Below are 71,743 nucleotides of genomic sequence, written 5' to 3'. Positions count from 1 at the left end.
CTAGCAGCTAATGAATCCTTAATGTAGTTCTCCATGCATTCACGTTCAGGTTTGGGTAAACTATGCAGGTGTCTAGAGGGTATGGGAGCGCCCAGAGCAGATCTATCGCACAGTCATACAGTCTATGTGAAGGAAGAGATCCAGATCCAGACCCAGATCATGACATACAGGAGGAACAGATATAAGGTCAGGTGAGTCTGGAGAGAGTGAAGGGGGTGTGAAGTGGAGAGGTGGATTCTAAACAAAACTGGTCGCAACGATTCATGTGTCCTTTGCTGAACCTCAGGGTAATGGTAGGTGTAGTGAGTTTATTTTATTATTTTACTTTAGCTCTCAGAGGAGGTGGACGCACTTTTCTCCTCTCCCTTATCTTTCCTGCTAGTTCTTATGTCCTTGTCTAGTCTCGTGTCTTTTTTGTATTACTTTCCCTGGAACACTCTCTCACAGTCTGTGTCTAAAACCTAAAAGAGAATTATGGATTTGATCAACTGGTCTCTGAATGCTATTGACACCCTTTAACGAGAAGTCTGGGCTCGGGAGAACCCGAGTGCCCTGGAGGGACTTTCCCTGCTGGATACACGATGGACGGGTGGCAGAGGATCGTGTGCCTGGCGGGACTGTCGATCGAGGACGCTGAAGGTATCTACCTATTCGGAACCATGATAACAGGGTTCTTGCTGATCGGAGCTGGCTTGGCCCTGGCTTATCGGATAATTAAGAGAGCGGAACCGGCTGTTCAAACCCCCACAAGGCTGCCCGCTGGGATTGGAACGACAGGTGCGACTTCTCAGAAAGGGCTCACTGAAGGCAGCATGGTTAAGAGCTTGGAGGCGCTTACGACTGCAGTGAATGCTCAGAATAACACCTTTGAGCGTATGTATGTTGGATTACATCAGGAAAGAATCAACTCAGAACAACATCTCTGGGTGGAGCTGGATTACACCTCGGATCAGTTGGCTGCGGTCGTGAGGTCTCAGAATCTGCTATGTGAGCAAAAAAGAGTGACAAGACCACAGAATCGACGGCTAATAACATCACGGAGAAGCTCGCAGCTATTAACGGGAGACTGAGAGACCAGTGCATTTCGTTGCCCTGTACCTGTGCATGTGCAATGACAATAAAGTTGAATTCTATTCTATTCTATTCAGTGTCGGAGTGTTAAAAAACAGCTTGAAATTCTCAATTACCATCATAACCCGGCTACCCCTTCGGCGCCAGCTCAAGGCTGGAGCTGAACAACAACTCCCTGATAACGACTGTGTTGAGTCTGTTCCTTCCCATTCCCTACAAGGCCACCTGGGTTGGCTGGAAGACTGTTTACTTAGCCTGGCAGGGCGAAAGACACTGTCTCAGCTGAACTATGGACACGCACACACATACATATACTGATACTGATAAGCACTCACTGACGCATCACCCTCTCTACCCCGGATCCAACGCCACCTCCAACGCTTACCTCCCCCATGATGTGGACATCGGGTCAGCTGGAGGCGCAGTCGAAAGATTGTAGCGGTCCCAGATCAGATGTACACACTGGAACTCTTTCCCATGTTGCTTGTCTGTGTTTATTGTGTTATGGTGTGTTGATACCTGTGCATTGCTGTACCCAAATCCTCCACCATCTCCTCATTGAACGACTGGCGACCTGTAGCCCTGACCCCCATCGTAAGCAAATGCTTCGAGAAGCTGGTCAGGGACTTCATCTGCTCTGCACTACCCGACTCACTGGACCCTCTACAGTTCGCATACCGCCACAACAGGTCCACTGATGATGCCATAGCCCTGACACTACACACTGCCCTGTCACACCTGGAGAAGAGAGACACGTATGTGAGGATGCTGTTTGTAGATTACAGCTCAGCATTCAATACCATCGTTCCCTCGAAGCTGGACAGGAAACTGCAGGATCTAGGACTGAGCAGCTCCCTCTGCAGCTGGATCCTTAGCTTCCTGTCTGACAGACGCCAAGTGGTCAGACTGGGCAGCATCACCTCATCCCCCATCACACTGAACACTGGTGCTCCACAGGGGTGTGTACTGAGCCCTCTCCTGTACTCACTCTACACCTACGACTGCACGGCCACTAACAACTCCAACATCATTGTGAAGTTTGCGGACGACACTACAGTGGTGGGTCTTATCACCAACGGTGATGAGACGGCTTACAGGGAGGAGGTCAGCGCCCTGACCCACTGGTGTCAAGACAACCATCTCACCCTCAACGTCGCAAAGACAAAGGAGTTGATAGTGGACTTCCGGAGGTGCAGAGAAGTACACACCCCCATCACCATCAACGGCGCTGCTGTGGAGAGAGTGAGCAGCTTCCGGTTCCTTGGAGTACATCTGGCTGAGGATCTTACGTGGTCAGTACACACAAACAAAACAGTGAAGAAGGCGCAGCAGCGCCTCTTCTTTCTCAGGAGACTGAAAAGATTCGGCATGAGCCCCCGCATCCTCAGGACCTTCTATCACTGTGCCATTGAGAGCATCCTCACTGGATGCATCACCACCTGGTATGGCAACAGCACCGCCTACAACTGCAAAGCTCTCCAGCGAGTAGTGCGGTGCTCTGAACGGATAATTGGAGGTGAGCTTCCCTCCCTCCAAGACATCTACAGGAAGCGGTGCCTGAGGAAAGCGGGGAGGATCATCAAGGACTCCAGTCACCCCAGCCATAAACTGTTCAGACTGCTTCCATCAGGAAGGAGGTTCTGCAGCATCCGGTCCCGTACCAGCAGACTGAGAGACAGCTTCTTCCACCAGGCCATCAGACTGCTGAACACGTCATAGACACCTCAGCTTCACTACTGGAACTTTAACATTATGCACTCCATACTGTACAGTAATGCCACTGTTTTGCACATGTCTCACTCTGTATATTTTATTTTATATATTCTATTTATTGTTTACTCTATTTAATTTGTAAAATATGTGTACACACACACACACACACGTAGAAAAATATTTAGTATACACATTCAGAAATGCATATACTATTATATATTGTACATATATTTATTAGTTTCAGATGTAGCCATTCTTGTATTTTGCTTGTTTACATTATTGTATTTTGCACAACTCTGTTGCTTGTGAAGCTCGCACACAAGAATTTCACTCACATGTGCTGTACCAATGTACCTGCACATGTGATGTGACAATAAAAGTGATTTGATTTGATTATCCTTTTGTGTTGCACATTTCAATGTTTTTTTTCCTCGCTACCTGGCCTGACCTGTCTCCCCAATGTGATGTTTGTATTGTATGTACGGTCGGCAAGGTCTGTCATCTCGGTTGTGGGCAAAAGACCTGCAACTGACAAATAAAGGCTATCTCATCTCTCATCTCATCCCATTTACAGTGATAATACCAAAGTGATATATACAACAGATGATGGGGAAACGGGGACTCCAGGGATCAAAGGATGAGTCAGAGCAATAACCAAAAAATCCAGAAAAATGCATTTCATAAAAATGGTAAATTAATTCTCATTTTCATGGATGAAATAAGTATTTGCAAAACATGCTTTAGTACTTGGTGGCAAATCCTCCAATTTTGTCCAACTCCTCCTTGCATATCCTCTCCAAGTCATTAATGTGGAAACTGACTAGGCCACTCCGAGATCTTAATGTGTTTCTTCTTGAGCCAATCCTTTGTTCCCTTGGCTATGTGTTTTGGATCATTGTCATGCTGGAATACCCACCCACGACCCATTTTCAATGCCCTGGCTGAGGGAAGGAGATACATGCCCCCATCCATCTTCCCTTTGATTCAGTACAGTTGTCCTGTCCCCTTGACATTCCCAAAGCATAATGTTTCCACCTCCATGTTTGACGGTGGGGATGGTGTTCTTAGAGTCACAGGGAGCATTCTTCCTCCTCCAAACATGGTGAATCATTGGGATGTACAGTGGTAAACTTCAAACATTTCTGTAAATGTACTTTCTTGAGCAGGGGTACCTTGTAGGCACTGCACGATTTCAGTCCTTCACGGCGTTACCATTTTCTTGGTGACTATGGCCCCAGCTGACTTGAGATCATTGATCATCAGTTCCTCCTGAGCAATGTTCCCTCTAAGCTGCGCACGTGCGCAATTGCGCACTGCTGGCACGTCTCTGCGCACAGAAAATTTGCGTTGCGCACAAAAAAAATCTAACCTGAATTGAAATTAAAATTAAAACTTTAACAATTCTGTTTTGCAGTATTAGTCAGTGACTGGCTGCTCCCGTATGGGATTAGAACGATGCCACCTTATCCCATAGTCCAGCCAATGATGCGATTCACATTCGTATATACGCAGCTAATCCACGTCGTTGACAGGCTATGACAGCGTCCTTATGTGCCGACACCGGTGTTTTAGCGAGCAAAGCGGCGTGGCTGATGTGGAGTGAAGCCACGTTAATGACAACGTGTACAACCACTGGAGATGTGAGGAGGACAGGCGGAACAATTGATGGAAAAAGTGTGGACCAGAGGCGGAGCCAGACATTTGAAACACCCGGGGCTTAGCCCTAAAGGGTAGTATGCATGTGGGATTTTTATTTATTTTTTTTTTTTTGGGGGGGGGAGGGGGGGGTTACAAATGACTGAAAGATTAATTGGCTCTGTTTTGAGTTTTGTTCAAAAAAGAATGACTTCATATAGGGAAAAATATATATCACATATGCATCAAGGCAGAACAAAGTCGGGCTGTATCAAGACACGAGGACTAAACCCCAATTCAACCAGACCCAGAACTGATCCGGAATTAAAACAGGACTACAACAGTTCAAAATCAGGATTTAACCAAGACAGAACCAGAATCAGAACTACATGATAGTAGCACTAAAAATCATCATAGACCTGCACTACACTTATCTTTTAATTCTACCAAAGTACAATATTTAGATTGAGAAAAGTTTATATAATTATTTATCCTTGTTGTGCAAACAAGCCTGCATAACTTGATAAATATACAACTTGAAAAATAACAAACCTAAAAAGAAACACTAGGTACGAGATACATGAGGACCTATGATACGGTGATACTTTTGGTAAACAACCATTTGACTAACATGTGTGTCTCACCTGCTCTTGTTCATCTCTGTTCTGTCCTCATTCTCCATCTCCCTCTCTCTCCCCCTCTGTTCCTCTCTCTCCCTCTTTGTGCTGACAATCATCAAATATACAGTTGAAACCACATATTTATGTACTCTTCAGATCAAAACACAAACACTTTTTTAATTGTACCATCAAATCAGACTAAATGTTTATCTTTTTAGATTGATAAATATAAAAAACATATTTGTTAACTTTAAGAGTAAAGAGAGAAACTATCTGTATTTCTTAATTGTAAATGGCACCAAATTGTATTCAAACTGAGCCACACTTATGGAGCTCCACAGTTCTGTTCCTGGTGTTTTGGTTGACATCTCTTGATGTTCCCATGTCACAGAAACAGGCTCTGTGTTTTGCCTTATATGCATCCACAGCTGTGCCACCAGTTTACTCACATGGACTCTACTAACCTATCAGAAGCTTCTTCAGCTCAGAATGGAATCTTCTGCAGTTTCTTATTAATTAACAATAAACTTAGTGTACATGTGCTCCTAAATTTGATGAAAGTGATAAAAAATAGACAGCTCTGTCTCTCTTTATTCTGACATTTAACTAATTCAAAAGATATTTCAATATTTATTTATCCAAAACAAAACAGGTTTACTTTAAATTGATGTTTAACAGTAAAAAATGTTCTTGTGTTTTCCATAAAGTGTATGTAAATATCTGGTTTAAACTGTGAATATACTGCTGTGTATTGAAATTCCTCTTGTTTTGCATAGAAATATACTGAACAACATACAAACCATAATATATGAAATACTACCAGAGTTTTTTCTTTGAAAGAAGCTCCTTATGTCCATTCTTGTATATCAGTGCATTACTGAAGCCGATTTATTTAGCCGTGGAGGGAAACAACTGAAAATATGAAATAAACACACATGTAAGCTAAGACTCTCTAAAAAAACAGCATTGTTGTTGTTCGGCTTTTCATTTCGCCATTTGTTATATCATTGAAGAGAAAGTAACGTAATATGGGTCAAGTGATCAGTTTGACATCAGTCTTTCTTGATACACCGTCATATTTACATTATTTGTACAGTATGAATGATTTGCTTTGGTACCTGGTCAAACTTCAGTTCTCTTCTGTCTGCCTAGCTCCCCAACAGCGCACTCGCAGGCTGCAGCTGCCCCGCCCCGCTTAGTGCCTGAGTTCGGATCATACCAATATTAGGGGGGATTTACGCACAGTCGTAAATTCCCACAGTGTGCACTATGTGCTTCGAATATTGTGTGTAGTTTTTTGTTTTATACAGTTGTCAGCCAGGCATCTAACTATGAAAAAAATTACACACCAAAAAACCCCGGGCTTCTGAAAAGACAACACCGGCTTAAGCCCAGAAAGCCACCCCCCGCTCCACCACTGGTGTGGACTTCATACCAGTTTTTTAATTGTGTTGATCGGCCACATAAAACCAGAGTTGTGATAAAAATATGTGCAATGTTTGGTTTTCTTCCTGAATATATTTATGTTTATATTTACTGCAGGAAAAACGGTAAAAACAGCGTTTTATAAGGAAAACGCTCGAAAGCCTGTGAGCAAAAACAAAAACAAAAAACCCCCACCCTTTCCTATTGGTGGAAAAATGTACCATGTCGACCAATCAAAAACTGATATGGCAACATTGCCTTTAGTTGTTTAGGAAGGGGGAAGTTTTAGGAGTGAAGGCGGTGTTTTGAGATGTGAGAGATTTGCGAGGTTTAGCGCAAATCTTGTGTAGTTAGTGTGTAGTTAGTGTGTAGTGTAGTCAATAGTGTTGTTGTGTGTGTCAGAACAATGAGGCGACTTTTGAATGTTACAGGTGTTACAGCAGTGATACATCTGCTGCTGTCAGGCCTGCAGGTATCAGGCTGTTGTTCTCCTTCATCTCATAGTGGACAGAAATTATTTTTTGGAGTGAACAAATAATTTGTGTGGCATCAGATTTGATGCAGAACAGCTGATTGTTCTGTAAATAGTTTGAAATGTTTGTTTAATAAAAACGCCTTGGCTGCATTTTTAGGTAAACAGCTGCAAAAATCTTTGTTTGCATAACTCAGTTACTTTTTTGAAGAAGTAACTATATAATTAATTACCCAACATTGGTCATTATTTACTGTATTTTACAGAGAGAGAGTTAAAGGACTCTCTCCAAGACCACAGACTCATACTCATAATACAAGTCAGAGCTTTATTTAAAAAAGAAAGAAAGTTGTTTTCAAGGTTGGAGTTCAAGTTATTTTTACTTCCAATAGTGTTAACATCCTACACAGGTCATGAACAAGATTTTTTAAATTTTCATTGTAAATGGGCTAAAGAAGTTAATTAAAAGTAGTCTAACATAAATGTAAATGCTGTAATTTGATTATTTTAATAAACCATGTAACTTGGATGGATTCGATACCGGCGTGACCACAGTGCACACGTCTGCTGTTGCTCACAGTGATCCAAGGGACGGCTCAGGGAGTTTGTGTGTTCGCTCAGACACATGAAAAATTAGAGATAACATTGCTCCTGAGTAGTTCTGGGACGGTTCCACACCATTATCATTGTCATTGAAAGGTGAGATCTTGTGTGGAGCTCCAGACCGAGGGAGACCGGGAGTTATTTTATGGTTCTTCCATTTGCAAATCACACCAACTGTTGTCAACTTCTCACCCAGCTGCTTGGCGATGGTCTTGTAGCCCATTCCAGCCATGTGTAGGTCCACAATCTTGTCCCTGACATCACTGGAAAGCTCTTTGGTCTTGGCCATGGTGAAGAGTTTGGAATCTGTATGGGCAGAACTTTGTGCCAGAATTTGAATAAGTTAAATTCTAATTTGAGTTGCTCAGATTGAATCTTTATGTCTCCTTTATTTTTTTTAGACTAACTATTCACTTTAGCTCAAGTTATTAAGTTAGCTAAAGAGCTGTGATGCTGTGTAAGACATAAATAAACCTAAAATACCATTGTTTGGACATTTTTTTGCACATTTCACCTACTGTAGCGGTCTCTGCAAGCACACAGGGCTCTGAGAGGGTACAAAATCACAACTTTGGAATTCTACTAGAAACAGTTGATCATATTTGTTTGTCAACGCTGAATCCAGGACAAACTACACTAAATTAGCGTTTTTAGCTAATAGCTACAATAAGCATAAAAGTTACTGTACATGACGCTTCTTCTCACTGGGGTGGCAGTGAGGTGGTAGAGCTGATTGGAAGGTTGGTGGTTCGATCCTTGGCTTCCCCACTCTGCATATTGGGCAAGATACTAACCCCAAGTTGCCCTTCGATGCGTTCATCGGAGTGTGAATGTAGATTAGTTTGTACTTGTGTTTAGAAGTGCTTGTATGAATGGGTGTATGTGCATGTTGTATACAGTGCTTTGAGTACTGTATAAGAATCAGTCCATTCACCATACATGTATTACCAACCTGAGAGTTTATCCGCTGGTCATTTGACATGACTTCTTAGGTCTTAATCCAGCTCCAGCTCAACATGCTGTAGATTCCTGTCTGTACACTTTCAATCCGCTGGTAAAACGGAGTTCAATTAATCTGTGCTTGATTACTCGGGAACCGGAACCGGATATAAGTCCGAAAAAACTGAATTGTGAAACTGAACTTATTCGAGAGCTACATTTTTAAGGGATAAAATACAGTTTCAAAGCAAATGAATTCATTTTCCAAATATAAAATTCAATGTCAATTTAGTGCCAGTCCAAAAAATTATTTCTGTCCACTATAAAGGAGAACATCACAGCCTGACCTGCAGGTCTGACAGCAGCAGGTGTATCACTGCTTTTTCTACCTGGAGACAGCAGTCGCCTCATTGTTCTGACACACAACAGAAAATTGTCCACAACACTAACTACACAAGACAACACATTAACTACACACTCCAAACACGCTAAACGTCACAAATCTCTCACATCTCAAAACTTGCTCTCTCTCTCTGTCTCTCTCTCCTCACTCCTAAAACTTCCCCTGTTTTTTTTTTTTTGGGGGGGTGGGGGGTTGCTCATAAGCAGCGAGTGCTAGACAGTAAACGTGACGAAACTAGGGAAAAACGCTGCATAGATATTGTTTATCATGACTCTGGTTTTACGTGGCCTATCAACACAATTTAAAAACTGGTATATGTCACCTTGTTGCTTTGTCTATAAGCCGTCATGTGATCGGTCAAACAGCAGCACTCATGCAATTGTTTTGCCCCCTGAGCTCCAGGTGTTGTGCTAGACAGTGATCGTGATTACCGTCCGCGGGAGCGCACAGCTGCTTAAAGCTGTAGCGTCCAGATTACTTACAGCTGCTTCCATGCAGCTGATATAAGATGCGGTAAGCTGAACACAGCTTCAACCGTCTGTTTGTTGAAAAATAGTAACGGACCGCATTTTCTTATTAGTAACTGTAAAGGCGTTGTAACGATAGGAATAGTAGTTAGTTAGATTACTCGTTACTGAAAAAAGTAACGCCGTTAGTAACGCCGTTATTCCCATCACTGATTATAAGTGATTATCAGTATTTATTTTTGAGTATACTTTGCTTCATATTTGTCTCTTTTACGCTGCTATTACATCTGATTTTGAAGTGACTGTTGAGGGAAACCACACCATTGTTTTCATGTTTTCATGTTTTTTTTATTTATTGTGGGCCAGAGTTGCATGGACTCCACACTGAGATGAAGAGAAGCCTTCCCATGATGCAGTGAGCATGTCTTCTTCAATCACCTTTCTTCACACCTGTCATAGTGTGCTGTGTGATAGGCAAGGCAGGACTTAAATGCAGGACCTAGAGACAGAAATGATTAACTGAAAGAGGCAGGTTTATTGCTGTTACTAAACACAGAGACACAGACTGAAACATGTGAACTTGACAGGGGATAAACAGGCAGAGAAATGACTGGGAAGCAATAAAGGAACAACAAAAAATGATGACTAAACATAATCACACAAGAAACCATGAACCAGAAATACAGATAATAAAACATAAAGGCACTAGGAATTAAAAACAAACAGGAGATTTTGGATTGCAAACACAAAAACTTATGTTAACCAAGAGTGTACCCAAAAATCTGTAGAACAGGATTAATTGAAAACCCTCAAAACATCCCAAAACTTAAAACTCTGCATAAATGAACCGGGTACCATGACAACACCACGTTGCATTTAATCATTAGTTATTGTTATTGTCCCATCTCACTTCCCTCACCCCCAACTGGTCATGACAGATGGCTGAGACTGGTTCTCCTGGAGGTTTCTTCCTGTTAAGAGTTTTTCCTTCCGACTGTCGCCAAGTGTTTGAAAGTGTTTGCTTGTCTGATTGTTGTTTTTTTCCCCAACCTATTACTATAAGATCTTTACCTTAAAACATGAAGTGTCTCGAGATGAATGCTGTGGTTTGGAGCCATACTGAAATGAAATTAAAACTGAATTATTGAGGCCAATAAGAACAGCGGAAACTTTCGAGATAGTTTTATAACCAGGCCTTGTTTCTCAGCATAATTCAGTCTCGGCAGTCTGCACTGAAATCCCTGAACTTCATAGCTTGTCTTGACATTGTAAGTTATGGGGCTTTTTATACAAAATAGCTCTCTCTAGTCCATTCATTTTGCCACAGGTACATTCCAGGTGGCTTAAGTTCTGTTGCAGATGTATCTTAAGGAGTATTTAAGAAAACTATATGGAACATCAAAGGGCTGAAATACTCGTACTCGTACAAAGCCAATAGTGAATACTCAAATTAACAGAACAGTAGTTTTACATGTTTCCAATTAAACTTACTTCCTAGAGACATCTGTGGGGAAAATGGCAGAAGCTATGTAACATCTTTTCACACAGACCACCGTACAGTTTTATGTCTATGACATAATGGGTTTGATTTATGTCTCTAGTACAATATCTGTGTGTTAAAGGCTCCAGCTGAAACAACTATACATATTTTTCCTCTTTTCGTGACACATGCCTGTCATGGATCGGCTGTGTGGCAGGCGGGAGGAGGACCCAATCGCAAGATTCACAAACACGGGGATGAACTCAAAAGCAGCTTTATTGCTGATAGGAAATACAGAACTCAACTAAACTGGGAATCAAAACAGGAAACAAAACAGGAAACAAAAAAAAACAAACAAAAAAAAAAAAAAACAGAAAACACAGGAGCACAAGACCATAGTTCAGATAAAGTTCAGCGGGCCGACCCAGAGCCCACCGGCACAAAAGTTCACGGGTCACACGGTCGGGGGGCCGACCAGGCGGGTGGCACAGGTGACAGAGCTGGTCCGGAGGCCGGCCGCGCGCAAGGCAACGGCGGCTACGAAGGAGACGACAGAGCAGTTCAGGGGGCCAGACGAGGACGAAGACTCTGAGGCGGGGCCAGACGAGGACGAGGCTGCCGGTGAAGCAGCTGGTGGCTGAACGGGCCCCTCGGACCCTCCAGCGGAGACGAGGAGCGGCTGGAGAGGTCCTCCTGAACCCCCAGCGGAAACAGATGCGGAGCCAGCTGGTGCAGAGACTTCTGGCTGAGGGGACGCTAACTGTGGCTGCACAGGGCGTGCAGTCGGCTTAGAAGGCAACGGCTGGGGCTGTGCAGGGCTAACAGTCTGTCCAAGCTTTGTCAGCACGACGCTGTCCTCAACTGGCTGAGTGAGCTCACAAGAGCTTCTAGCAGAGGATGGCGGTGACTGGACGAGTTGCTGAACTACCGACTGATCAGGAAACAAAGTTATTAACTGAGCTAAGAACTGAACAAGCAATGGAAGAAACTGAGGTGACAACGGAGCGGATGACTGAGCGGGTAAATGAGCTGCTAACTGTGCTAAAGTCTGGACTGGTGACAAAACAAGAAACTGTGCTAATGACTGAGCTACAGACTGCGTTGTGGGCAGAGATGCCAGGTGTAGTGGTAGGTGCGCTTGTGGTTGAGGTGACGGCTGAATGTCCATCAACACCACCCGAGGGGTAGGTACGGGTGCCGGGATGAACGGAGCCTCTGCCAGGCTGGGGATAGAAGCAGGGACCAGCTGGACCTCAGCCACCCTCACCCGAGGAGCTGATACGGGTGCAAGGGAAAGCTGGGCCCGCGCTGCCCTGGTTATAGGAACTGGAGGTGGAGAGCGACACATAGGAACAGAAACAGTGACTGGGTGAACTAAGTTGTTGGAGTCAAATACAGTGTCAGTAAACAGAGACTTATGGTGGGCTGGAACTAGCATCGCTGCTGTGTTTAAGTTGTCCAGGGCATCGTTAGCAGTCTTGGAAAGAGTGGGTCTAGGGGCAGCCACAGGTACAGGAAAACTCATACAAGCAGCGTCCGGATGACCTGGATGTGGAACCACGCTACTCGCAGCTGTACGGGACGTAGCCTGAGACGTAGTGCACACAGAGTCCATGAAACCTGGCTGAAAAGCATGGTGCACAGAGTTAAACCAACTTAACCGGGGAACAGAAAAGTGAACCTGTGCAAACAGCTCGGTAGAGCTCAAACCAAAATCTTTTGCTAGTCTGTCTATAGCAGACGAAACCTTGCGGTTCTTGGCCTTAGCAGGCATGGGAAAAGGTGAGGTTGCACAGGTAACGTCCGAGTTAACACTTTCAAGTTGAGGCACAGAAAAAACCACAACCTGAGAAACTAAAGGAGCAACACTGGGAGTCACAGATACAAGAGCTGGGTTAAAGGTTAAACTGTTCATAGTAGAGGAATGGCTAATAGCCTCTGTGTCACCTGGCTCGGGCGGAACGCTAGGAGCAGACGTTAAGTTGGCTTTCTCAGCTACCCAGGTCTCATTCTCGGTAACTCCTTGAGGAGCTGAGAGAGCAATGGTTGATTGAGGAAATGGCTGCGAAATATCAATGTCTAAAGACAAAACAGGCTGGAACATGAAGCAGTTACTAGAGGTAGCATCAGCTACAGAACACAGTCTCTGATGGTTTGTGCTCCTCAGCATGCACCGTTATATCTAGAGCTAATGATGCTACCGGTGTATGGCTGAACTCTGACCGGGAAACCCTAGAGTCCAAGGGCGGAGTAACACAGTTCTGCGGGGCTACAATGCTAGTAGCAGTGTGTAGATGAGTCTGGTGAGAAATAACAGTCTTAGGTTCAGTTACCTCCACGGGTGACACCGTCATGTCCGCTAAACCAAAGGAAACGCTGCGAGCGTTTCCTGAATCAGAGGGCTCAAAAACACAGGGGTTACCAGCGAGAGCAACCGGTGAATGATCGGGCACGGAGGTGCCTCGCTGTATAGTGTCCCTGGAGTCCAAAAAAAAGGGAACAGAATTATCCAAGTCCGGTGTCAAAAAAAAACAGCGCCACTCACGATTGTGCATGAGTTATGGAGTCCGGGATCCGAAGGCTCGGGCTGAGAGTGTGACACACGGTCACTCTCCCAGGGGTGAAAACTGCTCCGCTGCTCGGGAACGGCGACGGCGGGGACGCCGTTTTCTCCGGGAAGGGGGAGGAGACGAGCCGGGCCGCGAATCCGTCAGCAGGCCGGGCTGAACATCCTCCGGGTCTTCGTACAGGAGTGACTGCTCCGGGAGGACGCCTACAGTGGAGACGAGGAAGTCCTGGATGTGGGGGCGGAGCGCGCCGAATAGCCACGGGAGTCCGGACACCATCCGCTGTAGACGGACGGCTACGGTCTCCCGGTACTCACCCTCGGGCAGCGCCACCCACTCCTGACAGTGATACTCCACTGTATAAATCAGATCCTCCCGGAGGTCAGCGGAGGGGTTGTGAATCGCTGGGTCCATGTCGGGGTCGCGTTCTTCTGTCATGGATCGGCTGTGTGGCAGGCGGGAGGAGGACCCAATCGCAAGATTCACAAACACGGGGATGAACTCAAAAGCAGCTTTATTGCTGACAGGCAGAACATAGGAAATACAGAACTCAACTAAACTGGGAATCAATAAACTAACACTCGTAGGGAGACACAGGGAATCCACACAGCAATGAGGGAGAACGCGACACAGAACTGAGGGAGATGCAGACAGAAATACACAGAGGGTTAACGAGGAAAGTGGGAACACACGGGGAACACAGCTGACACAGATAACCATAACGAGACAGGGCGGGGTGAACATAACACTGACGGGAGCCGGGCAGTCAAACAGGAAGTACAGAGGTTCAGACAGGAGGAGAGAGAGCACGGGGAAAACACAGACATAACGGGCGGGGGAAAACATGGAATAAAACATAAGGAGAGACGAGGGCTCACAGATACACAGAGGGGCACACAGGGGGTAAAAGCCACTTAGGGAACAACACAACAGGGCAACTCAGGAAACATGGCCTAAATAGGGAACAAAATACAAACATACAAGAAAACTAAGAACACTGGGCCAACATGGCCCAGGACCATGACAGTACCCCCCCCCACAAGGGCTGGCACCCGACAGCCAAAACCCGAGAACCAAGACAAAAACAGAAAACAACCCACCCAGGGCGGGAGGCGGGGGACCAGGACGGAGGGACCAGAACAGGAAACAACCAAAACACAAAAAAACAAAACAAAAAAAAAAAAAAAAAACAGAAAACACAGGAGCACAAGACCATAGTTCAGATAAAGTTCAGCGGGCCGACCCAGAGCCCACCGGCACAAAAGTTCACAGGTCACACGGTCGGGGGGCCGACCAGGCGGGTGGCACAGGTGACAGAGCTGGTCCGGAGGCCGGCCGCGCGCAAGGCAACGGCGGCGACGAAGGAGACGACAGAGCAGTTCAGGGGGCCGGCCGCGCGGAAGGCAGCGGCGGCGGCGAAGGAGACGACGGAGCAGTTCAGGGGGCCAGACGAGGACGAAGACTCTGAGGCGGGGCCAGACGAGGACGAGGCTGCCGGTGAAGCAGCTGGTGGCTGAACGGGCCCCTCGGACCCTCCAGCGGAGACGAGGAGGTGCTGGCCGGGCTGAGCAGAGCCGCCAGCGGAGACGAGGAGCGGCTGGAGAGGTCCTCCTGAACCCCCAGCGGAAACAGATGCGGAGCCAGCTGGTGCAGAGACTTCTGGCTGAGGGGACGCTAACTGTGGCTGCACAGGGCGCGCAGTCGGCTTAGAAGGCAACGGCTGGGGCTGTGCAGGGCTAACAGTCTGTCCAAGCTTTGTCAGCACGACGCTGTCCTCAACTGGCTGAGTGAGCTCACAAGAGCTTCTAGCAGAGGATGGCGGTGACTGGACGAGTTGCTGAACTACCGACTGATCAGGAAACAAAGTTATTAACTGAGCTAAGAACTGAACAAGCAATGGAAGAAACTGAGGTGACAACGGAGCGGATGACTGAGCGGGTAAATGAGCTGCTAACTGTGCTAAAGTCTGGACTGGTGACAAAACAAGAAACTGTGCTAATGACTGAGCTACAGACTGCGTTGTGGGCAGAGATGCCAGGTGTAGTGGTAGGTGCGCTTGTGGTTGAGGTGACGGCTGAATGTCCATCAACACCACCCGAGGGGTAGGTACGGGTGCCGGGATGAACGGAGCCTCTGCCAGGCTGGGGATAGAAGCAGGGACCAGCTGGACCTCAGCCACCCTCACCCGAGGAGCTGATACGGGTGCAAGGGAAAGCTGGGCCCGCGCTGCCCTGGTTATAGGAACTGGAGGTGGAGAGCGACACATAGGAACAGAAACAGTGACTGGGTGAACTAAGTTGTTGGAGTCAAATACAGTGTCAGTAAACAGAGACTTATGGTGGGCTGGAACTAGCATCGCTGCTGTGTTTAAGTTGTCCAGGGCATCGTTAGCAGTCTTGGAAAGAGTGGGTCTAGGGGCAGCCACAGGTACAGGAAAACTCATACAAGCAGCGTCCGGATGACCTGGATGTGGAACCACGCTACTCGCAGCTGTACGGGACGTAGCCTGAGACGTAGTGCACACAGAGTCCATGAAACCTGGCTGAAAAGCATGGTGCACAGAGTTAAACCAACTTAACCGGGGAACAGAAAAGTGAACCTGTGCAAATAGCTCGGTAGAGCTCAAACCAAAATCTTTTGCTAGTCTGTCTATAGCAGACGAAACCTTGCGGTTCTTGGCCTTAGCAGGCATGGGAAAAGGTGAGGTTGCACAGGTAACGTCCGAGTTAACACTTTCAAGTTGAGGCACAGAAAAAACCACAACCTGAGAAACTAAAGGAGCAACACTGGGAGTCACAGATACAAGAGCTGGGTTAAAGGTTAAACTGTTCATAGTAGAGGAATGGCTAATAGCCTCTGTGTCACCTGGCTCGGGCGGAACGCTAGGAGCAGACGTTAAGTTGGCTTTCTCAGCTACCCAGGTCTCATTCTCGGTAACTCCTTGAGGAGCTGAGAGAGCAATGGTTGATTGAGGAAATGGCTGCGAAATATCAATGTCTAAAGACAAAACAGGCTGGAACATGAAGCAGTTACTAGAGGTAGCATCAGCTACAGAACACATAGTCTCTGATGGTTTGTGCTCCTCAGCATGCACCGTTATATCTAGAGCTAATGATGCTACCGGTGTATGGCTGAACTCTGACCGGGAAACCCTAGAGTCCAAGGGCGGAGTAACACAGTTCTGCGGGGCTACAATGCTAGTAGCAGTGTGTAGATGAGTCTGGTGAGAAATAACAGTCTTAGGTTCAGTTACCTCCACGGGTGACACCGTCATGTCCGCTAAACCAAAGGAAACGCTGCGAGCGTTTCCTGAATCAGAGGGCTCAAAAACACAGGGGTTACCAGCGAGAGCAACCGGTGAATGATCGGGCACGGAGGTGCCTCGCTGTATAGTGTCCCTGGAGTCCAAAAAAAAGGGAACAGAATTATCCAAGTCCGGTGTCAAAAAAAAACAGCGCCACTCACGATTGTGCATGAGTTATGGAGTCCGGGATCCGAAGGCTCGGGCTGAGAGTGTGACACACGGTCACTCTCCCAGGGGTGAAAACTGCTCCGCTGCTCGGGAACGGCGACGGCGGGGACGCCGTTTTCTCCGGGAAGGGGGAGGAGACGAGCCGGGCCGCGAATCCGTCAGCAGGCCGGGCTGAACATCCTCCGGGTCTTCGTACAGGAGTGACTGCTCCGGGAGGACGCCTACAGTGGAGACGAGGAAGTCCTGGATGTGGGGGCGGAGCGCGCCGAATAGCCACGGGAGTCCGGACACCATCCGCTGTAGACGGACGGCTACGGTCTCCCGGTACTCACCCTCGGGCAGCGCCACCCACTCCTGACAGTGATACTCCACTGTATAAATCAGATCCTCCCGGAGGTCAGCGGAGGGGTTGTGAATCGCTGGGTCCATGTCGGGGTCGCGTTCTTCTGTCATGGATCGGCTGTGTGGCAGGCGGGAGGAGGACCCAATCGCAAGATTCACAAACACGGGGATGAACTCAAAAGCAGCTTTATTGCTGACAGGCAGAACATAGGAAATACAGAACTCAACTAAACTGGGAATCAATAAACTAACACTCGTAGGGAGACACAGGGAATCCACACAGCAATGAGGGAGAACGCGACACAGAACTGAGGGAGACGCAGACAGAAATACACAGAGGGTTAACGAGGAAAGTGGGAACACACGGGGAACACAGCTGACACAGATAACCATAACGAGACAGGGCGGAGTGAACATAACACTGACGGGAGCCGGGCAGTCAAACAGGAAGTACAGAGGTTCAGACAGGAGGAGAGAGAGCACGGGGAAAACACAGACATAACGGGCTGGGGAAAACATGGAATAAAACATAAGGAGAGACGAGGGCTCACAGATACACAGAGGGGCACACAGGGGGTAAAAGCCACGAAGGGAAAACACTCAGGGAACAACACAACAGGGCAACTCAGGAAACATGGCCTAAATAGGGAACAAAATACAAACATACAAGAAAACTAAGAATACTGGGCCAACATGGCCCAGGACCATGACAATGCCATACATTCATGTTTCCAATTGGGATTAAAGTCCCATAAAAGATCACACAGACACATGTCTGATCAGATGTCATGACACCACCACCTGTACAGTTTGAGATTGCCTCGGGAATCAACAGCTTTTGCACAAAGCTACATGCACATTCATGCAGCACTTTTTTTGTGCATTTAAACATGTGTGATACTTTCTGTCTTAAAACACAATCCGAGGTTCAGCATCTTTCCTGAGGACACTTGGAGACCAGACCAGAGGAGCTAGGAGTAACTACACAGCAAATCCAGCATGTCCAAATTAACACTGTCAGATTTGATTTCAACACTGTTAAAGTGTCTATATGGGTCCACACCAGAGAGTGTTAATTTAACTCTTTTTGGAGAGTTGGTACGTTAACTCTGATTCAGTGTTAAACACCAAATCTGTCTGGAGTTGATAATTTAACACTTACTAATGCTAACTAGGTGTTAAGAGTTTATATATTAACTCTCAAAGAGTATTTTAGTTTAACTACGTAAGAGTTATCTTCTAATTAATTCTAAAAAGCGGGAATTTTCCTGTTCTGAACTTCTAGAAATTTCTTTTGGAAATAAACATTTACTAAAATGACGCAATGGTTTTTGAAAAACATTTATTCTGAACTGTGCACCACAATTTCAAGACATTTTCTGAAAGATGTAACAGTGTACATGTTCTCACTTTCATTAGAATTTTGTTTATCAAAAGGTCTGACATGGTAAATGCAAATAACAGCATTCTCATCACTTATTTCTTCAATACAATATGCATGTCCTTCATTCATCCCTTTGTGGAACTTCAACGCACTTCTGCTCTCCCCCATATTCCATCTTCACAAGCATATCCTGTGCAGAGATTGAATAAAAATTAGTTGACACTAATTAATGGCACAAATAATCCAGTAAACAATTGCAGCACAGTAAAAAAAAAAAAGGAATCCTCTTTGAGCCATTACTTGTGTAAAGTATTTTCCTTTTTCATTTTTACCTAAACCGTGTGCACAAAACTCTGGAGGGATCTAAATACTAACGTAGAATCCAGTCAGGACGTCAGCTACTGCTGTTTGCTCGTTTTTTTATAGGAGATCATTTTCAGGCTTCAAGTAGCACCATTATACCAACATTTCACATTCTAGACATTGTTTTAGGTGTATTTGACCAAAAGTTTGACTGAAAATTCACATGCAAGCTTTTTTTCAAGGCTGTGTGTTAAGAGATATATTCTAAAACCCTTCTTCAGTAGAGAATCAGAGAAGAGAAACACACAGAACTTCTTGCTAGCAAGGGCAGCCTCCAGAACAGAGACTGCCCTGGTCTTTATTTATATGCTTCAGTGAGCGTTTGTTCCTTACATTGGAATGTGGAGGTGTGTGTGTGTGTGTGTGTCAGAGTGTGACCCCGTAAACGACTTCCCTTAACCTGCTGGTCTGGAAAATCCAACAGTTCATCTATATGTAAAAAAGGCACTTAGACTAAAACTGACATAGCTACGTTAATCGTACCGTAAAACAATAAAACAAGGTACGACCTCTCCCATACTCCCAGGATGTGGGGGTGAACGCCAGAACACCCTGGAATGTCACAGACCCCCTAGGATGAGACATTCTTTCAATATGCCACCAACTATATACTTCTAAACACTAATGATTACATGCAGTATTCTACCATATGCAAACTTATATCATTAAAAGATTATACTGACTACTAAGTACAATTTTCTATTGACACTGTGTGGTATTTGCCTGCAAACAATACCTTTCAGCTAGCTAAAACAGAATATTATGCTATCAGCGAGCAACATGGCTAATGCCTTTCACACAGCTTTGTCTCAACTCCAAAGAGCCACAGAAGTAAAAGCTAATAGAAATAATTGAAACAATCTTTGAAAAAATTACTTACCAAGCATGGCAAACAACTCAAATATGTAGAGCAAAATGTTCTGAAACGGCTTCACTTCAGCTTCGATTGGAGCCGTGCTGGGGGCGGAGTCTGTGAATTTACTCTGTTGGTGTCATAGCCCCTCTAGGAGTTCAGAGTTAAGAGGTCAAGAGTTAATGTTTCCATTGTAACACCTCCAGATTTGACAGAGAAACACTCATTTTTAACACTCGATTTTAACTACTATCATTTTACACCTCAGAGTTACATTAAAAGAATGTGACTCTACTTAGAGTAAAATTAACTCTACTTTTGCAAGAAGACTACTAACACCAAAACATTTAACACTTTTGAATTTGTCAGTATACTGACAAATAATTCACTCTATGTCCTGAACCATAGGCTGCTAACAACAATCCTTTTCACACAATAGGTAATTTTGCTGACCTTATAAAATGATAACATTGATAACATTTAAGTCCCATTTTTGTCATACATGCAAGGCTTGTTACAGCTGTGGTTTCATTAAATTATTAAGGAACTTTTAAATACTGAGTTCACTTGAGTTATTTCAGGACACAGATTCAGTCCGAATCAGGCACAGCGAGCATGTAGCAAGACTGCTAATCACTCCCAAGCACTCAAATGCTTCCTTAAATATAGCCACCTCGATAAAACTCACTGTCAGTTAATAAGGTATGTGACAGGACAGTGTATCACTGCTTCCAAGAACTGTCCAAATCAAACTATAAAATCACAAACCTCATTGTGTTCTGCAAGAATGCTTTGTATGAATGTATGTGAAAGAGGGGAGCTGAGAGGCTGAGACTCACAAAGGATACGTAGGCTTAGATCTTGGAGTATAGTGCAAGTTCAGGCTTTTAATGATTTTTTTTTTACGCTGCGTGGATTAGGGAAAACCTTAAATAAATTCCAACAGGTGGTCATTTGGTAATTCACAAAGAGCATAAGACTACTACGACTGAATCTGTTTAGTCGTAATGTGTTTTCATGTGTCATGTTGAAAACATGTTAGTAGGTCTAACCCAGTATTCTGTTGGAACTTTTTTATTTTTAAGAAAGTCAACCAGTTTGATTATTTAGTCATAAGTGTCACGGCGGGGTGAGGTGGACCCAGACGCAGACACGGTGGAGACAAAACTAAGTTTCAAAAATAAAGCGAGCCTTTATTGTGGCTGATGGCACGAGAAAAACATGAAACTAGGGAAAAGTCACGTGACCAGTGATGTCCGAAGCTTCATTACGCACGTAACTGCTTCGGTACCTTATTCAAACGGATATAAGGAAGTGAATCATCCACGGGATTCGTGGAGTGTGTTGATGGTGACAGAGAGCGAAGAGGTGACCATTCCACTGACAGATATGGAACCAGCAAGGAAGAGAGGACGTTCTGGCGTGTGGGAATATTTTGAGTTGATTTCGGTCAATCGGGTAGGTTTGCCAGCTTTCTGTTCTTGTTTGCCTCTGTTTTGCATTTGTTTATTTTGACTGAAAAGTTCACAAACCTTGTCTTTACACACACACACACACACACACATATATATATATATATATATGTATATATATATACATATATATACATATATATATGTATATATATATATGTATATATATGTATATATATATACATCGAATTTCCCAGAGGAACCCACCCGAGGGATTGATAAAGTTCTATCTAATCTAATCTATATATGTATATATATATGTATATATATATATATATATATATATATATATATATATATATATATATATATATATATATATGTATAAAAAACAAAACACCCAGCACGCCCCTGCGGGCGGTTTATCCTTCAAGCTCGGGTCCTCTACCAGAGGCCTGGGAGCTTGAGGGTCCTGCGCAGTATCTTAGCTGTTCCCAGGACTGCACTCTTCTGGACAGAGATCTCCGATGTTGTTCCTGGGATCTGCTGGAGCCACTCGCCTAGCTTGGGAGTCACCGCACCTAGTGCTCCGATTACCACGGGGACCACCGTTACCTTCACCCTCCACATCCTCTCGAGCTCTTCTCTGAGCCCTTGGTATTTCTCCAGCTTCTTGTGTTCCTTCTTCCTGATATTGCTGTCATTCGGAACCGCTACATCGATCACTACGGCCATCTTCTTCTGTTTGTCTACCACCACTATGTCCGGTTGGTTAGCCACCACCATTTTGTCCGTCTGTATCTGGAAGTCCCACAGGATCTTAGCTCGTTCATTCTCCACCACCCTTGGGGGCATCTCCCATTTTGACCTCGGGACTTCCAGGTTATACTCGGCACAGATGTTCCTGTACACTATGCCGGCCACTTGGTTATGGCGTTCCATGTATGCCTTGCCTGCTAGCATCTTGCACCCTGCTGTTATGTGCTGGATTGTCTCTGGGGCATCTTTACACAGCCTGCACCTGGGGTCTTGCCTGGTGTGATAGACCCCAGCCTCTATGGATCTTGTGCTCAGAGCTTGTTCTTGTGCTGCCATGATTAGTGCCTCTGTGCTGTCTTTCAGTCCAGCTTTGTCCAGCCACTGGTAGGATTTCTGGATATCAGCCACCTCCTCTATCTGCCGGTGGTACATACCGTGCAGGGGCCTGTCCTTCCATGATGGTTCCTCGTCTCCCTCCTCTTTCTTGGGTTTCTGCTGCCTGAGGTATTCACTGAGCACTCGGTCAGTTGGGGCCATCTTCCTAATGTATTCTTGGATGTTCGTTGTCTCATCCTGGACTGTGGTGCTGACACTCACCAGTCCCCGGCCCCCTTCCTTCCGCTTAGCGTACAGCCTCAGGGTGCTGGATTTGGGGTGAAACCCTCCATGCATGGTAAGGAGCTTTCTTGTCTTTATGTCAGTGGCTTCTATCTCCTCCTTTGGCCAGCCTATTACCCCAGCAGGGTACCTGATCACGGGCAGGGCGTACGTGTTGATGGCCCGGATCTTGTTCTTACCATTCAGCTGACTCCTCAGGACTTGCCTGACCCTCTGCAGGTACTTGGTGGTTGCAGCTTTTCTAGCGGCCTCTTCATGGTTCCCATTCGCCTGCGGGATCCCCAAGTACTTGTAACTGTCCTCTATGTCTGCAATGTTGCCTTCTGGTAGTTCAATCCCCTCAGTTCTGACTACCTTCCCTCTCTTTGTTTCCATCCGACTACACTTCTCCAGTCCGAACGACATTCCAATGTCATTGCTGTATAGCCTGGTAGTGTGGATCAGTGAATCGATGTCTCGTTCACTCTTGGCATACAGCTTGATGTCATCCATGTACAGGAGGTGGCTGACAACTGCTCCGTTCCGTAGTCGGTATCCGTAGCCAGTCTTGTTAATGATCTCACTGAGGGGGTTCAGGCCTATGCAGAACAGCAGTGGGGACAGAGCATCTCCTTGGTAGATCCCGCACTTGATGGTGACTTGTGCTATGGGCTTGGAGTTGGCCTCTAGTGTTGTACGCCACATCCCCATTGAGTTCCTGATGAAGGCTCTTAGGGTCCCATTGATCTTGTACAATTCTAGGCATTCCAGTATCCAGCTGTGGGGCATTGAGTCATAGGCCTTCTTGTAATCAATCCAGGCAGTGCACAGGTTGGTCAGCCTAGTCTTGCAGTCTCGGCTGACTGTTCTGTCTACCAGTAGCTGGTGTTTTGCGCCTCTGGTATTCTTGCCAATTCCTTTCTGTGTCCCGCTCATGTATTGACCCATGTGCCTGTTCATCTTAGCCGATATGATGCCTGACAGGAGCTTCCATGTAGTACTGAGGCAGGTTATTGGTCGGTAGTTGGAGGGGACCGGTCCCTTCTTGGGGTCCTTGGGGATCAGGACCGTCCGGCCTTCAGTTAGCCATTCCGGGTGTCTCTCGTTAACTAGCAGCTGGTTCATTTGTGTTGCCAGACGCTCGTGGAGTGCAGTCAGCTTCTTCAGCCAGTAGGCGTGAACCATGTCGGGCCCTGGTGCTGTCCAACTCTTCATACTGGAGACCCTTTCTTGGATATCTGCCACTGTGATGGTTACTGGACCCTGTTCAGGGAGGTCGCTGTGGTCTGCCCTCAGATCCTCTAGCCACTGAGCATTGCCGTTATGGGTTGCATCCTTCTCCCATATGCTCTTCCAGTATTGCTCCGTCTCCAGCCTTGGTGGTGCTGTTCTCTTATTGTTCCCTTGCCACTGAAAGTACACCTTTGCTGGTTCTGTGGAGAACAGCTGGTTTATTCTCCTGCCTTCTATCTCTCTGGTGTACCTCCTCAAGCGGCTGGCCAAGGCTGTGAGTCTTTGCTTGGCAGTTTCCAAGGCCTCAGGTATGGACAGCTTGCTGTATTTCTTAGGCACCTTATTTGTCGCACCTTTCTGCAACTCCGTTAGTTGGCTAACCTCCCTCCGTGCTACTTTGATCTTGCCCTCTAGCCTCCTTCTCCATGGAGGGTACTGCCCCTTGTCGCTGTTCAACTTGTAGCCAAGCATCTCACTGATAACTGTTGCCGTATTGTAGATCAGCTTGGTATATATATATATATATATATATATATATATATAGAGAGAGAGAGAGAGAGAGAGCTCTATCTGTGTGTGTGTGTGTGTGTGTGGGGGGGGGGGGGGGTAGTGTGCATAAATAACACTAGGATCACTCCATGTACTACTTAGGTTCGGTGCTTGGTCTGTGACCAGCAGCTGGCCTACAACAACAACACCTCATCGATGCTGAGGCATCTCCGTGCTAAGCACAATGCGGTCTCATCTACGAGTACAATGACAGTGAATCCAAGCATTCATGGTATGGACATCAACCATTATTCAGTCATTCATTCATTCATGTCTCACATCACTAGCACAAAATGTCACTAATTGTGTGGATGCCTTAATAGGCATCCACACTATTGAGATCCTGTTTCTCTTTCTTCTTTATTATTATTCCGGGTGTTTCCGTACACTTTTTGCCGTGGATCTACTTCCACAATTTTTGTGCTATTTTCACCGTTCAAACTCTAAACTGTTCTGCTCTTTCTGCTAATGCCGGCTATGACTTTTGGTGTTTATTACTATTATACTTTTTAAAATATTACACTTTTTTCCTTTAATTTGTCCCATTGAAATGAATGGGAAACTTCCACAATTCTGCTAAAACTTTCTTGTCTTTGAAACTTAACTACTGCCTCATACTTTCACCTAGAAACTCCATTCAAACTTTAAAATGTTCTCAAATGATTTGGCTATTCCTGTATGATTCAGCTTTTTCAGATCTTCTACCGTTTTAATCTTATCCCTCTTTGAGTTTTCAGTTGCAAAATTGTGATTTTTCAGAAAATACATGCGTTGCTATGGTTGCTATGCAATTAACTCAGAGGGGACAGTGAAACTGTTTGAATTTTCTCTTCATGTCCAAACAACTTCTTGCTACTCGCTCAATTTCCACTCAAGCCCCACAAATTATACATCAAAACGTAGGTATTTTTGCTGGCTTTCAGAAAATGTCACTATCATTGTTGTGGGACTCATAGATATTTTGCAAATCTCCTCAGAGTAACACAAAATCAGAAAACTCTCCATATAAACTCAATGGAGAGTTTGTTCAAAATCACCGCTGGATTTCTCTAATGAGAGGCATTTTCAAATTGTCATATCTCCTTAACGAAGCGAAGTTAAGACATGAGGCTTGTCCCCGTATATGTTCAGACACTCCTGACGTTCACAATTCAAGAATTTCTTTCTCACCTATTACCATTCTGAAATGAGTTGGACTTGTTTGAGGGTAGGAAATTTGTCCCTCGCTCAGATTTCATCAGATTTCAATCTCTGGAAATGAACCACTTTTTTCTCTCGTCATATCTTTTTGATGGATTTCCACAGAGCCCTGAAAATTTCCATGACTGTTCACCAAAGCCTGCTGTTTCTTACGGTGAAAGAATGATTTTGATGCTCCATATAGATTTAGAGTTACCAAAGGTTGTTTGAGCGCAAGTCAAGGCAGTTTTTGCTTCGCCTCTACTCAGTTACAGTGTATTACAAGTCATATATCTTTAATAATTTATGTTTTATCTCTGAATTATGAAGACCTGAAGATTCCCCCATCTCTTCTGAATAAAACGATGCCTGAATGACCGTTCTAGCCTCTACGGTTAGGAAATTATGGCCATTTGTTCGAGGGGAATCCTGAATGTCAGAAATACACTGAAGAAAACTCACACCTCTCTCTGTGCCTGCGTGTGTAAGGGCTGACTACAGCAGGTGCAGCTAATTTAACTGACCTACATATACCAAGCCCAGACTCTCAACAGCTCCTGTTCCCTTTACTGTCTGTGTATGTGTGTCTGTGTATCAATATTTCTCCTATGTTTAGGTATTACTCCTCAATCATAGTATTTCTGCTAAAGCAAAGTACTTCTACTACATCTTAGTACTTCTGCTAAATCATAGTATTTCTGCCAATTCATAGTATTTTTGCAAAATCATGGTATTTGTGCAAAATCATGGTTTTGGGGCCAAACATTTCTGTTATTTTATAATATATGTGCTGAATATATTATATGTGCCAAATCATAGTATTTATCCCAAATTATAGTATTTATGCCAAATTACAGTATTTCTGCTAAACCAGAGTATTCCTGCCAAATCATAGTATTTGTACTGAAACATGGTACTTCTGCCCAATCATAGTATTTGTACTAAATCATAGTACTTGTGCCAAATCATAGTATTTATACCCAATCATAGTATTTCTGCTAAATCATAGCATTTGTGCCAAATCATGGTATTTGTGCAAAAACATAGTATGTCTGCAAAACCATAGTATATCTGTTATGTTATAGTATTACTACTAAGGCATAGTATTTCTGCCAAATCATAGTGTGTGTGCCAAATCGCAGTATTTATACCAAATCACAGTATTTGTGGTAAAACATAGTATTTCTGCCATATTGTGGTATTTGTGCAAGAACATTGAACTGTTATGTTATAGTATTACTACTAAGTCATAGTATTTCTGCATTGTTATAGTATTTGTACTAAAACGTAGTATCTCTGCCAAGTCATAGAATTAATGCAATTTCATAGTTTTTTTTAGGAAATCTGTTATGTTATAGTATTACTACTAAGTCATAGTATTTCTGCCAAATCATAGTATTTGTGCCAAAGCATCGTATTTGTATGGAGTCATAGTATTTCTTCTAAATCATAGTATTTCAATCAAATCTCAGTAGTTGTTGTTAAAACGCAGTATTATTGCCAAATCATAGTATTTGTACCCAATCATAGTATTTCTGCTAAATCATAGCATTTGTGCCAAATCATGGTATTTGTGCAAAAACATAGTATGTCTGCAAAACCATAGTATATCTCTTATGTTATAGTATTACTACTAAGGCATAGTATTTCTGCCAAATCATAGTATTTGTACTAAATCATAGTACTTGTGCCAAATCATAGTATTTGTTGCACATCATAGTATTGGAACCAAAACATAGTATTTGTCCCAAAGTATCGTATTTGTATGGAGTAATAGTATTTCTTCTAAATCATAGTATTTCAATTAAATCTCAGTAGTTGTGTTAAAATGCAGTATTATTGCCAAATCATAGTATTTGTACCCAATCATAGTATTTTTGCCAAATCGTGGTATTTGTGCCCAAATAATAATTCTGTTATGTTATAGTATTACTACTAAGTTGTAGAATATCTGTTATGTTATAGTGTATCTGCGGAATATAGTATGTGTGCCAAATCATAGTATTTATACCAAATCACAGTATTTGTGCTAAAACATAGTATTTCTGCCATATTGTGGTATTTGTGCAAGAACATTGAACTGTTATGTTATAGTATTACTACTAAGTCATAGTATTTCTGCGTTGTTATAGTATTTGTGCTAAAACGTAGTATCTCTGCCAAGTCATAGAATTACTGCAATTTAATAGTTTTTTTTAGGAAATCTGTTATGTTATAGTATTACTACTCAGTCATAGTATTTCTGCCAAATCATAGTATTTGTGTGAATTTGTATACTGTAATATCACTGTATTATGTAGTGGCTAAGTAGGGGCTGTTTACTAAGTGCATCAGTGTAAATAGGTCATCTCTTGTGTTGGAGTGCCCTCTTGTGGCGCCTTTTGGGTAGTGCCTTAGTAAACGGGAACCCTGTAAAAAGTGGCATCAGACTGATTTGTAGTGGAGGAATTTGTTACCAGTTTTCTTAATCTTTAATCTGTATGCATGTTGTAATGCATACCCTGTTCTTAATCATAGAAACCACACCATATCACCTCTCCACATCCTCCTACTGTATGCCATACCTCCCTGTACCATCCATCTGACCGCAATAAACTCCACCTCGTGGTAATCTAATCCCTGGATGTCAGCCTCTCCTTCTGACCGAGGATAGTTATAGTATTTGAGCCAAATCATAGTATTTGTGCTAAAACATAGTATTTCTTCCAAATCATAGTATTTGTGCCAAAGTATAGTATTTCTTCCAAATCATAGTATAACTGCATAATAAAGGTTCTTGAGCCACATCAGTGTTTGTGCCAAATCTTAGTATTTCTTCTAAATCCTAGTAATTCTGCTCAATGATAGAATTTCTGCTATGCTTTAGTACTTTTTTCCTAGATTGTAGTACTTCTGCTAAGTCAAAGTATTTTATGTAAATCATAGTATTTCTACCAAGTCCCAATGTTTCTGCTAAATCATAAATAATGTTTTAGTACAAATTGTATGATTTGGTGGAACTTTCTGTGTTCCAGCACAAATGCTATGATTTGGCAGGAAAAAAATATTATTTAGCATAAATACTAAGTTTTAGCAGAAATGCTATGTTTAAACTTTAAAAAATTCTGCTATTTCTGCTGATGTGTGTTATGACTTTTGACCATTGAAATGAATGGAACACATTATCAATGTGGTCACTGATTTTGCATGATGGGCTGAGCTGTGTTTTACCTCAGTGAGATAAGCATCCGTTCTCAGACTGGGAGGCCTGGGTTCAAATCCAGCTTATGGCAACATTTCTTTCACTTAACAGTTAAACTTTTTTTAAACTCTTTTCAACACAAATTTCATTTTTTTCACCCCTTTTCAGCAAAATTTTCAGTTTTTTTAACCCCTTTTCAGCACAAATCCAAACTTTTTCAGCTCTTTTTCAGCAAAAACCTCTTTTCAGCAGAATTCTGCTCAGTCACCTCTTTTCAGCAGAAATTCTGCTGCTTGAACTCTTTTCAGCAGAATTTTCACCCCCTTTTTTTTGCCCAAATTCTGCTAGCACAATTGTCAATCTCTCCACCTTTTCTTTGTGAGAAAGTGTTTGGCTCAGTGAGCTAAATAGCTGCCCTTTGACCAGGAGGGCCAGGTTCGAATCCTGCTCAGGGCATCTTTTTTTTTTTTTTTTTTTTTTTTTTTGTTTCAACTTTTTCAGCTTTTTTCAGCAGATATCTTCAGCCGTTAAGGCATCCACACTGCATTTTCGCAGGAAATGCAAATTTTTCTAGTTGCGTTTGACTTCACTTTCTGGGTGAGAGGATGCACTGGTTGGTGGTTCTTCCGCTTCCTATGTAATGTCCGCAGGCTATTGGTAAGATGGGAGGCCCATTTACTTTATCCCACAACACATAATAACCATTGAACTACCTGTGAATACTGGCATTAAAGACTAATCAACTTATACAACACAGTTAAGCCTATTTCCATCCTCACATTCAAATGTTTTTGTGTATTGAAGGGATCATGCACACAAATCCCACTCAGACCAGACAGCAGGTGGTCGATGCTGCTTTGGTGAACATGATCGTGAAGGACTCGCAGCCCTTTTCCATTGTTGACGATGCTGGTTTCAGACAGTTTGTTGGTGTCTTGGACCCAACCTACACAATCCCCACCAGAAAGGCTCTAAAGGAAATGGTGGCGGAAAAGTTCAAGGAGGAAAAGGAGAGAGCAAAGAGAGAAGTGGAGAAGGCTACAGCTGTCAGTCTCACCAGTGACATGTGGACATCCATTCATATGGATGCCTACTTGGCTGTGACATGTCATTTTGTCAATGAACAAAATACACTGTCCACAGTGTTGCTAGGAGTGGGACATTTCCCAAAGGCACATACAACAGAAAATATTGCTGAGGTGAAAAAGGTTTTGATGGAGGAGTGGGGCATCCAAAATAAAGTCAGATGCCTCGTCACTGATGCAGCACCAAACATGATTGCCTCATCTAAAATATTGAAAGTGCGCCACACAAAGTGCATTGCACATACTCTGAACCTCATTGTGAGAAAATCAATTGACAACACGCCTGGGCTTGAGGAGATCAGAGGTAAGGCACGTAAATTGGTAAGCTATTTCCGATCTAGCACAACAGCAAAGGAGAAGCTCTGCCAAATGCAGCAGCAGATGGGCAGATCACATCTAAAGCTCCTTCAGGAGGTTGATACCAGGTGGAACAGCACATACACCATGCTGCAGCGTCTGTATGAGGAGAGAGAGCCAGTTAGTGCTGCCCTTGTCTCAATGAGAACAGATCTCACACCTGTCACTGCTGAGGAGTACCACTCAGTTAAAGAGTGCCTGGAGGTGCTTTCTCCTTTTTACACAGCCACTGCTGAACTTTCTGGAGAGCAGACAGTATCTGGGTCCAAAGTCATTCCACTTGTCTGCATGCTGCGGTATGCAATTGCTAAAAAACAACCTCAAGTTCTGGATGACAAAGCCCGCCAGCTGTGCATGAACCTCACAAGAATGCTGGGTGAATGTTCGTCTCACTTGGAAACAATGAGTGTCATGACCATTGCTACCCTGCTTGATCCAAGATTCAAGGCTGTGGGGTTTTGCAGTCAGACCAATGCTCAAGCTGCAGTGAGACGTCTGACTGCAGAATGTGCCACCATCATTGAAAATGAAAAAGACCAGATCATGCCCGTCCCTCCTATCCCATCTACCTCGTCACAGCCAGAGCCAGCAACCAGTTCTGCAACTCAGTCAGGTATGGCTTTTGTTGACCTGAAGTCCATAACACAATGACAGGGTTCCAGCATATTCTAAACATGTCTCAATAGTAAGAATATGCTTTAATATCCCAAAGTTTCAATTCCGTTATTGGAAATATGTGACTATTAGACATTTCTTAACAAAACGACAATCTGCTTGTCGAAATATAAATTTCATTAGATATCTTTAGTAACACTTACAGTTGAATATTCACATGTGATGTCATTTTAAAATACATCTGGAAATGTCAGTCTACAGAATGTGCAGCTATTTAATTCCATTAGTCTTTCAGGTGGTGGGCTGTGGGATTTGCTGGACAGCCATATGGTGGAGAGGCAGGTGAGGAATGCCACAGCAGATGCCACAGTGGAAGTACAGAGGTACATGGCAGATCCTTTGATTCCCCAGACAGAGGATCCGCTCCGCTTCTGGGCAACCAGGAAGAATGTATACCCCCATCTTCATAAACTTGCTTTGCAGTTTATGTGCACCCCAGCATCATCCGTTCCATGTGAGAGGATCTTCTCTAAGGCAGGGGAAATCATATCCAAGAAAAGGAACAGACTCAGTCCTCGCACAGTGGAACAAATTCTTTTCTTGAATAGAAGCCACACAGGATAACCTTGAATGCATCATGTTATATGATTATTTGTATGTGACAAATAAAATTTGAATTTGAATCTGAATTTTTGTATTTCACATGTTCGCAAGGATTCCCCCCACCCAGTTCACAATCAGTTCTTTCCCCAGTTTCAAAATATATCAGAGATGTAGCAAATATCATATGATCTATAAACAGATTTGTCCAGGTGTCCAGTGGTTAATTGCTAAGTACCTGGAGGCAGGACCTCACAGCAGAGGCATGCGCCATACTGTGTTGTATGTTATTATATGTATTTTGCATGTATTTTATTTACCAACATAAAGAAGTGACAGGCAAAGAAATACCACACCATGATGCATGTTTACATAAGAACGGTTTATTGATTACATCTACCCATTAGACTAATGATGGCCCGCTTGAAGCTGGCGCTCCGGTGTGTACCCAAAAAACAACACACTGCAGAAGCACTGTGTCGTTTGGCCAGAGTCACGTGATCGGTGACGTCCGAAGCTTCATTCCGAACACAAGTGTTTCAGTGGTTTACAGGCAGGTGAATCATTCGCGGGATTTTGAGTTGATTTTGCTCAATTCATTTTATCTGCCGAAGTGAAAAACCTGACATGTCCAAAATCATGTTTTCATAATGGAAATGCCATTACAGCATATGACTTTAGGAACACTTCTATGTGAATTAAAGCTGATGAAGACTACAACAATGTATTTGACACTATACGTACATTACATTGCTACAGTTTAGAAAATCATTTTGTTTATTGTTGTTAGGTGATAGTCTGCAGGACCCAGGAATACCTGCATATCTACCAGCTTGCAATGTAGTTCCTGCACTCCACAGCCTCTTCTGTTCCATGCAAGTGGATTTTCTCCAGGGCAGGAGAAACTATTTCTAAGAAAAGAAACAGACTCAGCCAGCGCACAGTAACACTAATCCTCTTTTTAAATGTAACTAACAAAAGGGCTACCTGACATAGATCATGTTTTTACTTTGCAAGTTCTTGATTAGGGGTGGGTTTTGATTATCGCCTTTCTGATTACAATCCATGCTAAATTGAATAAAGTGATATTGATTCATTACAATCCCGTGTCGATTTGTAAATTAACGTTATTATGCCTGAAACGCCAGCATCTCAGGTTAAACCTCACAACATGTCGTCAAACACCATGCAGCTAAAACAGTAACTGGGAGCAGGTTTACGGATTCTGCATACAAACGTGAACACAGAGCGCGGACCCGACGCGTCAGAGTCAGATTTTGATGTGTCGTCAGGTCCGCGCTGTGTTTGCCTCTTTTTTTTCCGCTGGCTTCTGCAGCTGCAGGTTTCATAACTCTCTGTTTACATCTCTAATTAAGTCTCACATGTGTCAGCTTTCTTTTAATAGATACAAAATTATGGATATATACTGTTAAATGACCAGAATTGTAATATTTCTGACTGGGGCAAAACTTTCCAGATTCCAATCATATTGAATCGGATCCTGTATCGAATCAAAATGATTCTACAAATCAGTAACGATGCAGCCGTACTCAGCTCCCTAAGCATTTTCCCTTTCCAGTTCACAATCAATCCCACCCCTAGGTCAAAAATATGTATAGGACAATTGGCCTAATCTAATATTTTGTATGAACCTGTCCAGCTGTCCAGTGATTAAACGACAAGTAGATGGAGGCAGGACTTCACAGCAGGGGCATACTCCATAATGTGCTGTGCATTATCATATGTATAATGTATATATTGCTCACTTATTGTATTTACCAACATCAAGGAGTTATGAGCAAAGAAAGGCCACACCATAGTGCATGTTTAAATAGGGAAAGTTTATTGATCAACATGTATTACGCAAATACGCATTACATTTTTTCAGCCCCCGAATCGAGACAACAAAACCAATTACATGTTCAAAGCAACGGAACGGTGGCCCAATATCGGAGAGAACTCCACTCTTGAGTGAGCAGTGATGATTGAGCAGTCCGTTTTATTTTGCAGATTCAAGCTGCTCTTCAAAATATTCGCCACCAGATGTCACCGGAGAGGACTGTGTTGAAAAGCTTCGAGTAATGAACCATTTTTCGATACAAGCTTCAGTGCTTCGGAAAGCTTCATTTGGCCATCACTAGTGTTAACCTAAAGACTTTGACACTGAGTGAAAAAACTATGAAAAACTATGAACACGGAGTAAACTAAGAGTAATATGAAGCACAGTGAAACAATGAGGTAAACCTGTGAAATCTGTGAGGATAACGGACGACCTGACAATAATTGAACAGAACCACAGTGACTAAATACACACAAGGGTGAGTAGGGGGAGTGAAAAAACACGGGGAAACAGCTGATACACATGAACCTAATGATGCTACAGGGGAAGTGAAACACGATGAACGAATAACACAAGACTCTTTCAAAATAAAACAGGAAACATAACAAGACACAGACATGACTCGAACTTGACAAACAAAGAAAACTTGGACATGAAACATGACAGATAAACACACGTAGACTTAACATGATGAGCCGGAAACTTAACACAGGGATGAGACAAAAGGGAAGCTTGATAAATCATGAACTAAAACTGTAACCTAGGCATGACAGAATGTAACTAGATAAACTGAAATGGAACTAGACTCAAATAACAAAACATCAAGAAACTCAGAACCAGTGTTGGTCAAGTTACTTGAAAAAAGTAATCAGTAACTAATTACCGATTACTCCCCCCAAAAAGTAATCCCGTTACTTTACTGATTACTTATTTTCAAAAGTAATTAATTACTTAGTTACTTAGTTACTTTTTAAAAACACGATTTACAACCTGAATAGGTGATAAATAGATCTTTCAGCCCAATTCTACTTTTTCTGCATAATCCATCATACAAAATGTAATCAAATGGAAAAGTCTCTTTTTAAAACTTGTTTTATCAGTTTTAATCTTTTAACTTTATGCATCAAGCAAAAATGTAATTATCTGCAACATTCTCTGACTTGAATAAATTAGTTTAACATTTAAACCTATTTTCTGCACATTCCAGCACATAAAATATATATATGTTTTATGTGTTTACCCTCACTCTTTCAAATAGATGCAAGTAAAACACAGCAGAAAATAAATAAAATCAAAGACTAGCGATCTTGTTGCTCTATTTTCACCTGTACAGCAGGAGTGGCATAGGCGGAGGTTTACCCTGGTGCAGGTGTGCCGCGGTCAGTTGAAGAATCCGCGAGTTGCTCTGTGAGTTTCCCATTACGTCATAGTGCACTCTGTGCTTGCTTGGAAGTTTAGGGGTTTTTTTCGCTGTAAAAAGAAGTTTTCTTCCCACGCACAGCGGACACGAATGTTTTTGTCACTTTTTATGGAATCAAACTCAAAGTAAGGTCAGTACTTCCACGCTTTAAACGCTGCACGCTCATACTCTCTCCCACAATCGATATATGATCCACTGTTGATCTGCACACAGCTGTTGTCACGAACGTCGCACTCGCTTACGTCACTGTCATGAGACATTCTTGCAAAAAAATCACGGTTTTAGTAACGCAGTAACGCAGCGTTCCTACGGGAAAGTAACGGTAATCTAATTACCGTTTTTGCAATACTTTACTCGTTACTTGAAAAAAGTAATCAGATTACAGTAACGATTACAGTACGCGTTACTGCCCATCTCTGCTCAGAACGCTGGGTCACATGACCCAGGACCATGACAATAAGATGATGTGGAAGTATTTTGAAGACTGCAGTGTCCATGGAATGTACCAGGGATGAACATAAAGAAGTGAACTAATGTTGTACTCATCTTGTAGGCTACTCTGTTGTGTGCAAGTTTTAACAGGTAGCACATTTGGCACTGTGTGCTGTGTTACATAGCAACAGAAGGCTCTGCAAGCCTCACTCATTAAGATGGTGAGGCTTTCTGCTTGATTGGATCAGCTGGAGCTATGTTCAGAGTTTTGCGATGGAAAAGCCACATTTTTCACTAATTCTTTTACAGTTTCCGGTATGTGCCATATAGATTCTCTGCTGAAGGAATGTGTTATATATGCACCCTGTGGAGCTGAACACAACCAAATGAACCCCAGCTGTAAAAATACTGTACCGCAGCACAAACTGTATGTTGCAGTGGAATTTGCATTTGATTGGTAAAAATGCAGAAAATCTATATTTTTTTATGCTTGATAATCTGTTGCCAAACTCATCCATCCATCTTCTGGCGCTTATCTGGGTTCGGGAGGTCTAAGCACAGAAGCCCAGATTCCCTCATCGGGATCATCTCTGACCATGGCCGTCTCTTCCAGCTCATCTGAAGGGAGACTGAGTCATTCCCAAACCAGCTGAAAGATATAATCAGAGAGTCCTGCGCCTTGCTTGGGGCCTCCCGGTGTGATATGCCCAAAACACCTCAACTGGCTTCTTTTGATGTGGACGAGCAGCGGCTGTACTCAGAGTCCCTCTTCAGTGACCAAACTCACACAGCTTAATGCTCCTGAAAAGATTCTGAATACTGATGGTCACTAACCCTGGACTTACCATCAATACATACATACACAGTTTTACCTTCAAGGCACTTTACGACACTGTATTGTCTCAAATAACCATAATACTTACAATTGTCTCTCCCTGTAAGGAATGACATGTACTGTTGCAACATGCAGCATGGAAGAAATGGTGACCACATTTTGCACTATGCTACACAGCCTCATCAACTTCATGTGCCCCAAAGGTTACTTTAATCCTAGAGTAAACCTTCTGGTGTCAGGAATTACAAGAACAGTATATTTTGATTTCACACATGTTGAATTTTAAGGTGTCCATCTTCTGCTGTGCTACATGTTATATACATGTTATAAATGTTATAAACATCTATAACAAATCTCAGTGTTTTGTATATGAATATGGCCAGGAATGCTCTTGTGCTGAAAAAGCCCTTTGTGTGCTTCCACATTCCAGCTTGAGAAACTCAAATACAGCAAGTGAGAATTGCTTATTTTTGCTCATGCTTGTGATTTTAGCACAAAGCCCATTCTTTTTTTTATCAAGTATCAGAAGTTCAACATTAATTTTCAATCTGAATTTTCATGAATGTGTTGTAAGCTTTATCCTTCTTTCTGAAGAATCAGTGCAGAGAAGGAAGACTTGAGCTGGCTGTCTGATGCTGTGAGAGACCATAACTTCAATTTAGATTCCAGAAGCTCACTTTTGTCCTTACTGACTTGAACCTTACATTCACATCAAAGAGATGCTTGTTTGAAAATTCCCCAAAAGAGGGGTTGTAGAGTTTATGTTTACACCAAGAAAATTACAAGATAATGCTTAATGGTAATGCTAGAGTATATCGCAAGTCTTTTTGAGAGCAAGTCATGTATTCCTACTTGTCTAAAGAGAACTTTGGAGAGTAGATGCTGAGGGAAAGATAAAAACTCAGGCAAGAAAAAAAGCTTTTATTTCCATAATACAATTTTAATTTCCTCTTGTTGTGCTTGGCTGATTGTGGCTTTGTGTTTAACACGGTTAAAAATGTGCTGTTTATGTAGTGGGAGGGTGATCAAATTGTTCAGAGCAGGTACAGTACATCCAAGTTACATCTCACCTGCGTTTGATAAAATTTCAGCTGACCTCTTTAAAAGTAACAGTGCTCGACCTTTTGCCCCGAACCATGAAATTAATGTTTCTCCATCCTCATCCACAGTAGTTTGCTATAATCCCAATGGAAGTAGTAGAAGTCTCGAAGACCCCAAAATGCCGTCCTAGAGTCTGTAGGTAACTGTTGCTTGAGTTAGGGATAAATACATAATACATTACTGTAAATACATTACTGTAAATACAGTAATGTATTTACAGTAATGTATTTACAGAGCTACATTGGAGTTGTGCCAGGAAAAAGTACTTGCTGTCCAAAAAGAACAGAGTAAAAGTGCACTGATGAACACAGAGGCAGAAGCAGAGTATTGGAACTGTGTGCTCTGAACAGACGAATCAAAGATAGAGTTGTTTGGCCAGTAATACTAGACAAGCTTAGAGCAAACCAACAGTTCATTTCTAGGATAACATTCATAGTTACAAATGTTTGGTGAAGTACGGTGGTGGAAATGTTATGGTTGGGATTCCTTCTCTGCCTCCAGGATTCTAGTCAGCGACTCAACTCTGCATCAGATCTTTAAAATAGTGTTCAGCCATCTGCTTAACACTGCAGGAAGAATAGATTTTTAGTTCCAGGAATGGCCACAATGTTCAGTGATTAGCAGCAGTTAACATCAGTTCACTGTCTGCAAATCTGATGTTCACCTTTGCCACTGAGTTTTAGTTGTGTTCACACGCTGTAAGGTTCAACTGTATGTTAGCCAAAGGCAGCTTAGTACAGCTAAGCTAAAGTAAAATTCTTAAAAGTTTATTAATTGAGACAGGATAGGGTAAACAACTGTCTATTTTCTGGCTCTAGGAACCTTTGCAAGGCCAGAGTCCTGAGATCGTAGAGCACGGGATGGAACATGAAGGTGTAAAAGGTCGGAGACATATGAAGGTGCCAATCCATTTAAAGCCTTGTAGGTGAGCAGCAGGACCTTAAAATCTGCTCGAACCTGACAAGGTAGCCAATGCAGAGATCTCAGTACAGGGGTAATGTGCTCAAAAAGGCCTCTGAAACTCTGAAACTCTTCTTTGGTTAAACTTCTGAAACTTTTCTTTGGTTAACTCAGAAAGAAGAGCATTACAATAATGAATACGTGAAGACACAAATGCATGGACAAGAACCTCTGCAGTGTCGCTTGATAAAATTTGTCTGATTTTGACTATGTTCCTCAAATGATAAATAGCGGTCTTTGTTATCTCTTTAACATGAGACTCGAAGGAGAGCACCATGTCGAACCACACGCCCAAGTTTTTTACCTTGTCCCTGCAATTTAAATGGCCTGCATTTGTATAGCACTTTTCTAGTCCTTAAGCGCTTTACACTACATTCAGTCATTCACACACTGGCGATAGCAAGCTACATTGTAGCCCTGGGGCACACAGACAGAGGCGAGGCTGCCGGACACTGGCGCCACCGGGCCCTCTGACCACCACCAGTAGGCAAACACGGGGTTAGTAACTTGCCCAAGGATATTTGGCATGCAGCCAGGAGGCAGCCTGGGATTGAACCACCGACCTTCTGATTAGTGGCTGACCTGCTCTGCCACCTGAGCTACAGCCACCCCATCTTGAAAATTGTCATCAATTTTCAAGATGAAATTTTGGGGCAAGTGCTGAGATTTTTGTGGTCCAATGACCATCAACTCTGTCTTATCAGTATTTAGAAGCAAGAAATTATCCAATAACCAGCTCCTAAATGCAGATAGACAAGATTGCAGTTTAGAGACTTCAGCACAATTTCCAATGGTTAGAGGAACATAAAGCTGCAGGTCATCAGCGTAACAATGAAAGGTTACATTAAAAGAACATAAAAGAACACCAAGAGGCAGTAGATAAATAGAAAACAGCAATTTCTATGTATCTGCTGCAGCCTGTCACTGAAGGAGCTGTTCAGTGCTGTCAGAGTCTCCTGCATAGGGTGGGAGATGTTGTCCAACAGCTTAGCCACCATTCTCCTGTCACTCACCACCTCCACTGGGTCCAGAGGGCATCCTAGAACAGAGCTGGACCTCCGGATCAGTCTGTTCAGTCTCTTCATGTCCCCAGCAGAGATGCTGCCCCCCAGCAGACCACACCATAAAAGATGGCTGAGGCCACCACAGAGTCATAGAAGGTCTTCAGGAGAAAAGACCTGAGTCTCTGCAGCAGGTACAGCCTGCTCTACCCTTTCCTGTGGGGAGCATCTGAGTAGTGAGTCCAGTCCAGTTTATTGTTCAGATGAACACCAAGGTACCTGTAGCTGTCCACAGCCTCAATGTCCATACCTTGAATGTTTAGTGGTTGCCGTGGAGGATGTTTGTGCTTGCGGAAGTCTACCACCAGCTCCTTGGTTTTTCTAGTGTTGATCTGGAGGTAGCAGTCCACAAAGCCTTGGGTCAGTTCTCTGTACTATTGCAGACTCATCAGAGAACTTCTGCAGGAAACACTGGTTGGAGTTGTGGGAGAAGTCTGCAGTGTAGAAGTCTCAATTCTCAGAAACCTGGCAGACAAAAACTAACAACAAACAAAAACATTCCACCATAATAACAATCCAAAGTGCAAAAGCACATATGAGTTTCTAAAACATCTGTTGCCTGACTTAAATCCAGCAGAAGTGGTTCGGGTTATTTCAAAGGCAAAACCAACGTAAACTAACACAGCACACTGACACGCATTCAGCTGTAAGTAAGTGTCTTTGAAGAATGGCAGATAATTCAACACATGTAGAGAAGGATTGAGCCTGTCATCAACAAGAAAGCTAATATAAAAACACAAGATTTGACTTATACAGGTATACAGCCTTTTTATTGCATTACTTAATATTAGGTTGCCTGCAGTTTTAATGTATTAAATCGAAAATCGATAGTGTTCGATATTTCACAGCTAAAACCCTACTGTCAATCTCTTCATAACATAACATTCAATTAACAAATATAATAACAGTGAAAGGGTCAGCTGAGATCAATCCAAGATTTTTGCTTTTTGTCTGATTATTTTCAATTGATAATCCACCATAACGTTTGTGTTTACTGCTTTGGTTAGCTGTCAAGCTGTCAGCAGATTTCAGTGTAGCTGGATCCTGTGAATCGCAGCTGGACTCAATCAACTTTGAACAACAAAAAATATTGGATCACTTTGCTTTGAGAAAATAACCAGCTCCTCTTTTCTTCCCTGACAGCTCCTTAGAGAGAGAAAGACTGCTTGGAAAGTGAATTTGATCGAACTCACACTGCTCTGTCTATTTCTCTCCAATTTGTTCTGGTCGTTATCTGGCTGTTTAACTGCATTTTTCAAAGCAAAGTCTAACTGAGCAGGTCAGCCTCACTGATGTTTCAGTGCTACGCTGATTAGCATGGTGTGAAAGAAATCCTGGTTAAATTTCATGACCTATTTTATCACACAGCTTTTGTTCTGCCCGGAGATTCACAACTAGTTCCTGCAACGCATCGAGTCAGCGTTTCTGGGCTGAATTAGAGTGGCACAAAACGTGCAGCTGGCATCAGTTGAAACAGTTTCTAATGTAAGAAAGACTAAAACCAAAGTCTGTCAAATTCTTCCTCCTTGTGTTTTTAATATTTTTGCTTGCACAGTTGTGCACCAGCTTGTAAGATGATGACCTTGAGGCTGGTTTCATTCTGGTTATACTGGGACAAATCGTCAGTATACTTTAGTATGAAGATTTTAATATCCACCAGGTTATTGGCAACCCATCTAGGCTTAATTCTAAGGTTCAGTTGCAAGTTAATGGTTTTTAGGATCAGTAGAAATTGTCTATTTAGTAGAACCATACAAGTACAACCATAACCCTTGACGGGTGACTGGTGAGCTGGTAGATAAGACTTTGAATAGTCTTTAATTTTTTTTAAACCCAAAACATAATATTTTTACACCTATCCAAATAGGTTTGATTACAACTGACCAAGCTTTGATTTTAAGCAAAAGTAAACAGCCAGGCCTGTTGCTCATTTGTCGTTGTCATTTTGTGACTTCTTAATTGAACTTCTCAAAGCTCAGTGGGATTTCTAAGCATTCCACAAGTTGCTTAATTGATGGAGTCCGGTGACACTGTTCTGTGACCTACAATCTCTGAGTAATGAAAGATACGAACCGGACGCAGTAGCATAGTGATTGCTTTAAAAGATATGTTTGAAGCAGTGTTTCAAGACCAGACCTGACCTCTGTGTCTCGATGTTTAGACAAATTACAGCGCTGGGTCTCTAAAGGGACTCGTTAATCTGCCGAATGCTATCATTTATGAGGCAGAAAGCCCAACTCTCTTGGGCAAAATTTGTGAAATGTGATTTCTGTGCACTAGATGCCGAAATATTTATGCGCCCTTTTATTTAAGGTATGCAGAGCATCTTTCCACTTGGAAAGGTGAGCCACAGGGCAGTACTCAAAAGTCAATGCATAGTGGGAAATAGATGTGCACACACACATCCTCCCACTTACACATCATATTGAAGGAATGCTAAATGTTAATGTTAAGGGTGAAGCACACTAGTGACACTAAGCACCTACACCATGTGTGTGAAAAAGAAAATGTTTCAGAAGGCACACAGAGAAGAATAAGTAGGCATGTGAGAGAAGGGGCACTCTGAATCCATGGAAAGTGCTTTCAGTGCATACACATACGTATGATTTGGCACCTTCCTGAAACTCTATTCGAGCTGTTTTAAGTTGATTGTGACAGAAATGTTTTTATTTATCCTTAATATTTAAAACTTGGAAACTAGCTCACAAATGAAATTTTTCCAGAAAACCAAAGATCTTCTTAGATCCACTTTGTTGTAGATTCACAACTGCACGTCCCTTTTTGAAACTCATAGCATATGATATGAGTCCAGAGGACAACAATAAAGACCTCGAACAACTATTAGCAGCATCTCACTGGCTCCAACATCCTACCTTCAAATAGCTACATGCACATTATAGTCCATTGTACAGACTAGTCATGGGGTTGATATTAACATAAGTCCAATAATTTAAGAACGTAACTTCCTCTGCGTTGGTTTTTTTCACGTAACAGTTGTTAACAACTGACTGCAGGACAGTGTATGTTAGATCATTTCATTAGATAACAGTTTATAAGAAAAATGATGGGCCAACAATCTCAAGCCCATACATTAGGGAGGTAAAAACATACATGACCTGCAGAATCTCATATGAGTGGAATTGTTTTTAGTTGTCTCAGCTGGACAAAATATGTCTCAGAGGAGGCTTTTCAGTCAGAAAGGAGATACTATCTTGTTTAGGGTCCATCGGCTACATATGAAATCCATAATATCAAGGGTTATTGTAGTCATGTATTATCCATGTAGGAATGAAAATGTATATTTACTCCATATGATATGCCCCATATTGTTAAAGAGATAGCCCCATGTCTTTCTGAAGGAGGTTATTCCTCCACTATTATATGTCTGAAGGTTCTCAGTCATCCAGGTCATTGTAGTTCAAGGAGCTGGAAAAAAGGCGTCTGGAAGTTTCCTTGAAGACGTTTCACCTCTCATCTGAGAAGCTTCTTCAATTGCTCTTAGAACAAGAGCAATTGGTGGAGAGTCCCAGATTTAAAGTCCTATGGGAGTGTCCCCAAAAGGGTCATGGACCCCTTAGTGATCTTTGAGCAGAGGCTGTGGCTTACGACACCAACTGCCTGCCATCTATAATCCAGTTTTGAGATCCTTCCCAGACGCTTTAACGCCCACTCACATCCTGGGCCATTTGACCTCAATAAATCACACGATAGGGTCGGGCTAGGTTTCACAATGGGTTCACCCGAAACCTTGGCTGATTGTGACACACACCCGTTTTCACACCTTGGCTCGTGTGATTAGTTAGAGGATCAATAGGGGTCCATGACCCCCTTGGTCAGCTTTAAATCTGGGACTCGCCACCAATCGCTCTTAGAACTGAAGAAGCTTCTCGGATGAGAGGTGAAACTTCCTCAAGAAGCTTAAAGAAGTCCAGATGCTTTTCTTTTCAAGCTCCTTACCCTCCACTGTTACTCTCACAGAGGTTATCTCATTAATAATATTAGATCCTCAGTCCCTGGTTACTTTGGCTCCTCTGAAAAAGAAGGCAACAAATCGCAGATGCTTGACAGATATAACTCACAAACGTGCTTCTTAAAGCAGATGCCTTGTAAGATGTGTTATTATGTGCAGCAAATTTAATAACTGATCATATTTACTTTACATATTTACTCACTCCATCAATCTTTTCAAGTCAGCTGTTGTAATTTATTCCTCTAAATCATTGGTATCATCTTAGATCACATTCTTATTCTTTAAAGAAGTCTTACAATGAATGAATATTTTATTTTTTATTACAGTACCACAGGCTTTTAAGGTTGGCAGTAATTAAACCAAGACCTTCCTTTTAATTCCAAAATTCTTGAAAGAGTAGTTGTAAAACAGCTCAGTGATCAGTTTCAAAGTAATGGTTTATTTGAAGCGTTTCAGCCAGGATTCAGTATTCATCATAGCACACAATGAGAACTAGTGAAGGTTAAAAATGATCTTCTTTGGCCTCTGAGAGTGGACCCCCACTGCAGCATTTGTTCATCACAGTGTTTTTACTACAGAAATTAGAGCAAACCATTGGTATAAAAGGAACTGCACTGCAATGGTTTGAATCTATCTGGCAGACTGCAGTTTGTTCATGTGAATGGGGACAAATTCTTTTTACATTATTTATGCGTCACATCTGCAAAGTTATTGGAAAAAATGAATGCATTTTCATTGTTATGCAAATGTTTTCTGTTTCAAAATCTGACATGCTTAATATCTAGAAGTTTCAACTTAAAACGGGGTTTCACATGTTGGTGCATTCTAGTCATTGTGTAGAGCCAAGCCAGTAACACTGGTGTGAGAGCAGAACTCCACACCAACCGACCTCAGCCCTGGTCTATGCCTGTGTCATGGATATATGAAGGCTACAGATTGATGTGGCCTCTGGAGCTTTTATGTATTCATGATATATGGTCCTCCAAACATTTACATCACCAACCACCAACAAAGTCAAACAAATAAAAACTGGTGCATTAATCATGATAGGCTTTTGTTTCTGTGTCCGATATACATCAGATTATTGAAAAATACCAGCTGGACATATGTTATTCACAAAACTGGAAATGTTTTCAGCTTATATCTTATGGAGAAACTGCACTAGCATACTGCCAACCGCTCAGAACTAAAGCCTAAATTAATAATAGAATAACCGGATAGAATAAATAAGCATAAAATAAATAAACGCTAAGTAAAAGCTAAATTAAAAAGGTGGTCTTGAGCCTGTTCTTAAAAACATGTACGTTCTCTGCGGCCCTGAGCTCCTCCGGCAGGCTGTTCCACAGACGAGGACCATACCACTGAAAAGCTGCCTCTCCGTGAGTATGTGTCCTGACTTTAGGGACAATCAAAAGGCCAGCACCAGAGGACCTCAGGGTCTGCGAGGGTTCATATGGTAAAAGCAGATCTGAGAGATAAGAAGGCCCAAGACCATTAAGACATTTAAAAACCAATAACAGAACTTTAAAATCGATCCTGAAACACACGGGGAGCCAGTGCAGCGATTCTAAAACCGGTGTAATGTGGGCCCGCCCTCTGGTCTTCGTCAGCACACGAGCTGCCGAGTTTTGCAAAAGTTGTAAAGTTGAAATATTCTTTTTGGGGAGACCAGAGAGCAGGGCAGTAATCAATGCGACTGGTAATAAAAGCATGCATCAGCATCTCCGTGTTTGCCCGAGAGAGAATAGGGCGACTCTGGCTATATTTTTTAGATGATAAAATCCAATTTTGGTTACATGTTTAATATGTGGGATAAAACCAAGCTCAGAGTCAAAAATAACACCCAGGTTTTTCACTTGTAGCGAAGGACATAGTGAAAATGCCTCTAATTTAGACAAGAGTTTCTCTCTCTGAGCCTCGGGACCGACGATTAAAACTTCAGTTTTTTCCTGGTTAAGCTGTAAAAAGTTTTCTGCCATCCAAGATTGTATATCTAAAATACAGTTAAAAAGGGCATCCATTGGTCTGGTGTCATCAGGAGACACGGAGATGTACAGCTGCGTGTCATCAGCGTAACTGTGGAAGTTCACTCCATGCCTCCTGATGACACCGCCGAGAGGCAGCATATACAAATTAAAAAGTACAGGGCCTAAAACCGACCCTTGAGGCACACCACATGTCATTTTATGGATCTTAGAGGAGCATGTATCCATACTCACCATAAAAGATCTGTCAGAGAGATAGGAAGTGAACCAGTTGTGTACAGCACCAGAGAGGCCCACCATGTGTTTCAGTCTGTTTAAAAGAATAGCGTGGTCTACTGTATCAAAGGCTGCGCTTAGATCCAGTAGCACCAGGACTGAGAGCTTTTGGGCGTCCCAGTTACATCTAAGATCATTTAAAACCTTTAGGAGAGCCGTCTCTGTGCTGTGGTTCACCCTAAATCCAGACTGGAATATCTCCAGGATCTGTCTATCATTGAGAAAATCAGTAATCTGAGTAAAAACAAGTTTTTCTAAGATTTTACTTAAAAATGGTAAGTTGGATACAGGTCTGTAGTTATTAAAATCATTACAATCCAAATTGCTCTTCTTCAGAAGGGGCCTCACCACCGCCGTTTTAAAGGCAGCAGGGAAGACACCCAACTGAAGAGAGCAATTCATCATGTATAAAAGCTCAGCCTCAAAAAATCCATAAAGTGTTTTAAAAAGTAAAGAGGGGATTGGATCTAAAAGACATGTGGTGGGTCTCACTGTGGAGAAAACTTTCTGAAGGTTCTCAGCATTAACCAGGACAAAGCTGTCCAGTGTCTCCTCAGGTACAATCGAGCCCTCAGATGTGTTTAAAATCATATCGCGATTAGATAAAATATCAGATCTGATGGCGCTGATCTTTCCCCTGAAGTGGTCTGCAAACTGCTCACAGAGCGAGTCTGTGGGGGTTCTTTTGGAGCTGTTAAAATCAGGGTTAAATAAATGATCTATGGTGGAAAAGAGGACCTTGGGATTATTTTTGTTATTACTGATTATTTTGGCGAAGTATGAATTTCTTGACTTCCTTAATGTATTATTGTACATTTTAAGTTGCTCGGAAAATATTTGATGGTTGATAGTATTTTTATTTTTCCTCCACCTCCTTTCTGCTGCCCTGCATTTTCTTTTGAGTTTTTTGACTTCTTCGTTTCTCCAGGGTGATGCATGTTTTACGTTAATCTTTTTGGTGGTGAGTGGAGCAACAGAGTCAAGGCTTTTCTTCAGTTTGCTGTTAAAATGATTAAAAATCAAATCGCAGGGTGCAGGTAAAATCACAGGGGGGCATTCGTCTAAAACCCTGGTATAATTTGCAGCCACTTCAGAGGTTAGCTAGCGCCTCCTCACAGTTCGCACCGAGGTCTCCCGCTGAATACAACCAGTGATGTTAAAAAACACACAGTAGTGGTCAGAGACAGCCAAGTCAACAACAGAGGACACGCTGGTGGAGAGTCCAGAGGTCCAGAGTGTGTCCTCTGTTGTGAGTCGGCTGCGTGACGTGCTGGGTAAAATCCAAACAGTGAAGAACGTTTAAGAATTCTTTTGCTGCAGGGTCAGAAGGATTATCCAGGTTAAAATCACCGGTTAAAATTATCATATTATATTTTGAATGTATGTCTGGAATTTGTGAGGTGTCTTGGAGAGTTTTCTTTTGTCCCTTGTTATACATTACACAAAAGATGACCTATTTCATCTTTTCTTTCCTTACCACATGAATATCATTGTAGGAGCCATATGAGTTGTTTCCGTCTGACTAAGTGGGTTGGTTTAAATGGACTCACTGTATTGGTGCATGGGTGTGGGGCGTGTCTCATGGGTGTGGTATAAGGTAAATGTGGTTGCACTCACTTGTGCACAGCACCTGATGTGATGAGCAGAAGGTAGGGTGAGCATGAGGCAAAACTTTCTGTTGACCGCAACATATCGCAACATATCGCAACATATCGCAATTTGAATGATTTGATATTCTGTGCGTTTGTTTGACAGTTGATCCCATGTGCTGATTTGTAGTTTGGACAGTGGCATGTGTAAATAAAGAAGCAAATGATACAGAAGTGTTCTGTGCGTTAATTGTTGCGCGTCATCGGTGTCCTCATGTTTAGCCTGCCGCCATTGGTTGGAGTAGCCGCAACAATCATATTTTTGTCTCTACTTAGCATAAGGCACAACACTGCAGCACAATCTAGAAAAAACAGCGATACCTAGTTCCAAATTGCCTAGGGCTTGATGCCTGCCCCAAAACTGAAACCACATTTGTTTAAAAATACTGTCACTAAGGGCTTTAACTCAATCCATGCACAGACCTTACATTACCCTACATTACATTGCATCTCTAGGGCATTATCTTTTCATCATCAATTGTGTTGCTTTGCAGCACTGTGGACGTAATGCTAGGACAGATACAGTATGTTCCTACTTCTCCAAGTGCTTATGACTGACATCTCTGTTCAGCTCAGGTTTCTGTGCCACTGCAGTTCTGCATCTTGAGGTCCAGTACCAATGTTCAGTGCAAATACCGGTCCTTGCAATGCAGGAGAAAATACAAGTACAAAAAGGTGGAAGTACAAAGAGGTGTCCAAGTTTAATTTCACTAATTTCAGAATCAGAATCAGAATCAGAAAGGGTTTTATTGCCAAATGTTGAGCAGGTTTACAACATTAGGAAATTGCTGTGGTGCTTCAGTGCAAACATACTGTCATAAATTACGCTAAAATAGACATGAAAATAAAAATAAGAATAAGAATTTAAAGAATTAAAAAAAAATTTAGGTTGTTATCTAATCCAATCCAACTTTATTTATAGAGCACTTTAAAAACAACATGGTTGACCAAAGTGTTTTCCAGTAAAAATCAGTGGCAAAAGTTAAAAACCATACATTAAACAAAGAAAGTCAAATAACAATAAAATAAATGAAAAAAAAGATAAAAATGAATCAGTGAATATTAAAACATGAATAAAACAGACAATAAATAAAAGCACAGAAGATTAAGAGCAACCAAAAACTGACTAAAACTGACTACAAGCTGAGTCGGGTACTACTCCTAAAACGCCTTGGGAAAAGGATGTGTTTTTAAAAGTGACTTGAAGATTTCAAGTGTTGGGGCCAGCCTAATATGGAGGGACAGGAGCAACACAACAGCGAAAGCTCAGTCCCCAGGTGCTTCAGTCTCGACATGGGGACAGCGAGGAGTGACTGGTCAGTTGATCGGAGAGATGTTTGAGGAGTGCATAGGTGTAAGAGGTCTGCCAGGTAAGTAAGCGCCAATAAGTAGGATTCCAATGCAGCAGAGGTGGGCGGAGTTTAACATAAAAGTGAAAACATTTCAAAACAGCTTCCACAGGAAAAGGAAACAGGTCCTGATTCTTCTTTCTTATCCCAATTCAGGATACGACAAGTCTTAGTGTGTCTCAGGAGGAGAAATTTAAAATATTACTGTCTGCCAGCATTAACCACAGTTATATCACACAAGCCACAATGATGTCATAGACTCAGATCTTAACACTGCTGGGAGGGAATGCAGAAGAAAAATAGGATATTATGGTTATGGCATTATTATGGTATTATGGTTAGTTTGAATATTTTGTCAGGTTAAAGTTTCATTGTTGAAGCAACTAACAGTGAGGCAAAACATGGAACAAAAGAGTTAAGTACAATATAAACCTTGAGATAACAGCCACACACAAAAGACAACGATGATGCACAATAATGAGACAAATATGTGGCAACAAATAAACCAATCGACAGACTGAAAATAGATTTGTAACTTATACAAATGACTTTTATTAGTGACACAGGATCTGAATGATGTCAGTATGTCGCAAATAATTTACATGTTGCAAAATACTGTGTTGTGACTGTAATGTAGATAACTTTAGAATAATCCACAGACAGGGCAGGCATCACCAGCTTTCCAACTTGTTTCGGCAGGAAGTGTTTTGCAGATCTTTCATCACTTTAATTTATCTTGGCATGAGACGTGTTACTGAAAACAGCTCAGAGGGTCATAAGGTTGCCTGGAAGAGAAAAATGCTAAAGGAATAAAGAGGGTGTTACAAGAGAATGTGAAGAAAGCCAACACTACTGCACACTGATAAGAGTGGCGCTTCAAAGACAAGCTTTTTTAGATATAATTAGCTTTAAATGCCAACCCTGTATGCTAGTAATAATATATAGCATATAACTAAACTTCATCTACCACAACAATATAATAATTTCTCACTGTTGCTCTGACAGGTAGGAATTGTGGTGTGTGGTAAATGGTACGCGGACTGGTTTCTTAAATAGCACTTTTCTGCTTTAGCAGAGGACTCAAAGCACTGATGCAACATACGAATTCATCTGAGGTTATGTTCAAGGCTAAACCTGCGGGGTTTTCCCCTCACTTTTAAGCATTTTGTCTAAATGCTGCATGAGGTGTGTGAAGCTTTGACTTCCTTTGATCTATTCGCCGGTGCTTTTGTAAGATGAGCTTTCATCGCCTTTGTGAAAAATGTTATGCTGTAATATACAGCATAGACGCTTCTGTGAGCGACAGCTGAGCAACGAAGTCTCTTCTGCCAAGTCAACAACACCTCTCTGAGCCAAGTCTGTCAAAATAAGCATCTCTACCGCACACATAACATTTGACTCATATCCTCCAGATTTGCCTGCACATTCACCTCTCTGACGGGACATATTCTACACTTAAGGACAGCCTTCAGTAAATCATCACTGCAGCGCTGGAGGTTAGGATGATGTGGGAATGACAGAAAAATGAGATCTTTCTCCAGAAAGCTATTAACCAATTCAGGCTCGCAGCAGGAAGGAACCGTAGCCTCACACACGCACAATTAACATGCCGAGGAAAACTCGTAGCATTTCCACGTGGGTAGTTCAGTTTCACATTTTGAATTCAATAGCAGATAAATTAAAGTCCTCTCCCAGGGAGTGACGGGTGTTGAATGTGTTAATCCAAATGTTGCAGCAACATTGCCGCTTTCTGGAGCACATGAGGGCAGCTAACCTGCAAACGGTGATTAATATGTCAGTGTAGCTAAGGCACAATTAGAGCCATAGGGTTGGCCTTTGATACAGCTCCACACCGAACTGTCAAAGCCACTATAATTTACACATAGTTTATGGATTTATTTTCATTCCTCTCGGGTGTGATTGATTTTCTTCTTGTAGTCTGGTGGAGGCAAACAGCGTGGTTGTATAATCAATCATCGGCTCAGAATGCCAATGTGTCACTTTCATTTCTCGGTTCCATCGCGTGTCTCGTTTGGTATAATTGTCTCACATTTGAGACAATCAGCAGGTTCCCATCCTTTGACTCATAAACTCATCACTCAGAGCTGGATTCAGGCCTGAGTGCGGTGGCACGCAACCAAAGTCAGAGAAGAGAGTGAACCGAAACCACCACCTCTGCCTCCTCACACACGTGACCGCTGTTGTCCCTCCCTCTTCTTCCCTCGAGTTATTCGTGTCCTCCCCGTACTCAGCAGCATGTCAGACAACGGACTTAAACCACAATGCTGTTATTCATTTTGTTCCCTCTGCCTCAGGTCAGCACGGTGGGTGTTTATCATTCAGATTCCATCTAAGGATGTAAATTATGTCTCACCTGAAGAAAACTAAGATAATAGAAAACACCTGAAAACCCAGCAGCTGTAGAAAAACTTCAGACCTGTGTGCGCATACATTTATTCTAAGACGGGATACTAAGAAAGATTTAAGAGCACAATAACTTTCCACCAAAATACAGAAGGAAAACAGAATCAGTGCCCACTAAAGAATGAGTGCTGCACACATAAAGGCATCTCCGTGTTCTTGTGTTTGTGCTGTGTGAACACACATGACTGAGTGACCACGCTTTACTAGGCTGCGTGTACTAAAGGTAACATCACTGAGCACTTTGCTGTGTTTCGGCTTAATCTGCACCTCCCATTTTCCAAAAGCAGGCAGTAGAGACTATATTTTCATAGCCTTTCCTGTTTTGGCTTCTTTTATTCGTATTCCATCAGTGCAGTGATGACATTTATTTATTTATTTTTGTCTGAGCGCTGTCACCTGTCCTTTTGGAGTGGCAGGTGTGTTTGAAGTTAAAGGGCTTTCACGAAGAGGTCCAACAGCCAGTCAGGGTATGCTCATGGAAAATAAGAAAACACTATCAGTGTATCAAAAACCAAAGAAAGGCTCTTGAATGTGAATGATTTAACTTACATTACATACACATAACATTTTGTTTTTGAACACAATAGAAGGAGATCCATATCCTCATTGTAGTTTCCACCCATGATTATAAATGTTACAGAATTGCCAAACGAAAACTCTGAATAGCATTGTGTTGTGAATCAGTAATTACAGGGCGTGTTATTACTTGCATGAAGGCGATGGATCGAGGCAGTGGGTGCAGGCTCTGACTCTGCAGTGCCACCTTCTGACCTCAACTTCAAGAACTGATTTTATTTTAGTAGTCTACATAACTTTGATCAACACCACAGAGAAAGGACATAAGATAACTGTCTAATGCAAACATGTATTTTATTTTAACGTATCTTCATAGTCCCCACTTCTATAATGAAGGGAAGGCATGACATGTTATTTGAACTACTCATAATCTCTCTTTCAGTCTTTCCTTTGTTGCTCACTCTGGATAAAAAGTCCTGGCATCGCTACATCAGTTGCTTTTGTTCTGACCTTACTGCAACCCCTCGATTCATGGACTGGCTTCTTCTGGGGGGAATGGCATTACTTAAGTGTATTTGACATTTGACTCTTCACAACACAACTGAAGACAAAAGTGGATATATTTTGGTGGATGCTGCATCTTTGCTTGTGAAATACATCTTTGCTGCGACCATGCTCAGGTGCTCTGACCCATTCCCAGTTAAAAATACTAAACTTCTGAACAGCATTTTTTATGTTGATCATTTTAATTCCTATTAAGAATTTATTTCGATTGATTTTTTCCCACAGCATAAATATAGTTCTTTTAAGGTTTGATGTTTAGTGACTGTTCTGTTACTAAATTAAGCTTATGCTTAAACCATTTAAAGAAAAAAAGGATACAAGTTTGAAAGTACATACTCAAGTTTACTATTTAATCACTGTGTGTCACACATATTCAGAATTATTATGTATTGTGATTTTTATTGTGTGCAGGCCTCGGCCTCCATACACAAACATGCATTAGGAAGCCCAACTCTCACTGCACCGATGCTCTTCTCCAGTAAACAGCAGCTCTCACTGTGACATGCAGCTACGATTGATGGTGCTGCTGCTGCTGTTTATAGGAGATGTGTGTCAAACTCTCAGGTTTTACTTATTGGGAAAAAATTAATCAGAAGCAGTGACAGAGCCCATATTCACTGTCTGTCTCTAAAGCCTTCACACAAGCATTAACATCTCCTTCTCTTGATTATTATTCTTTTAATAAATGTATTTGTATATCTGTCTGGATATGTTTTGGCTGGTCTGCAGGTTTGTACAGCTGCTGTGTATATGTGTGTTTTTTCAATACATCTAAACTCTCTTCAGATGAGTCATACTGTACGATCTTTAATTATAGCCCGAGTGACCCAGGATGCAGTGCGCAGGCACAAAGTTTCTTTTCCAAATAAACACTACAATCCAAACTGTAAGCTGTAAACATCCATCACAGTTTAAACTTCCTGTTTTGCTGTTAACCAACTACAGATTTATTGACATCATGGATGTATTTGCTCATTTCTCCATTTATGTGTGTTGCTCTGTAAGGCTTTTAGACATTTTCAGAAGGCAAAGATGGCTAAGGCTAATAAACAGTTCTTACCCAAAAAATACTTCATTATAAATTTCTAGAGATTTTGTTTTTCAGCTACTGCGGTCCACAGCACCACCTCGAGGTGCACCATCAAAAAGCACCAGCAGTTAGGAGTTAAAATTGTACAATACAGATAAAGGGTGTAATTACCCTGTAATTACATGGAATTCCATGGTATTTTATTTGAAATTACAACATAATTATATTTCTCTACAAATACTATAATGTAGGCACACAGAAAAAGGGGCAGCAAGTCTGAATTTAACAGGAAAGAAAGAAATAATTCCCTCTCCCTCTCCACCTCCTCCAGCTTCCCAGGCCTGTCGATAGATATAATCTCTCCAGCGTGTCCTAGGTCTGCCCCGGGGCCTCCTCCCAGTGGGACATGCCTAGAACACCTCACCCTGGAGGCGCCCAGGAGGCATCCTTGTTAGATACCCGAACCACCTCAACTGGCTCCTTTCAATGTGGAGGAGCAGCGGCTCTACTCTGACCCCTTCCCAGATGGCTGAACTTCTCTCCCTACCTCTAAGGGAATGCTGAGGGACCAGACAAAGAGCAATTCAGAAGACCCGTATGAGTAGAACACCAAGAGAACAGTTCACCCTTCCCAGGATAGGGTTACCGGGTCACGCCCGAAGCCAGGCCCGGGGAGGGTGCCCGAAAGCGAGCGACTGGTGGCCGGGCCTTAGTCCATAAGGCCTGGCCAGGCACACCCGAAAAAGGGACATGGGCCATTTTTCTGCAGGCCCACCACCCGCAGGAGGCGCATTGTGCAATGTGTGCCGGGCGGCCAGGAGTGGAGGCCCTGGCGGACCGATCCCTGGCTACCAAGACTAGCAAGACTAGCACATGGGACATGGAGCCATAAATTATTCTGTAAATAATTTTAAGTACTGTTTAAGTAATTTCAAGTACTGCATAACTAAGGGCTGCTACTAAAGGGTGAGAGTCAGGTCACCAGTCTGACACAGGGCTAACAGAGATAGCCCTGTGGGCTAATAGAGATAGACAAACATTCACATCTATGGGTAATTTAGAAACACCACTAACCCAGTGTTGCCAACTTAGCAACTTTGTTGCTATATTTAGAGAGTTTTCAGACCCCGTTAGCGACTTTTTTTTCTAAAAAGTGACTAGCGACAAATCTGGCGACTTTTGGTGGTGTTATTAGGAAGACTTAGGACCACGTGAGAGCACGTATCACTCTTACTCTCAACAAGCAGCGGGTGCTGCCGTGGGCACCTCGCCTGTGCCAAAGCGCTCACAGGCGACGGATTGTCATCACGCAGCAGTCGCCCCCAGCTGCTGTCAGAGCAGGAGATGTTGACCCCCTACGCCTCCAAAACTGCAAATGAATCGTGCATGAGCGAAGCCGCTGCTCCTGCCCTGACTGTAGCACAATCAGATCTTCTTTTACTCTTACTTTTTGTGAATCACAAGGTTTAAAACTACTTAAATAGAATAGAATAGAATTCAACTTTATTGTCATTGCACATGCACAGGTACAGGGCAACGAAATGCAGTTTGCATCCATCCAGAAGTGCTTTAGTGATATAGATATATTACAATATATATTAGCAATAGTATAGATATGTAAGTATATTACAGAAATGGGTCTATTATGGTATGTTATAATGTACACGGTATGAAGTATGTTGTGAATATTCTATAACTAAGTATGTACAGGCTGTAGTGAGTACAAGCTATGTGCAGGCTATGAACAGGATATAAATATGAAAAACTATACAGAATATGAAATAAATAACTTTACAGAAATCTGAGATATACAGCTATACAGAAATGGGAACTATGCAAGTTGTAAACAGTTGTAGGATTAAAGATTATTGAATGTACAGAATGATTATTTACACAGAGCTATACAGTAGTGCAGTTAAGATAAGTGAGGGTGTAGATAGTTTCTACAGAGGCTATATAAAGTGCTAGTGGTTGTGAGTGGTGGTTCAGTCCATGTTATTATTGTGTTTGAGGGTACAGTTGTCCATTGTGGGTGTGTGTATGTTCAGTCCATGAGTTTAACGTGGGTCAGATGTCAGGAGGCAGAGTTCAGGAGTCTGACAGCTGTGGGGAAGAAGCTGTTCCGGTACCTGGTGGTCTTAGTCCGGAGGCTCCTGTGGCGCCTCCCAGAGGGCAGGAGGGTGAAGAGTCCATGTGATGGGTGACTGGGGTCTTTGATGATTTTCCCAGCCCTTTTCAGACACCGCTTCCTGTAGATATCTTTTATGGCAGGAAGTGGTGCTCCGGCGATGCGCTGGGCAGTTTTCACGACCCTCTGCAACGCCTTCCGGTCCGAGGCAGAGCAGTTCCCGTACCAGACTGTTATACAGTTGGTCAGGATGCTCTCGATGGTGCAACGATAGAAGTTCACCAGGATGTCTAAAAACACACACACAAAAAGTAACTCTGCCAGAGTGCCTTTTTCGGGTCACTTTTGCTGGTACCAAGCCTAGAAAAAGGAGGTGGGTTGGAATTGTGACATTAAAAAACCACCAATTGCTAAAACGAAATTTAATTTGTAGTTCTAAATATATTCTAAATGCATTTATTGTGTTTTTTACTCACTTTATGTCTCTTCCACAATATTTCTCTCTCCTACAATGTAGGTTACAATAGACTATGTGCACCTTGGCATATGCTACTTCCGGTAGGGAAACTCCTATAGTGTGCTTCGTTTCCGGTGTGATATTCACGTCTTGTTTACGGTCGGGTTTTCCAAAAAAAGTCAACCAAATGGACGAATCAAGTGGCAATTTCTCAAGATGTCTTGGGCATTTACCGAATATATCTGTAGATGATGTTCATCGACTTGTCGATATTTTTCCCTTGCGCCTCAGAGCAAAAGAGAGAAGGGATTGAAATTTCTCAGTATTTGTATAGAGTTCCCTCGTTTATCGCGGGTGTTATGTTCTAAAAATAACCAGCGATAGGTGAAATCTGTTCACTACTTAAAATCACCTATCAGGTCTTTAAGTCTGACGTCATTAGCTGTGCCTGGGCCCAAACTCAGCTTCAGGTCCTAAAGTCACACGATCACTGCAGCATCACGATCAGCGTTGCTGCTTTACCAGGTGTAACAATTAAGTTTAGCATCCAGGCATCCATGAAAACAGAATTTATTCAATTTAACAGAGTTAGAAGTTAACAGGAAGTTAGCTCGCTAGTTTCCATCTAATGATAAACCACCATGTTCTGACTGAGAGATTTCTTAAAAAATTAAACATACAGCTCTGTTATTGCTTCCAACATAAAAGAAGACAGAAAACTAAACAGCAGTGACGTTCGTAGGGTTACTGAAGTTGGGCTAGCTGGTATATAATGGTGTGCTACGTGATCACTAGCGGCACAACTATGTTAGCATATGTTAGCATAACATAAACACAGTGAAGCTGGAGGATGAACACTAACTTTTTCCCACTTGATAAAAGTTAACGTGAGGGTTCCCGATGGTTAGGGACAAATGCAATCGCATGGCAGGATGCTGTAAACGGACCAAACTTCAGTCAGGAGAACAACTGAGATAATCCATCCACAATACGAGGTTAGTCATTAATGTACTGTTGCACGGACTGGGCTGTAGTTACATTATAAGGTTTTAAAAACTGAGCTTTAAAATGGTTAGCGGTAATAAAAACCGAGAGAGGCCGACAGTGACAACCTTAACAAAAGCAGAGTCGTTATGGCCCAGAAGCAGGGTTCATCACGTCATCATTTAAAGACCGGATACAGTACTCTAATTTATAGTAATTTCTGTATTTCCTTTAAAAAAAAAACCCTGACTTGTTACCCCCTTATTTTAATGTGCCTAGTATTTTAGGGTAGATATAATTACACTGTAATTTCAAATGCCCTTTTGTCCCAGGCTGTATTATGAACTATTACCCCCCAAAAAAGAAACTGCTGAATGCTTCTCGATGTGTCAACATGAGCCTATTACTCTGAATTTGTTATTCCATTAAGCTGTTGACTTTGACCACAATCATTTAAACTAAACTACCCTGAAAATGCATAAGAAAGAGATCTTCATAAGTCCAGTGTGAATAAGGAGATGAATTCTAACAAGACAGACATTATGGATCCACGGCCTCCTCAGGACCCGAGACCTGAGCTAAGATTTCAGATCTGGTGCTTTCTGCTTGTGTTTAGACATTAAGTGTTATAGTGAAGTGGACTTGGGAAGACCCAGATGAAATCCTTTCATTGTCCATGATAGCAAGTGAATTCTTAAGCTGATACTGAATTATTTATGCAATAAGGGGAATAACACAAAGCCTGGGTGTATGTTACCAGCTTTTATTAGCTCGAAGGATGGATTATATACATCACAGCCAAATACTGTATATAAAAGTTGTCTGTGGTGACATCAACTACTAGTTCTCAAATGCTTGTTGCGACTCCTCGAACTGAGCGATCAAACAATAAAGGGTAAACTGTTCTCTTCACTCAATTTACAAAAAAAATCATGTTATAGTTGAAAAGAAAAAGGTTAAAACTAAAAACTGAAACCATAAATTCATCTGGAAAGTGTTAACCGAGGTCACAGATAAAAACTTCAATACAACTGAAATTCTCTTTTCAATCAGTGAGGTTAGCTCTTGCTAGCCATTAGACAGAATGGGAGTTGTATTGGTTTCCACATTAGCTACTCCCACATTTAAAATGCGATCAGTTCTCATGTCGATGATGGTTTGGCTTGAAGCTCTGGCACATTGTGCTCCCATCTGAACAACTGAGTGCTGCAGTCAACATGTCAGCATGTGGCATTTGTCCCCAGATGCAGTGATTTGTTGAATTCCAGTCATCTCTTTAAAAGGCTGTTAATAGCTCTGATTTCATCAGTGGACAGAGGAGAAAGACTGTAGCCTCTCAGCTCAGGTTTTCCTGCAACAGTAAGACACAAAAAAGGTTAAGAGATCATATAAGACTGACTTAAAATAAATGTAGTCGTAGGAACAGAACAATAGAGATCACTGTGACTGAGGACTTTTCCCAATAATAATATGAAGGACTTCCCACAGGAATAATGACTGAGTCATTATGCTTATTCCTCCTAATCTAAAGGTATCTGACTGAAGGCAGATTGGACTCAGTTTCCTCTCCTGCTTCCAACAACAGAACCACTGGGAGAAATTCTGCGAGTTTAATGATGTAAAGCAATGAAACCTCCATCAGATAACACTGCACTTCCTGTACAAATAAGTTACTGGAGACCAGACAAGACATTTTTGCTATGGAGGCTGCAGGAATATTCCAGATGTCATGGAATTATTTTTTTACAGACAGCAGACTCCACATAAAACACTTAAAAATGTCATTATATATTCAGACTTTCCACACATCCTGCTATTTACTACACTGACTTATGGCTGCTTCAAACCTATGACTTTAACCCAAATCTGAGCCATTTAGATGTTTGACAGCAGTGAAAAACCTAAATGTCATTCTGTTGATGGATTTTCCTAAAACACATTAGTAGCTATTTATACTTCCAAAAACAATCTGTAGTTCAAAATTTGGTGTAGACGCTCATTATGAAGATATTCTGGACCAGACCAGACTAGGTATGAAAATATGACCAGTATGTAAGGATTAAATGCAGCACAGTGTCTCTGTGTTCAGATCTGGTTTGATTGTTAGGGGTTGTGAAGGATCCCAAACATACTGCACACCTTCCAAAACCGTTTAGCATTTTATGAGGCTGTGATCCAGGGACCCTCATAAATCTAATTTATCGATTGAACTTTATCGTGTGCAATGTTTGGTTCTTTCCCAATCGCAGTTTGTGATCAAATCTATCTTTCAAATAGACTTTCTGGATTGTTTCCTCCTGGGTACTGACTAGTAAGAGCTTCTGAGGCCTCTATTTTTCTATACAACCAGAATGAAAGTGATTTTCTTCATATATTCTTCACATTTAACTAATAATACTCGTGAGTTTGGGGGGTTTATTGGGGGAGGGGTTACCAGGATGTCCTTCAAGGTGAAAATTAAACAAACTAATACTGCTTTCCTTTGTGTGTGGAATATTATTAAAATTAGAAACATCTGGTCAGAGTGTCAGAGTCAAATGTTTAGACTGAGACATTTTACTGTTTCATGAAAGATATTAGCTCATTTTGAAATTGATGGCAGCAACACATCTTAAAAAAAGCAGGTGGGGCAACAAAAGGCTGGAAATCTAAGTGGTACTAAAAAGAAATAACTGGATGAACATTTTGCAGCTAAACAGTTTAACTGTTAATAAGTATTATGTATTATAGTAAGAGCATAGCTTACCTTGCATCTCATTGAGACGATTCACTTTTGCTTTCAGCCCTTTGCGAAGATCATTTATCTCTTTGTCCAGCTGCTCCTGGTCTACACACCACAACAAAGATCAAAAGAGTTTAGGGTGATGTGTTCTTAATAAAATTGCACATGTAAGAATCAATGACTTAGAAATGTTTTACCTTTCTGAATCATTTCTCTTGTCTTGGATTTGGGGAATTTGATAAACATGCTTCCCAAGCAAACCTTGACTTTCTCTGCAAATGTGAGCAGTGTTTTATGTCATTCATTGCATAAACACACATAGAATAAACTTTACACCTGGCTTTCCTATCACTGTGAGGTTTTGTGTTTTTAACAGCTTCTCTTGTTTGACTCTTTTAGTGGCACAGCTGCTGGGAGAGGATGCTCACCTGAATCTGCCACATCATGTTTCAGGGCATTGAGTGCCTCCCTGTTCCTGTTTCTCTTTGTGTCCAGGTCCACAATCTAGAAGAACAACAGACGGCATTAGTTAGCAACACACACACACACACACACACACACACACACACACACAAACAAACACAGATGGATAAAACAATGAGAGCACCAGTGAATGTACTTCTATTTTGCTTTGATACGGAATTCAAAATATAATACAAATACAAAGAATACAAAATCTTTCATTGTAAATAGCAGCTTCATAATTTGACTAAAAAGCTGTATCTGTGAAAAATGTCCACACATTTTTATATTATATAGTATTTTATATTATTAAAGTCTCCCTCTCTCTCACACACACACACATATATATATGTATTATATATTACAAAAATGTGTTTTTCTCTCATCCATGAGCTGACAACTTAGCTAGCTAGCTTAGCAGCTAACGTCACTGGCTACGTTAGCATACCTCTATAACGTACATAACGATCCTCCCGTGTGAACGTCCTCAGCTCAGTATTTACTTACCTGCTGTTTAGTGGTGAGAACATCTTCAGCTGCCTCTTCGACTTCTGTCAAATACTCCAAAACACGCTGGGACACCTCGTCCATGGTTGCAGTGCCGCTTCCAAAATATGTCCGGTGTGAAACAACAGCTGAACACTACAAGGACCGCTCGGAAACTGGCCGCAAATGTTTCTGTCATTTCCAGCCGTTTCACGAGAACGTTCATTTCTACGTTTCAGTTGAAAGACGTGGCTCGTTCTGCAGCACATCTCATGTGTAGAAATGTTATGTGGAAGAGTTGATTTCAGTAACTGTACTTGTGCAATGCGAGAAATGATTTGATTTGATGATGATTTCGCCTCTTTGTACTTCTTTACCTGCTTGGTAAAATCATCTCACGCGTATACTCTCTAAAGCTGCAGGGGGACCAATAAACAGCAATATTTAAACACTAAATTTAGAAACACTTTTGAGTACATTTCTCTGTCTGTTGGTCAGTTTTGGAGCCACCCCTGTAGACTCTGGGCTTTGCATTTGTATTTTTTTCTCTCAGTAAGTAGATAAGTTGCCTCACAGGATACAGCAGAACTATAAACCACTATTACCATTGTTACTCTGCTGCAGAATAACTTGAACTGTACGAAACACAAAAATCTCCCTGTCCATAAGCGCAGACTAGAGAGGGAGAGGGGATTCACTGCATTTCAAACAGAGGGACAAAGAGCTCGTATCTGTATTAATAACTTTGAGGAGATTTAATATGTGGTCACCTCAGACTGTGCATAACAGACAGACATAGTCTTTGGCTTGATTCAAGCCGTCTGGAATTGATTCGCTCATCTCGCATCACTTTGAGGCTGACAGCTGGTTGCTTCCAGTCATTCCAGGCTCTCTTCCATATTTATTGCCAGGTCATATGTCAGCCAGTGTCATTCTTAACTCTTACTCACTTGAAAGTTGTGAAGAGTTTGCCATGAGTCCTATCCAGTTCAGTTTTAAGTAGCCACTCATGAAACAAAGTTAGAGAGACCTGAGATAACTTTTTTCAACCTCAAGGCCAACGAAACTAGCGAGACTGACCTTTCTTCCTTTTTTTTTCTTAATCCACAGCGACTGTCTCAGTGGAAAAAGTTGTTTTTAAGTCTAAGTTTTTTAAGTATTTCAGCTCACCTTATTTTTAACCATCATCAGGGAACGCTTTGGAAATGTGCCTTCCTCATCAGGCACAAATATCTCTTTCATCAGTCAGACTTTCCTCTGCTCGCTTCCTTTTTAGTGTTGCAGGCTCTTACTGTTTTCTCCACTTCACCTTGAGGTACATGTTTCCTCATATGGGGAAATGTAGAAGTATGCAGACTGCAGCAGCAAGCCAAGCATGTTGATTTAGATTGATTCAAATTGATGCTAAGAACAAAAATGAATTGTGCACGTTACCTTTTGTGCAAGGTAATAACGTTTAACATCCATACAACTGTAAGCCTTTCACATCCAGAGCAAGTTAGCTCCATCTTTTCTGTACAGTCTATAGGCGTTACCGATTCCGTGTTGCACCAAAAGTGACTCATCTTCAAAATATCTGCTTCTGTTCCCACGTTATGGCCAGACTTGTGTTTTTTCATTTGATGTTTAATGATCTGAACACACATTTGTGTCACTTTCTTTCATAGGCGTTATTCAATCTGATCAGTTTATCCTTTAGTCTGATCCAGATTAGAAGAAGTCCCTGTCATGATCTGACTGAGTGGCTGGTGTTTTGTGGGCGGAGCCTTGGTTCCTTACCTGTTCTGCTCACCTGCCATCCAGTCAGCGAGGTAATACTTAAGGCCAGCGGAGTCATGCACTCTCTGCGATTTTATCAGCTACCTCATGGAGGTAACCCAGCCTCACTGCGTTGTAACTTTATGTCTGTTCTGTACTAACCTTGATTTAACTGTTTTCAGTTTCTCCACCACAACACTGCTTAAGTGACCTGCGGCTCAATTCTCACTACATCGCTACCTTCCTCTCGGAAACTAAACCTTTTTCCGCTCTCACCCTCCTGCCCACCCTCACCCTCAGTTTCCTGGAAACATAAGGTTGGACCATCACTCGATCACACACCTCTTGTACCCCACGCTCACCACCTACAAGTAAGCCTGCGAGTCCAGTATTCACCTTTTCTCCCCGCTCAGCATCATACACCATCTTCACAAGACTGTTTGGTATTCTTTAATAACTTTTGGTGATGTTTGCTGCTTCATTCAAAAGACTAATAAACCTGAATTGCTGAAAATCATATCATATGATCACATACAGTACACGATGCTATCTGGGTTCTTTTAAATAAAGCACAAACTTATCAAACTTGGACATCCAGCGGCTCTCTTCCATATCTGTGTAAACATCCCCCACAGCACAGAGAAATAATATCACATTAACAAATGAACAGTATTGCTGACTGTACATTCATAATAAAACTTTAAGGTGATGACAGTATGTAACATTCAGATTACACATTCATCACTACACCTGCTGTTATGTGACAAACTCCACCTGTTTGGGCCTGCTTGGCCTCTGTATAGGAGAATATTTGGATCCTGGTAAATTGTCTATTATTGCAGTGACAGCGTCAGGTTTTATTTCCTGTTCTTTGAGGTTAGCCGCTCTCCTCCTCTCAGCTCCTCCTTTTCTACACTCAGAGCCGCTCCGTTTTTTCTCCCATCCGTTCTGTTTCCTGTCTCCTCCACCTCTCCTCTGCTCTGAGCCGCTCCTCCTCCGAAACCCGCCCATCCTGTAGTCCCACACATCCCCCTTCCAGGCAACCTCATTACAGTCGCTGGCAGTGTGTTGAAGGCTGGTGGCGGCACCTTGGACAGGGTTGCGGATGTTTCCTGATGCCTGCATTCTCCTCAGGTGGCTGTTGGTCCGCACAGGGCTGCTGAACCTTTGGGCTTGTGAGCCCCTGTCTGAGGAGTGCACCCGGCTCTCGCTGTAGCTCCTTTTCGGGAGTATTTTGGGCTCTAGCGGAGCACTCGGCCTGGACTGGCGGTTGTGGCTGTAAGTCGAGCAACAGCATGGCACACTACAGCGGGAGCAGCGGATCCGGCAGAGAGTGCAGGCGCAGCCGGAGAGGAGGGCGGAGTGACTAGCCAGGGAGGAGAGGAAAGTGAGGGGGAAGGCACGCTGACACTGGAGGATGCACTTGGGAGAGCTGAGACGTGATGTGGCGGCAGCAGGGGACCTGTGACAGCTGGATATCACTTCTGATACTGCCGACTTCCCGCTCTCCTCCTGGACGGTCTGGATCTGACGCCACTCCAGCTGCAGCAGCTTCTCCAGATACCTTTCCAAAGGGCCCACAGGCCTGGGCCGGGGGGTACCTCGGCCTTCCATGTTGTAGAAAACAGCCAGCTGACTCAGGCTCCACGAATTAAAAGGTGGAGGGAGGAAGTCTGGGAAGTCAAAACCTCCATGGCCCTGCAAATTGGATCTGTGGCTGCGAGAGGAGCAGTCCTCGGCCTCGATGACCTCTGGCCTGAGCTCGAGCCGAGGAGGAGCACGACTGCAGGCTGACACAGGAAGTCTCTCTGACTCAGACAAATCGGTGTCGCTGTCATCTTCTCCATGGCGACTCAAGCGTCTGACCTCCAGTTCTGGCGAGTGTCTTTCCAGCTGCTCAGTGCTGCAACCACACGTGCAGTGGTAGGAGACAGCTGCTGTGTGTTTGCCGTTTCTGCTCCCCGCATGCTTGTGCTGTCTGTGGCTGGAGCGCTTAGTGACCGGCAGCACCTTTGGCTCCATCCTGCCCTCTGTGGGGGACACTGGAAGAGCCTTTGACTCTGTGGATCTGTGAGCGCTGCAAGGCAAAGCAAAGCTATTATCTCAGCACTGAGACAGCAGCGAACAACACAAACTTTGCACAAACCTCACCTGTGTTGAGAAGTATTGCGTTTAGCTGAGGAGTTGTTAGACTTGTGCTTTCTTCTTTGTTGCAGCCTCTGCAATTACAGACACATTATGTTCAACTTATCACTTAAACATGGTCGTGGTAATGTTATTACCATGGTAATAAATTGAGACTTGTTGACATTTTGCCTGATATAAATAGTGCACTATTGTGCCACAGAAATGTGTCATTATGTGGAATAAAGGAAAAAATAGCGAGATGTAAACATTGTAGGTGTTACTTTAACAGCAGCTCTGTATCTTGTATGAAAGCAGTCACTATTTAATGCACCATCATTTAAAACAGAACTGGAACACCAGCTAATTTGACTGATCTTGTGTGTGATACAGTGATCCGAGCCCGTTCACTCACTTTCTCGCTGTTAGTTTCCTGACTTGGGAACGCGTGCTGCGGCGGTGTGGGCTTCCTCTGAGACTGCCGCCTTCCCATTATGTTACTTGAGAGAAACAAACAAATCTTCCGAGTTAAATGTGACCGATGAAACACATGAAATGTAGAAACAGCAGCACAGGGCAGACATGGCGCTCTTCTTTGTTCACACACGTACACAGTGAGCATTTACACATCTAAGTGCAGTCACACACCACCGACATCCAGCGTCTGTGGCGCCGCCGAGGACACGGCAACAAACAGCAGCCATGTCTTCATCCGTTACCACCGTGTAACCCCAATAATAAGCATATCTGGCGGTACCTGCCCACATTAGGCCCGGCGATGCTCCACAGATCCTTCTTCCATTTCCTCTCCCTGCTGGAAACCCTCTCGGCACACCGCTGTGCCACTTGCTCCTGCAGAATGGTGCCCATCCCAGCTTCCAGCGGGCACCAATGAAATGGGCGAGTGAGCTGTTCACGCGAAACACGGTGCTGTGATCATAATGAGTAGTGGGCTGAAATGAACCAAACACAACTGTGTTTAGGTATGGATCCCTGTGTGCGATTCACCTGCCGCCCAGCGGAGGGCAGTGGGGCTCACAGACGGAGCACGCACGGTTAATGTGCTGAGTGGTTCATACATGTACCGGCAGCTTAAATGCCTCCGTGTATTTAAAATAAACTAAATGTAGTGAGCTGATCGACAGCTTTACCAGTCCGACCCACTCGACATGAATTGTGCTCTACATTACCTGGAATGAATTTGACACCTTTGGTTTATACTGAGGACAATCAGTTCAATGATTCACAAGAGAGAGGACCCAATGCACACACCAGAGAGCTAAACAATAAATAATACACATCAATAAATGTATTGGGGGATGTGCAGGAACCTGGATCAGAGCATTTGACTGTTTCTTCTGTGACTTCCTTGAAAACTTAGTGTATGAAGATACAAAAAAATAAAATATGCTAAACTAAATGTAAAATATACTCAGTTCATACCAGATACCTGCTATCCGGTTACTGAGTTTATATTAGACAGTTTATCCAAGAGAATAAATTAAATGTATGTAACGCACACAGAGGTTCTAGGTCTGACCAACCGTCTCGGCCGTGGGAAAAAGATGACAACCAATAAAATTCTAAAAGATAATTTATTAGTGCAATGATCAAAAATTGGAAGGATAACACAGTTCAGTTTCCCACTTGCAAAAGAGATTAAAAAAAAATAAAAATAATATAAGGCCATAGACAGCGATGCGTCAAGTCAGTTGGACTTTACGTGTCAAACACTTTATCAGCAGTTGTCCCCCAAGTCTCACCACCCTGTAAGTAGAAGGCCAGTAATCACTCCAGCCTCAGCAACCCAACGCTGCCTTTAGACTGCAGCAGGCCCAGGCCTGCACAGAGACAAGATGTCACCACATCTTCATTATACAATTCACAGAGCAGCAAACTATCCATCATAACACATTTAAATCAAGTCATCTTGATGACACACCTGCACAGAGAGACAAACGTCACAGCAGTGTTTGTAGTGTGGACTATAAGTAGACTAGAGTATCAGTGAACTCAAATACACCTGCCTTCAATTAATCCAACCCCATCACAGCAAATGTGACACACAAAACCACCAGTGCAACTTCCCACAACAAACATGGAGGTGACATTAGTCCATCATGTTACATGTACTTTAGTAAATACTAAAAATATATATATTTAGCTCAGATACTCAGTTGGTATCGACTATTTTCCTCGTGGAATTGTTTAATATTTACTGTATATTTACTCATTGTTTTGCAAGTATTGCCGGTGTTGTGCCAAAGTAGTTACCCCCGTCAAACAATTTTTGACGGGGGTAACTACTTTGGCACAACACCTGTTCCAAAATAAAGCTTTTAACAACTACACAGAAGAGGGCAGCAGCTCCCCACAGCGGCTACTGCGGCTGCCGCCGTCTACGAGAGGAGAAGAAGACTTCGCTTCTTCGCAGGGACCAGCGCGTCTTCTTGTCCTCCAAAATGTCCAAGTTACAGCAGCTCAGACTCTTCGTGAATGAGCGTCTGACAGCAGCAGCGGAGGAAATCTTCGGCGCCGTGGAGAGAACCATATTAGAGTTTCACACTGACAAAGCTTTTGTGTCCCAGTCAGAAGATGTGAAGCCCAACGAGCTGCTAACGCTAGCCGAGGCTCTGAAAGCGGAGGAGGAGGAGGTGTTCCCGGCAGGTTGGTCTATTATCACCATGCAGATAAGCAGGCTGCTGTCAGCCATCAGACCCGTTTAATGTGCGTGTAGCCTGGGACTACAGTCAGCATAGACTGCAGTCACAGAGCTGATTCTCTTAAGGCGGACGAACCAAATAAGAAACAGCGTTTTTCCCATGCAGCGGTTAAATGCACCGTTTTAGGTTCAGAAGAGTAGAGAGTGACACAAATACATATTTAGGCGTTCATGGTGTTCTCTATTAAATAAACCTCATTTGTATATCAAATTTCATAAAGGCTGTAATGTAAACATATTTTAATTTAGGCAATTATCTATATATTTATTTAAGCATTTATGACTCTGTATTAGGGGCTTTACAGAAGTTAAAATAAATAACTTAGTTCCTATAAGGTTTGGTTAGATTTCTTTTTGAGGGGACATTACATCATAGATTGGCCTTCTTGTTTTCAGTGGTGATGGACAGTTTGACATATGAGCTCAGCGAGGAGTCTCTCTGGACGTTGATGTTCACAGGTGGAGGTGTGCTTTGGAGAGGAAAGGAGTAAGAGTCAACAGAAGCAACACCGTGTGTAAAAGAGAATGAGATGGGTGGAAAAGTGAAGGTGCAAGCAATAGCTGTAGTGAAGATGGATAAGTTTAAATATGTGGGTCAACTATACAAAACAGAGTTCACAAGGGAGGTGAAGAAGAGAGTGCAGGCAGGGTGGAGTCGGTGGAGATGGGTTAAAGGGTCTGATTTGTGATTGAAGGACAGCAGCAATAGAGAAAGAAGGCTTGTAAAGAAAGCTGTTATAAGATATGTTTGGAAAAACGTTTACGTACCAGGGAAATAATAAAAATAATACTTAGCAGGTCTTAAAATTGGATAAATGTGACTTCAGATGAACAAAAAGACTTGACATATTACAGATGTGTGTGGAGATTCTTGGTAGTCTGAAGAGCTAGAAAGGCTTTAAGTCTGCAGCCATTTACAGTTCAAACACGCACTGTTGTAAAGAGTGGATTCTTTCTAACACGTGATTGTTCTGCTGCCTACCAGCTTCATGGGTTACTGGTAGGTAGCATAACAACAGCAGTCACTCCAGACATGCTCGCAAGTGTATGGGACACGTTGGACTATGATATGGACATATGCTGTGCATCCTAAGCACTTGTCAACATTGCAAGTTTTGTAAGTAAAATGATATATTTAGCCATGAATTAAAACATTTACCACAAGCTTCCATGTCTATCACTTTAAACAGTAAGCCTTTTGTAAATGTTTGCCAGTGTCATATCTTTCCCTGTCATGTCTGCAGGCTCCCAACAGGTGAGTGTATCCGAAGCAGAGGTCTCCACACAGACAACATATGCTCAGGCCAGTCAGCTGTTGGTGAAGCAGGACACACTGAGAGCAGACTTTCTGGTAAATCAGGAACACTGGCCGAGAGGAGACAAAGGCCAGCTGCAGGATCTGTTACACTGTGAAGCTGTGGCTTGTTTCAAATCTGAGCAGAGCGCAGGGTCCCCCTCCTCATGCTTTCAGAGCCAAAGTGTGGCAAGCACACAGGGAGTAGTGCTTTTCCCCCATGCCTCAACAGAGTCTAGAAAAATTAAGCAGGAAGCAGATGGATGTGGAGGATCGGATTTCTGCCAGCCCATCTCCTCAGATAGTGGGGCTGAAAATGATGCCTGTGATAATGAAAGGATGGAGAGCAGAGCATCCAATTCAAAGACAGTGCAGCCAAAAACAAAGGCAAAGCAGAAGCAGAAGAGTTCCAGCTTAAGCAATAAGAAAAGGACAAGTCCTTTCTGTTGTAAGCTCTGTGGAGAATCTTTCTGCCACAGGAATTCATTGATGATTCACCTGAAAACACACGGAGACTGTGCGCTGCAGCACATAGAAACACACAAGGAGGACAATCTGTGTCACGTCTGTGGCAAAACATTCACCACAAAGACCCATTTAAAAAGGCACATGCTGATCCACACGGGTCAGAAGCCTCACTGCTGCAAGGAGTGCGGCAGGAGATTCGCACGAGGCGAGTGTTTGAGAGTGCACATGAGGATCCACACAGTGGAGAGGCCGTACACATGTGGAGTGTGCGAGAAAGGATTCAGACAGAGAAGTAATCTAATTACTCACATGAGAAAGCATACGGGAGAGAAACCTTACCGCTGTGGCATCTGCTCAAGACCATTTGCATACAAGAAGGACATGCTGAGACACACGCAGATCCACACAAAGACGTGAAAAACTCAGTCCACCGGGATGAGCTTTGGTCTAGTACTTCTGAGTTTAACTTGTTTGCTATTATAAATTTTTTTCCTTTTGGTTAAGTGTGAAAAAAGAGATGGTGAGTGTGTGTATTAATAGAGCAAAGTGCATTTTCAAAATGCTTGTTGTAGATTGCAAGGGCTAGGCAGTTAATCCCATTTTAACCTCCTTTACTACTACGACTTCCAACAGTACTAAAAAAACCCCAAACCCCACATTTCATAAATATTAAAAATAAGCGAGTCTGCTGCTGCCTGGATGTATTCATACCTGTCTGTATGGTCAGACATCTCAGTTGAGCTAACAGCTCTGAGTTATTTAACCCTGAGTTTCTGTTCCAGAGTCGACTTCAGTTCTGAGTCAGTCACGAGGGTTATTTCCTCACTATAAATCCAAGGGTTTTTCTGTTTTTATACACATGGATATATCTATCCATAGATGTAGATATATCTTTTCATGGGACAACACTGAAGTTATGACACTTTGATACAATGTAAAGTAGTCAGTGTACAGCTTGTACAACAGTGTGAATTTGCTGTCACCTCAAAATAACTCAACATACATCCATTAACGTCTAAACTGCTGGCAACAAAAGTGAGTACACCCCTAAGTGAAAATGTCCAAACTGTGCCCAAAGTGTCAATATTTTGTGTTGCAACCACTGGTCTCATCAGACCACAGGTAATCCATGTCCTTAGTCTGCTTGTCTTCAGCTAACTGTTTGCGGGCTTTCTTGTGCATTATCTTTAGACGAGGCGTCCTTCTGGGACGACAGCCATGTGATGCAGTGTGTGGCGTGTGTCTGAGCCACTGTCAGGCTGACCTTTGACGCCCTCTGCAGCAATGCTGGTACTCACTTTTGTTGCCAGCGGTTTAGACGTTAATGGCTGTATGTTGAGTTATTTAGAGGTGACAGCAAATTCACACTGTTGTACAAGCTGTACACTGACCACTTTACATTGTATCAAAGTGTCATATCTTCAGTGTTGTCCCATGAAATATTTACAGAAATGTGAGGGTGTACTCAATTTTGTGAGATACATATATTTTATTTTCTTCTCCCCTCCTGCTTCTTAACATAGCCATCGTGATCCACACTGACACGGTGATATTCCTCAGTCCACTGGATTCGAAGTGAGGCTGTGCTTTCTTGGAGAATCTTGGTGTCAGAGCTCCTCTGATGATGGTTTTCTTTCTGTACTCATAAATGTGCTCAATCCCATCCTGAACATACTCACAGTTGTATTGAACTAACTGGTCAGCTCTTCTGGAATGAGAAGCCCAGAGTTATTGACATCAAATTTAACCAACTCACTTTATTTCTAAACTCAGATTTTGCTAAACATGCTTCCCAGAATAGGGCTTTGGTTGGGTCTTCCAGAGCTCTATTCCGGGAGCGCGTTAAGGAGAAGCCCCCAAAGTCACCGAAGCGATCGTTTACCGTCTGTGTGAGCCCTGCTTCTCGCCTGTAGGTTCTTATGGACTGTAGGAAAGTCTTCAATGTTGCTGTTGGAAGAATTCAAATGTTTTCGTGTAGCTGAGGATGAGTGCAGTTCTTTGAACTCTGTGGTAGCTCCTACCTCAATGCTTTTTCTCTCAGTATATGAGGTATAAGTGTGTCCAATGATTGACTGAATGGAACATGGGCAATCGCTAAAATGTTTGCATTGTAAACAGCATTTGTTTGAAAAAATGATATCAGTCCAATCCAATTTTATTTATAAAGCACTTTAAAATACCCAGCACAGGAACAAAGTGCTGTACAGAAAATAAGCATTAATAACATGAAGTAAAGATCTAAGAATCTTCTTAAACCTGAGCCTGTATAAGAACCTGAGCAAAGCTGTCATCTGTCTGTTGTGAGTTACTTCTGTCAGTTTGAAGATCCCTCTCAAAGTACTGTAATCAGTTAAACTTGCAGTTACATTTGACTTATACTGCTATAAAATAAGGACACAAATGCACCTTAATTTGCTGTAGCGTAGATTTCCATATTCTACAGGTTTTCCCACATATAACGTTTCATGTAATAAAAACATTATCATACTTAATTGCATGCTCCCCTTTCACCACAGTTAGTGGTCAGAGTTGGGTCCATAGTTTTTGGGGGGCATACACCGTTTTTGTAGTTTTGCTGATATACACAGCTGTTTAAGTCAGAATATGTGATTGAAGTGCAGACGTTTAGCTTTAAAACAAGGGGTTTAACAAAAGTATTGCATTAACTGTTTAAGAATTACAGCCTTTTATTTTCTTTCTTTCTTTTCTTATTCATAGTCCCCGATTTTTTGAGGCCCAGAAGTAATTAGAGAATTGACAAGTAGTCAGACATTACTAATAAGAAATTCTAGCGTGGCTTTAGTGATACACTTTGGGTCATTATCAATTTGCACTGTGACACAATCAGTTTTGCAGCATTTGGCTGAATCTGAGCACAGATTGTAGCCCTGTACACTTCAAAGTGCATCCTGTCAGCTACTACTTCTATCAGCAGTCCCATCATCACACAATAGAGAGCTGGTTCTTTTAGCACTTTGTGGTAAACGCTCTGTGTTTTCATTGATCACCTCGACAGTGACACACCTACCTCATCAAGAGTGTTCTTAAGTTTGTTAGATGTGAAGTTTCTTAAACCACATCTTTGAACTAAAATTATAATGAAAATCTATGAAATCCAAATTCAACACCTTGAATCAACTTATATGTTTTCCTCATTTGTGACAGAGTATCGGGGGAAGTGACCTATCCTTAACTAAGTTAGTTTTGCCTCTAAAAATGGGGGACTATGAAAAACACAGGTAATCCATCATTGTTAAATGTCTGTTATTAAATCAAAATCCGATATTGATTGATTTAAAATCCACCATGGTGGTATAAGGAGGAAAAACTACAAAAATTATCTTTTTCTA

The 71,743-nt window shown here is 42.4% G+C and overlaps 4 protein-coding genes across 5 annotated transcripts; 2 read left to right on the top strand and 2 right to left on the bottom strand.

Moving 5' to 3' along the window:
• Positions 1 to 21,156: 21,156 nt before the first annotated feature.
• Positions 21,157 to 30,812, top strand: LOC146708800 (E3 SUMO-protein ligase ZBED1-like). Its single transcript, XM_085457929.1, has 3 exons — positions 21,157 to 21,267; positions 24,462 to 24,561; positions 29,524 to 30,812. The coding sequence occupies exons 1-3, from the start codon at positions 21,157 to 21,159 to the stop codon at positions 30,810 to 30,812; spliced, it is 1,500 nt and encodes a 499-aa protein (XP_085314055.1).
• Positions 30,813 to 57,104: 26,292 nt separating this feature from the next.
• pdrg1 (p53 and DNA-damage regulated 1) lies at positions 57,105 to 60,267 on the bottom strand. The gene is made up of 5 exons (XM_085455630.1): positions 60,049 to 60,267; positions 59,508 to 59,583; positions 59,277 to 59,351; positions 59,104 to 59,184; positions 57,105 to 57,708 (listed from the first exon to the last, which is right to left on the bottom strand). Exons 1-5 carry the CDS (start codon positions 60,130 to 60,132, stop codon positions 57,626 to 57,628), a joined length of 399 nt encoding a protein of 132 aa, XP_085311756.1. The 5' UTR covers positions 60,133 to 60,267; the 3' UTR covers positions 57,105 to 57,625.
• A 1,954-nt stretch (positions 60,268 to 62,221) lies between these two features.
• On the bottom strand, positions 62,222 to 64,924 carry fam217bb (family with sequence similarity 217 member Bb). Of its 2 annotated transcripts, XM_085455629.1 has the most exons (4): positions 64,667 to 64,924; positions 64,325 to 64,409; positions 63,937 to 64,004; positions 62,222 to 63,862 (listed from the first exon to the last, which is right to left on the bottom strand). In XM_085455629.1, the coding sequence occupies exons 1-4, from the start codon at positions 64,777 to 64,779 to the stop codon at positions 62,542 to 62,544; spliced, it is 1,587 nt and encodes a 528-aa protein (XP_085311755.1). In that variant the 5' UTR covers positions 64,780 to 64,924; the 3' UTR covers positions 62,222 to 62,541. The 2 variants fall into 2 exon arrangements, with proteins under 2 accessions (XP_085311755.1, XP_085311754.1); XM_085455628.1 differs by lacking the exon at positions 64,667 to 64,924 and having other exon boundaries at positions 64,325 to 64,618.
• Positions 64,925 to 66,304: 1,380 nt separating this feature from the next.
• On the top strand, positions 66,305 to 69,087 carry LOC146708797 (uncharacterized). Its single transcript, XM_085455627.1, has 2 exons — positions 66,305 to 66,576; positions 67,876 to 69,087. Exons 1-2 carry the CDS (start codon positions 66,372 to 66,374, stop codon positions 68,808 to 68,810), a joined length of 1,140 nt encoding a protein of 379 aa, XP_085311753.1. The 5' UTR covers positions 66,305 to 66,371; the 3' UTR covers positions 68,811 to 69,087.
• The last annotated feature ends 2,656 nt before the right edge of the window (positions 69,088 to 71,743 follow it).

This window comes from Copadichromis virginalis, linkage group LG5 (genome assembly GCF_057382275.1).
Source record: "Copadichromis virginalis isolate Kocher_CV1m ecotype Utaka linkage group LG5, C_Virginalis_male_GT1.1, whole genome shotgun sequence".
NCBI lineage: Eukaryota > Metazoa > Chordata > Actinopteri > Cichliformes > Cichlidae > Copadichromis > Copadichromis virginalis.
The sequence above is the reverse complement of the archived record's forward strand: the minus strand, read 5'-3'. Positions and strand labels throughout refer to the sequence as shown.

Coding starts and splice junctions, on each gene's coding strand:
- LOC146708800 (XM_085457929.1), top strand. CDS start 21,157: ATGGTGACAGAGAGCGAAGAGGTGACCATTCCACTGACAGATATGGAA. Junction 21,268..24,461: donor AGTTGATTTCGGTCAATCGG/GTAGGTTTGCCA, acceptor TGTACTACTTAG/GTTCGGTGCTTGGTCTGTGA. Junction 24,562..29,523: donor CAATGCGGTCTCATCTACGA/GTACAATGACAG, acceptor TGTGTATTGAAG/GGATCATGCACACAAATCCC.
- fam217bb (XM_085455628.1), bottom strand. CDS start 64,531: ATGCTCACTGTGTACGTGTGTGAACAAAGAAGAGCGCCATGTCTGCCC. Junction 64,005..64,324: donor AGGAAACTAACAGCGAGAAA/GTGAGTGAACGG, acceptor CTGTAATTGCAG/AGGCTGCAACAAAGAAGAAA. Junction 63,863..63,936: donor CGCAATACTTCTCAACACAG/GTGAGGTTTGTG, acceptor TTTGCCTTGCAG/CGCTCACAGATCCACAGAGT.
- LOC146708797 (XM_085455627.1), top strand. CDS start 66,372: ATGTCCAAGTTACAGCAGCTCAGACTCTTCGTGAATGAGCGTCTGACA. Junction 66,577..67,875: donor GGAGGAGGTGTTCCCGGCAG/GTTGGTCTATTA, acceptor TCATGTCTGCAG/GCTCCCAACAGGTGAGTGTA.
- pdrg1 (XM_085455630.1), bottom strand. CDS start 60,132: ATGGACGAGGTGTCCCAGCGTGTTTTGGAGTATTTGACAGAAGTCGAA. Junction 59,584..60,048: donor TTCTCACCACTAAACAGCAG/GTAAGTAAATAC, acceptor TTGTTCTTCTAG/ATTGTGGACCTGGACACAAA. Junction 59,185..59,276: donor AAGAGAAATGATTCAGAAAG/GTAAAACATTTC, acceptor TGTGGTGTGTAG/ACCAGGAGCAGCTGGACAAA.